This window comes from Pipistrellus kuhlii, unplaced genomic scaffold (assembly GCF_014108245.1).
Source record: "Pipistrellus kuhlii isolate mPipKuh1 unplaced genomic scaffold, mPipKuh1.p scaffold_m20_p_8, whole genome shotgun sequence".
Classification (NCBI taxonomy): domain Eukaryota; kingdom Metazoa; phylum Chordata; class Mammalia; order Chiroptera; family Vespertilionidae; genus Pipistrellus; species Pipistrellus kuhlii.
In genome coordinates this window covers 30194321-30265167 of record NW_023425584.1, presented here as the reverse complement: position 1 = coordinate 30265167, position 70847 = coordinate 30194321, and the positions used below count along the sequence as shown (strand labels likewise).

General features: G+C 48.1%; 2 protein-coding genes and 1 long non-coding RNA gene across 7 annotated transcripts; all 3 read right to left on the bottom strand.

The window, feature by feature from the left end:
- Positions 1–21538: 21538 nt before the first annotated feature.
- Positions 21539–38361, bottom strand: CUNH5orf15 (chromosome unknown C5orf15 homolog). The gene is made up of 3 exons (XM_036423470.2): positions 38178–38361; positions 26584–27113; positions 21539–22988 (listed from the first exon to the last, which is right to left on the bottom strand). Exons 1-3 carry the CDS (start codon positions 38314–38316, stop codon positions 22857–22859), a joined length of 801 nt encoding a protein of 266 aa, XP_036279363.1. The 5' UTR covers positions 38317–38361; the 3' UTR covers positions 21539–22856.
- Positions 38362–42471: 4110 nt separating this feature from the next.
- On the bottom strand, positions 42472–69690 carry VDAC1 (voltage dependent anion channel 1). Of its 5 annotated transcripts, none has more exons than XM_036423469.2 (9): positions 69603–69690; positions 59039–59111; positions 58473–58522; positions 57589–57741; positions 57450–57502; positions 49543–49770; positions 46411–46561; positions 44574–44631; positions 42472–43406 (listed from the first exon to the last, which is right to left on the bottom strand). In XM_036423469.2, exons 2-9 carry the CDS (start codon positions 59103–59105, stop codon positions 43315–43317), a joined length of 852 nt encoding a protein of 283 aa, XP_036279362.1. In that variant the 5' UTR covers positions 59106–59111; positions 69603–69690; the 3' UTR covers positions 42472–43314. The 5 variants fall into 5 exon arrangements, with proteins under 5 accessions (XP_036279362.1, XP_045432283.1, XP_036279361.1 ...); XM_045576327.1 differs by having other exon boundaries at positions 59039–59108; positions 69603–69649; XM_036423468.2 differs by lacking the exon at positions 69603–69690 and adding an exon at positions 65537–65555.
- On the bottom strand, positions 45019–46397 carry LOC118710791. Its single transcript, XR_004985528.2, has 2 exons — positions 45261–46397; positions 45019–45202 (listed from the first exon to the last, which is right to left on the bottom strand). It is a non-coding gene; the product is annotated as an uncharacterized LOC118710791 (long non-coding RNA).
- Positions 69691–70847: the final 1157 nt, after the last annotated feature.

The window sequence follows — 70847 nt, the reverse complement described above, 5'->3', positions numbered from 1 at the left end:
TCAATAAAAATATATCATTTTTAAAAAAGAAAAAAGAAGAAGGGACTGTGCCAGAGCCAACTGAGCACCTTGGAGGGATGGTTCTGGGGAGAGCTGGGAGTGAGGACAGAGGCTCATGAGGAAGGTTGGGCATCGATTGTCCTGCCCACTCAGCCTGTTACCATGTGAAGGGCCCATCACTGCAGCTAATGCTCCGCCTGCAGCTGGGGTGTCTCATGGCCCCATTCCCCACAGCTCCAGGCAGGGCCCCCATCTCCACCACGTCAGATGGTGCCTGCCTCTTCACTGGCTGTATACACCTGAAACTAATATAATACTGTATGTCAACTGCAACTAAGAAATGAAGAATTATTTAAATAAGTAAAGAAAGCCAGCATGGGTGGGACTAAAGACTTCTTCACAAAGGCTCTTGGAACAACATGGAGCCCTTTCCTAGGAAAGCTCTTCACCCGCTGTCCACTTGACCTTGCCGCTGGAGCCTCTGTAGACCCTCAGTGAGCGTGAAAATGGAGGTGTTCGGGGAGGCTGAGAAAGAAACAGAGAGCAGCGGATGCGGCAGAGCCCGTGCTTGGCTGCAGGCTGCAGGGATCTTCATCGCAGTTGGAACAATAATTGCTTTGAAGAATAAGGTGGAAGGGAAAGCAAAGGTGGCTTGCTGTGCTCTAAGTAGAAGCACCCAGAACCGCTCCTCCGGAAGGGGCTTGTACCGCTGGGCCTGTCAAGAGCCAGAGGGCCACTTGCCGCAGCAGGAGGATGCTCCAAAGGGGATTCCCCACTCCTGGCCTGAAATCTGGGCATGGGAGTATCCTGGCAGGCCTGGGCCTGGGCCGGTGAGGGAGGCCAGGGCACTCCAGCATTCCCGCTCATGCGGCCACCGCAGAGGAGTGTGTAGGACTCGAATGAGCACCATAAGCAGCAGCTTCAGAGCCAACCCCTGAGCAAAGCACTTCTCCACTGAATTTCATTCCGTCCTCACTGTGCTGGGAGGTGGACATTACTATCTTTATTTGACACAAGGAAACTAAGGCAGAAGGGAGATTAAATAAATGGCCAAACCTCAGTCCTGTGCCAGCCTGAGACATTCTAGTCCTGAATGAACCTTGGACAAGACCGAAGCGTGGGATTTTCCTAGAACTCTGTGGTGCACAGGTGAGGGCAGCCAGGAGCAAACAGAGGTTGCCCTCAGGTCGAGGGCAGGACACCAAACATTGTAAAACAGATCACGTTTTAAATGCATGAAGGAAGTTTGCTCAAACTCCAGGTGAATGCTTTCCCAAAGTGAAGGACCCTTTAGTTAGGTGACTAATTTGTCCCTGATGTACCTGGCCGCTATAAGTTGGGTTTTCTGAAAATAACCAGAAAAGCACAGGAGTCAAAAGTGTGGACCCCTGGGTTCCAGACTCTGTCTCAGCCCAGACACCCTCCCCAAGCTCCACGCACCCCTGTCCTGCTCTGACCTCCTACCCCACTCGGAATGCAAACTTGGGGTCATTGGGCCTGGGGACTTCTTCCAGGCTTTATTTAGTACAGCCTGGGTGACCTACAGGAAATCTTGGAAATCGGCTAAATCCTGCATGGTTTTGTTTGTGTGCTTGTCTGTTTTGTTTATCTGGGCAATTGATAATAATATAGTGATAATGTCAAAGCTAGCCAACAATTATTGTTTTTGTAGGAGCTGCTAAATTAAGCATTATCTTATACTACAGCCCTGGTGCATGAAATTTGTGCATTGGGGGGAGGTCCCTCAGCCTGGCCTGTGCCCTCTCGCAGTCTGGGAGCCCTCGGGGGATGTCTGACTGCCATGGAGGCGGGAGAGGCGCCTGCCACTGCCACTGCCCTCGCCAGCCATGAGTCAGGCTCAGGGCTTCTACCTGAGCAGCACTCCCCGTATGGCAGCACACTGACCACCAGGGTGAAGCTCCAGTGCGCGCCATAGCAACCACCGGGTCCTTCCACTGGCCAATTTGCATATTACCTTTGTATTACTATATAGGATAATTCTCATATCGTCCTTTTAGATACTGTTACCATCCCATTGTATAAAGGAACTGAGGCTTCTGTAGGCAAGCCACCTATGGTGAGACAGAGTCTGGAACCCAGGGGTCCACACTTTTAACTCCTGTGCTTTTCTGGTTATTTTCAGAAAACCCAACTTATAGCGGCCAGGTACATCAGGGACAAATTAGTCACCTAACTAAAGGGTCCTTTACTTTGGGAAAGCATTCACCTGGAGTTTGAGCAAACTTCCTTCATGCATTTAAAACGTGATCTGTTTTACAATGTTTGGTGTCCTGCCCTCGACCTGAGGGCAACCTCTGTTTGCTCCTGGCTGCCCTCACCTGCCATCCTGCCAGGCTCCCCTGCAGGAGAGAACGTCCTGAGCCTGGGAATTCCATCCCAGGGCAGGCTGGTGCCCAGCCCCGCTCTGCTGACCTTGGGCTTCTTCCCTTAGAGAAGAATCTCACTCTTTTCTTGGTGCGCAGTCCAGCTCAGCGACCGTGAGTGGGCAGCTCAGCTTCTCCTTCTCTGATGGAGGTGACCCCGGCCGCACTGACTCGCCCTTCCCGGGGTTCCCAGGCATATCTAATTAATGGTGCGGAGCACTTAGAGACGCAAGTGCTCCGGGAGCGGGGCCCATAAATTACCGGGGATGGAGCCCTGAGCGTTATGATGTTTCGCTTGTGCTTGTTCTCAGTAACGAATAATTATCTGCTCAGACCCACAGCCAAACTCCATATCCAAACATCTCCCCACACCCCACTGAGCATAGAGGACTCATCGACCATGACCGCTGAGCTTCTCAAACGGTCATGGCTTCAACCAGAGGCAGTGCTGGTCTTTGATTGTATCCTAGTGTGAAGGAACTACTCCACGGGCATGTTTGGGGAAGTCTGGATGTAGACAGGGTATGAGGTGGTGCCAGGGAACTGGACAGCTCTCCTCTACACAGGGATTCAGGGGCCAGGGGTCTTCCTGTCTGTGGCTCCACCATCTCCGATGGCCTGTGGTCATCCTAATGCAACTGAAGAAAAGAGGAAGCTGGGCCTGGAAGCCACACGCATCCCTTCCGTGTACAGTCTATGGTCAAAGACTGGTCACAAAAAGTATCCAGTCACACAGCCCTGCTTAGAGGCATGGGGTGGCGATGCGGGTGGGGGTGTGGCTGGAAAATGTTCCTCAATGGGCTTTTCAACTACCGCGCTTTGCCATGGCCAGGGAATTGTGGGCTTTGGTGAACAGCCGGCCACCCCTGCTACACGTGGCTTAGGCTAGTGACAGAGTCACTATAGTTTAGAGCAGGTAATGAGCCCTGAGCGGGGGGAGGGGGGGGCACGTTGTTAAGGAGAGGGAGTGCAAACAAGTCAAAGGGAGCCCCAGCTCTGAGTCTGGCCCTGGGCTCAGAGGTGCTGCAGGGGACCACAAAGGAGGCAGTGAGGCCCCAGCCTCTAGGAATCCCCAGGCCTGCTGGGAGGCTGATGCAAAAACCAGCAGGCACCAGCCCCAGGCAGAGGATAATGTAATGCTTACTGGCACAGAGATGAGGGTGTGAGTTCTCTGAGGAAAGGAGCTGTGTGTGTGTTAAAGGCTGAATCCTCCATGCTCGGCACAGGGACTGGCACAGCAGCAGACCTCACAAGATCTTCGCCCATGCAGATTAAACTCTCGGGAGGAGGTGCAGGGAGGGGAAGAGGTGGTCCTGGGCTTCTGTGACCTTCCTTTGAAGGCCTCTTGGGGGAGGGGGTTACTTAAATAAAGGCCTGGAGCCAGAACCCAATCCACCAAGCACTGGGCACGGGCTTTCTGTGGCCAGCGGGCAGTGGGGGCGCTTTATGGGACTGGGGAGTGGGGGAGGGGGGAGCTCCCCCTATATGTGTGTCCACTTTGACTGAAGCTGGATTTTATTCCAGCCGCAGCTTTTGCTTGCTCACTAATTCAGTTCTACAGAGGGGCCTCACGAGGCCCGTGTAATTTTCTTCTAAAAACGTGAGGTCTCATTTGTCCTAAGTGACCTGTTTTACATTTAAAACGTGATCTAGGCAGCAGGTGAGGCAGATCTCGTTTGCCTCACCGTGCACCGCACCCTGGGGCCCCATCCTCCCCACCTCCATGGGCCCCGGAGGCTGTGGCCTACGGAGGCTCTCACACACACACACATACACACACACACACACACACACACCGTGTCTCCAGAGAAAACGCAGGGACTTCCCTGGCATGGCCTGGGGACGGGGACGGAGGTGAGCACAGGAATCTGGTTCCTCTGGAGGCCCCGGCCTGTCACCAGCTGTGAGCCCCTGCCCCGCTTCCTCATCCCCCAGAAAGCAAATGTGGGAGCTCAGATGCGTCTGGGGACCGTTGTTGTTTTTTTACTTTAATTACAAAACGCATATTCAAACAGCATCAAACATTAATGAGGCTCGCATGGGGTCGCTTATAAACAAACTTATTTAATTAAAGCGTGGCAGAGCCCTCTCCCCCGCTGCCTGGCTGTGGGCTGTCCCGGGCGTCCCTCCCGCTCCGGGCTGGTGGGTAAGGAGAGCGCCCGCCCTGCCCCTGGCTGTGCCGCTGGGCCCGGGGCTGCCAGCCTCCTCCCCGCCTGGCAGGGGACTTTTTCTTCTGCCCATTAATCCTCACATCGATTTTGCTATAAAGCCACACGGCACTCCCCTCCCAGCCCAGAGGAAGAAACCGTCATTGATTATATCGGAATAAGGTTTGTTGTAAAAAAGCAAAATGCCCAAAACATTGAAATGAAGTAAGCTTTTGGAGGGCCCATCAATCACCGGGGATAATGCGGCCGATGAGCAGGGCTCGGTAAACACGGGGAAATACGGCACAAAAGCAGCCGGCAGAAACCGCAGTCCCCGCCCTGTGCCGCCACCTGAGAAGCACCATCAATACCGGTTATTGCCGCTGGGTAAGCGGAAGAGGGAAGTTGTGTCGGGCTCCTTCAGAAAGTTGCCTCAAAGTCACTTTGCCCACATGGCAGCGTGGCATTTTCCCACGCGGTGAATACATCCTGATTGTGAGCGTGGCCTGTTAGCGTTCACGGTTCACTAATCACAACTTCTCTGTGTGTCACTGCCGGCCAAGTCTTTTCCTAACCGGGATTTATGGCTCTGTGTGGCCGCTGGTGGAGACCGGGAGGGCCACAGCGGTGTCACCTTCTGGGGGCTGGAGGCTTGGGCACAAGGTCACTTCCTCTGACGCTCCTCTACGCTGAAGACTAAGACTGTGCAAGTCCCAGGATTGGGGGGTGGGCGGGGGCCTTCAGCAGACAGCTCTCCTCTGGGGTCCCCCCATGTCCGAGGTCCTGGCCTGGAGGCCCGACCTAGGCACCAGGCCGCGTTCAGCTCTGAGGACCACCTTTTCAAAAGCTCCAAACGGCTCAGGGTCACAGGCCCACCACCCAGAGGGCACTCACAGCCGTCGCCTCCCAGCACAGCGCTGGCCCCAGCGGGGGAGCCCTGACCTGCCTCCCTCGGCCACAGGGCTCCTTCAGGTCCAGATGTTGAGGCAGCTCATGCAGGGGTTAGAACATCCTTCATCTCTGGTCTCCAGGGCAGAGCAGTGACTCTGCGTTGCAATTTTCCTTAAAGAGGCAGGCACAGAGCAAGATCCTGTTCTGGGCCGGAGAGGACAGGACAGAAGTGTAGGGGCTTGAGGCTGGAATACGTGCAACAGTTCACCTACCATCTCCCCTTCCTTCCCCTCCCGGGACCGCCTCCCTCTTCTCCCTGTCACCCTGGGCACAGGCCTTCCCCGACCCCCGGCACCTCCATCCCTCTCGGGCCTCTGAGCCGCCTGGGGCAGGCAGGGTAGGATCTGTGTCAGGAGAGACAAAGGGGCAGAAGTGGGTTGTGGCTGTTTTCCAGTGCTGGTTTTTCTGCCTCTTTTTATAACATCTCAGAACAGCTTGGGACTGGCAGTTCTTGTCCAGCCCATGGGGCACACAGAGCTCTTAATTTTCGTAATTACCCCGCCCTCCCAGACTCAGACAAAGGGAGCCGTTGCCATGTGAAACGGGCTTCTGGATGGAGACCATTTGTGACTTGTATTAATATTTACAACAATAACATTTTTCATGGTTAGGGTGTTGTTGTTTTTGTCACTGCAGGAAATGAAATGCAAATTAACAACTGTGAAGATTATACCATAATGAAATAGGACATAAAAGATGAAGAACTAATGAATTAAGTGGCTTCAAGGCATGGAGGGGAAATGTCCTTCAAACGCAAACATGTAAATAGAGCAAGAGACACATACGATGGGAGGGAGCCCGGCCTCTCAGCCCTCCCTCTGACTCAGTGGCCCTGCGCTGTCCCCCCATTACTTAACAAGAAAGAGGAAAGCACAGGAGTCCTCCTTGGCGTCATTCTCCCCACAGCCCCAAGGTCCATATGGCACAACTCAGAAACATCTGCTTCCCTAGAACCCACCGCCACGTCTTTCCGGAGTTCAGTAGCTACCCTCCCTCCCTCCTCCTCCCCGGAGTCTCGCCTCTATCACGGCTGTTGGGGTTAAAAGTACAGGTACAGCCGGCTGAACCGGTTTGGCTCAGTGGTAGAGCGTCAGTCTGCGGACTGACAGGTCCCAGGTTCGATTCCGGTCAAGGGCATGTACATTGTTTGCAGGCACACCCCCAGTAGGAGGTGTGCAAGGGGCAGCTGGTCGATGTTTCTCTCTCATTGACTTTTCTAGCTCTCTATCTCTCTCCTTTCCTCTCTGTGGAAAATAAATAAAATTAAAAAATATATATAAAAGTACAGGTATGATCCTGTCATCCCCTGTTTAAAAAATAAATAAGTAGGCAGGTGTGGGGTGAGGGGGGGTCGAAGGGAAAAACAAACAAACAAAGGGGACATTTGTAGTACTTTCAACAATCAAGATTAAAAGAGAAAGAAAGAAAAGAAATCACAATAATAAATTATAACATTTTAATTTAACAAACATTGCCGAAACCGGTTTGGCTCAGTGGATAGAGCGTCGGCCTGCAGACTCAAGGGTCTCAAGTTCGATTCCGGTCAAGGGCATGTACCTTGGTTTAGGGCACATCCCCAGTATGAGGTGTGCAAGAGGCAATTGATCGATGATTCTCTCTCATCAATGTTTCTAACACTCTATCCCTCTCTCTTCTATGTAAAAAATCAATAAAATATATTTTAAAATTAATTAATTAATTATTAACAAACATTTAACATAAAAATTCTTTTAAAAATAAAATTTTAAAGTAAATAATGAAGTACCAAATGAACAAAAAACCCTCTCCGGTGTTTCCACATTGTTTTCTGCTCTGTCCCCCTTTGCTCGGCCTCAGATAAAGAACGTGATGTCCCTGTGGAAGGAGGGCTCAGTGCCACATGCAACGGGGGTTCCACTGGGGGAAGGAAGAGCCCCAGATTGGCAGTGGGGCGGGAGGGGGGTTCTACATGTGGGTGGTATCAGAGTAGGGGTGCCTGACTGCTGTAGTCAGAACGCTTTTGGTTGCAAATGACAGAAACCCAGTTCAAACTGACTGAAGCAAAAACGTCAAGGGGTTTCTAAACTAAACGTTGAGGGGTCTCGGGCAGGGTTGGATTCCGGGCAGAAATGAGGTCCCCGGGCTCTGCCTCCCTCTGTGCCTCGGGGTTTTGATTCTGTGCAGGCCGTTCTCTCTGGTGGTAAAGTGGTTTCAGACAGCCCCTGGCTCATCCCGCACCTAAACACCATGAGGAGAGTCTGCTTCTTATTCTGTGTGATGCCAGTGAGAGCCAATTAGACTGACTCGGTTCACGCACCTGAACCAAGCACTGTGGCAGAGGAATTAAAATCACTGCGGCCTCCTCCCTGAAGCTCTGACGTAGCTCCCAGCAAGCACTCCCTCCTGGCCTTCCTCCCGCCTCCCCAGGGGCCTCTGTTTAGAATCTTTGTCAATTCCTCATCTCTCCCGCTGTTTAACGTTGGCTAGTGCAGACACAGCTGTGGGCCTCTCCCCTTTTCCACCAAAAGCCACCCACTGCGGGCTCCCATCTTCAAGGCGGGCCATCCCCAATCTCACCTGGAGGTGCCCACACCAGCCTGGCCTTCCTTAGAACCACCTGACCCCCACCCACTGGCGCAAAGCAAGGAGATTGGAATTTGGAGATGCAAGACCAGGGCTGTGTGACCCGGAGCCGATAAACCCGCGCCTGCTGCAAGCCGCAGCTCCCACTGTCTCGGTCAGCGGGGGCTCCGCAGCAGCATACCACAGACTAGGTGCTCAGCGACAGACCTTTCCCACAGAGGTCTGAGATCTAGGCGCCAGCAGGGCTGGGTTCAGGTGAGAGCTCTCTTCTTGGCTTACAAATGGCCTCCTTCTCACACTGTCCTCACACGGTGGAGAGAGAAAGCTCTGATGTCACTTCCTCTTCTCATAGGGCACTAACCTCATAGGGGCCCCACCCTCATGACTTCGCCTGAACCTAACCACCTGGCAAAGGCCCCACCTCCAAATGCCATCCATCACATTAGGAGCAGGGCTTCAACATATAGGTCTCAGGAAGAAACAGACATTCAGTCCATAACACCCATCCTGAAAGCACCAAGTGGAGGTGAAAGTTCCCTGCCCACGTGGACAGCAAAGAGATTGCTCAGCCAGCCGGTGTGGCTCAGTGATTGAGTGTGACCCTCTGGATCAGGAGGTAATGATTTGGTTCCCAGTCAGGGTATATCCCAGGGCTCAGTCCCCAGCAGGGGTTGTGCCAATCAATGATTCTCTCTTATCATTGATTTTCTCTCTCTCCCCCTCTCCCTTCCTCTTTGAAATCAATTTTAAAAAACAAAAAACTTTTTAAGAGGTTGCTTACTGTTTATTTGCATCAGCTCAGCCTATGCCAGCTCTCACGGAGGCCTGACACCTCTCTGCTTTCCAGCTGCTCGTTTCTAACCCTGTTGGCTTGTTCACAGTCCTCGGGCCTCGGGCCTCCTCACCAGTCCTCCCCAGGCCAGCAGGCTGCCCCACCCTCCTGCCAAGCACACCCCTCGCAGCCCGGGAGGCCTGGACATAAGCTTGGAGACCAAGCGACATTGTTTTCTTTCTGAAGCAGATGCTCCTGGGCCCGGGAGGCTGTCATTCCAGGCCGGATGGCACCCCCCATCTCTCAGAGGCCGGAAAAGTCTCACACAGGAGCCCACGGGAGCCACGTGGGGGGTGTCAGGCGGGAGCGATTGCCCCCCAGTGCCTCCTCACCAGGCAACCTGAGCAGATGAGCCCCCGCACACACGGATTCCACCTTCATACAAACGTCTGTCGTTGTGACAAGCACACGACAGGGAAGCAGAAAGAGGCCATAAGAGCCCAGTCCGTTCTGTGGAAGATGCTCCCTGGCGCTCGGGAGCTTGGGAGGGCCGCACCAGCCACCTGTCAGAAAAGGCGCGGGAAGCAGATGGAGGTCTTCGGAGAAGCATCAGACAAGTTTGAATGGGTCTGCACGGAGCGGGTGCTGACATCGGGCCCCGAGCCGCGGGCCGCCGGGCAGTGCTGTTCAGGAGAAGCGAGTAACTAACCACCCAGACGGCTCCCACAGCGCTGGGAAGGAGGAGCTGCCGCTCCTACAGACACACACACGGAGCCACACACACACACACACACACACACACATACACACGCACACACGGAGCCCCACCCGCATCCCCAGAGGAGCAGCGAGCACGAAGCACAGGGGGGCTGTCGCCCGGTCTGAGGCTGTAGCCATGGGATTCCGCCCTGAGCCCGCCTCCCCTCCGTGTTACCATCTGCAAGGGGAGGACGAGGACTCCGCTTGTAAAGAGGAGACCAAAGCAGGGGCGGGGAGGAAGCGGTCTGCGGCAGGCCGGTCATTGAGCCGGGAATGCAGGGGAGATAGAGGGGAACCCGAGGGCACTCCATGGGCCCCTCAGGGCAGGGCAGCCCGGAGATTCTGCCGGCAATGTGTGACATGGTCCCGTGTCCTCTATGGGAGACACCGGCGTGGAGACTAATCCCGGGGCCGTGAGGGCCTGAAGTTCCTGGAGCACATTTTGGAAAAGGCTGGAGGAGCTGGCCACTTTCTTTCCAATGTCACCATTAATAAGAACTATTATATTTCACACTGATCCAGGCCACCACCAAGCACGGACTCCAGGCAGGACAGCTGCCCGGCCCAACCCCATGTCACTGTGGACATGTGACCTCACCCCATGCCGCCTGTGTTCCCATCAGCCCCACGGTCTGGGAAGGTGCTTGGAAGAAGGCGAAGGTAAACATACCGCAAGCACACAGTATTGATTCCTCTTGGTTTTCAAGGAAAAGAGGGTGTGCCCTCCCTGTCCCCTTCCACGTGGACGTGGGTTCACAGTCAGAGCATGTCTCTGTCCAGTGTCAGATGGTGTGTGTTCGGCGATCCCCGTCACCCTGGGTGGGAACCCTCCCTCACCAAGGGGATGAGTAAGAGGTGACACATACATCCTTAGGCTCTCTCAGCAAGGGAGGCCTGGTGGCCAGGGCGGAGCTGTACCGAGCGAGCGTGCCCACCAGCTCCAGCAATCAGCCATCCCCAGAGGGTCCTGACTGCTCTGCCAGGGGGTAATTAAGCTCCCAGGGGTGCTGTGTTTAAGGTTTTGTCAACATAAAGTGCTGCTTCTGGGGCATGGATCAGAAGCCAAGAGGTGAGGGGGAGTAGGCATGGTGGTAGGTCAGCCACCTCGGGCCAGTTCCAAAACTTTTGAGATCACTTCTCGCTGTAAGGATGAGCTCACCTTTTTAATACTTATGAACTAGGTAGGTATTGAAAAGTCCTATCTAGTTCAATTAAAATCATAACTTTACACAATAATATGAATATACAGAGGTGGACAAAAGTAGGTTAATAAAATTAATAAATGAAACAATCATTTGTAAGTAATAAAGCAAAAATAAAGTGTCTCACCTACTCACAATTGTAAACCTACATTTGCCCAGCCCTGTACTTAACACTACTGAACTATACACTTAAAAATGGTCAAGATTGCCTTAACTGGTTTGGCTCAGTAGATAGAGCGTCAGACTCAAGGGTCCCAGGTTCAATTCTGGGCAAGGGCATGTACCTTGGTTGCAGGCACCCGAGGCCCAGTCAAGTGGACACATAAAGTTAACCAACCCAGCCGAGACCGGTTTGGCTCAGTGGATAGAGCATCGGCCTGCGGACTGAAAGGTCCCGGGTTCGATTCCGGTCAAGGGCATGTACCTGGGTTGTGGGCACATCCCCAGCAGGGGCTGTGCAAGAGGCAGCTGATTGATAATCCTCTCTCGTCGATGTTTCTAACTCTCTATCCCTCTCTCTTCCTCTCTGTAAAAAAAATCAATAAAATATATATTTTTTTAAGTTAACCAACCCGCTGTGAGAGAGCAAATGCTGCAGAAGCGAGTCAGCTGGCCGCGCACCCCTCTGTTTCCGGCCCTCGCTGCTGGCTGACCTCTCTGGCCTCAGTTTCCACATCTCATCAGATGAGAGAAGGCCAGTGACCCCTCTGTCTGCTGTGAAGTGCCCTCCAGATGTGACTGTGATTGTGGTGGTGATTATGATTATTTTAGCTGTTCTTGGTAAATGACGGGAAGGTTGCTGAGGGCCTTGGCTCGGTTCTCAGAGGCAGTGGAGTGGGGGTGGGGGTAGAATCGCTGCCCAATACCTTCCTGGCACATTGATTTCCAGAGGGGAATGATGGGCCCTAGTAGTCATTTCAGGGTGACATGAAAAAGGGGCCCAGGACCTCATCATAAGCATTGGTTCCACAGGAAAGTTGTTTGCAAAACACAACAGACATCCATGCTGATGATCGAAAATCTATTTAGCTTCCTGGGGACCAAGGCCCTTGATTTGGTTCTCCAGGAGCTTAGAAGTTTTCAAATAGATAACGGAATCCCAAAGTCCATTAAGCAAGGTAATTTACAACAGGGGCAACGCAGATTCAGGGAAATACATTAGAGACTTTTTCCCATTTGGCTTGTAGAAAAGACATTACTCTAAGCACACACACACAACGAACGCTGTTCGGTGACAGTGAGGACATCCGTCAGCTCCCCTAATGAGTTTATTCATCCCCCTCACGCGCCGTGCATTAATTCTGTGGGAAAGCTATGCCACCAGATAAGGCCCTCAGAACCCTGACACACACACACCTGGGACTTCATTTCTGACCTATTAAATAGGCATCACTGGACATTGTGACAAGGAGAAGCGGGGAAGGGCAAACTCTTCTTTGTTTTATCCTCCCCCAAGGACACGCCTAGATTTAGAGAGAGGAAGGGAGGGGGGAAAGAGAGAGAGAAACACCAATCAGTTGCCTTCCATACTTGTCCCTACCGGAAAACAAACCCGCCACCCAGGCATGTGCCCTGACAGGGGATCGAACCGGCAACCTTTCAGTGCACAGGATGGCACTCCACCAACTGAGCCCCTCAGGCTGGGAAAAGGCAACCTCTGCTGGAGCTCAGCCTCGGGCTTCAGCTCTCCCTTGCCAAAGGCGGAGTGAAATAAAGAAGCAACTTCACACTTCGTACTGCAGAAGCTTTCTGAGGCCCAGGCACTAGACTGTTCTTTCAGAGTCCCAGCTCAGGGGCTGAGTGGTCTTGCAGAAGGTGCTAGTGAACTATACTAGACACTATGGGCTAGTTGTGAGGCCCTGAGCAGATCCCTACACTTTCTGGCCTCGGTTTCCCCACCTGCTAGATATCTGCCTTGCCATCATCCTGGAATTCCAAGGACTCAATCTATCTGTCAGGTCAAAGTGTGGTAGAACAGCTTGCTCAAGTCTGAAGGACAAAGCCATTCCTTCTTGTTCCTAAGACTGTGCAGGGTGGGCCGTGCTGTAGTTACCTAGCCCTAGGTCTCTCCAATCGGGAGCCCAAGCTGGGCAGCAGATCGGGAATTGTCTCCAGCCCCTCAGCCAGCCTCTCCTGTGCCCCTTCTCCAAGGTTCTGGCTCAGCAACTTCCTCCCTGAAAGACCTTCGATTTAACCTCTCCATGCCTCAAGCTCCCCCTTACATACGGGGGGGCATTATCTATAGTATGTAAAATATATAGGATATATATATATTAATATATTTTATTGATTTTTAACAGAGAGAAAGGGAGAGAGATAGGGAGCTAGAAACATCGATGAGAGAGAAACATCCACCAGCTGCCTCTTGCACAATCCCTACCAGGGATGTGCCCACAACCAGTGTACATGCCCTTAACCGGAATCAAACCTGGATCCTTTCAGTCCGCAGACCGATGCTCTACTGCTGAGCCAAACCAGTTTCGGCATGTTATATATTATATATAGCAGTTACATAATGGGATACTTCTGGAAATTAAATTGGATAATCCACGTAAAGAACCTAGCTAGTGTTTAAGTACTCAAAACTGCCAGTTTGTTTGTTGTTGTTTGTCTTTTAATAACTGCTTTTATTTATTTCTATTGATTTCAGAGAGAGGAAAAGGAGAAGGCGACAGAAATATCAATGATGGGAGAAAATCACTAATCGGCTGCCTCCTGCACACTCCTCACTGGGGATTGAGCCCGCAACCCAGGCATGTGCCCTTGACCAGAATTGAACCCAGGATCCTTCAGTCCGCTGGCCGATGCTCTATCCACTGAGCAAACCAGCTAGGGCTCGTTTGTTTTTTAACCAGAGTACACAAATGGCCCCAACTGACCTACCAAGTCAGGAATCGGGGAATGTGGCCGCCTGGGCTGCAGCTGTGGCACTGAGAGGCAAATTACTCAAACTGGATTTGAGATGAGCGTGCACACACATGCACCGCTTCCTTGAACGTGGGAACTTGGTGCTGTGATGGTGGATTCAGGGTGAGGCCTGGATGGGGCCTTGCCTTGGATGCGCAGACAATGGCTGACCTCTTCCCACTGGCTGCGGGGGGATGGTTAGGAGGGCAGGGAATTAGCAGTCAGCAGCAGGGCAGCAATTTCTTTCCTCTGGGGCCCAGAGGATGGGGGAGGACTTTGGAGAAGCTACAGAGACAGCTCGGAGCTGCTTTGAACATCGGAACCTAAAGCACTTCTGAAGCGGAGAGGCTGGCCGCACCATTGATCTTTAGGTTCCTCAGAACTAGAGCCCCCGACCGGGGCTGTGCTGGGACCCAGCATCTGCGCTCCTCACCGGAGTTCATCAGGGAGTCTCTCAGCCTATCCTTCTAGGGCCAAACACCAAACTCCCTCCTCATGTAAAGCATCAGCCTGAGTCCTGAGCAGGCCCTGTTTGGGAGTCATCTGTGTGTCTCAAAGGAAACCAGATATAAGCTCCTGCTGTGGAATCGGTGTTGTTAACTGCAGCCAAAACCATTTCTGCAAGTCGTGCCTGCCCTTTGCCCTCCCTGCAGTCAGTGGAACCCAGATTGAACATAGAGTGACTTTGAGGTTGGGACTGATGGACCCCAAGTGCCCGAGGCTGTGAGGAGGAGGAGTGATACTTGTGCATCCTTTTGCCCTCACTGTCTGTGGGGGCCTTGAATCCGCTGAAACTCCAAAGCTTCTCATTATCTGAGAACGCGGCTGGAGGAGGTGCCCTTTATGGTGTAGTCACACTACCCCCTGCTGGCCAGAAGGCAGCATGATGGGGAGGCCAGCTGAGGCCAGCATTGGTAGACATTTGCCAAAAGCCTGTGTGGGCAAGGCCCCAGGCATACAGTCCGCGCTCAATACATGTTAGGTTATTGTTTAGGTGGTGTCGGTGTGATCATGTGGTGAGTACCACAGGAGGTCATGTGGGCTGAGAGGAGTCAGGAAAGAAGGGGGTCCGAAAAAGCATAAGGGAGTGATGAGCCAGAGCAGAGCTGGGACATATGGAAGGAGGTAGTGTGACACACCCCACTTCCTGACTCTGTCTGGGGCTCGCTCTCTTCCAGGAAAATCACTTCTCATAGTATGAGCCGTGAGCACAGGGCCTTTCTTCAAGGTCAGCGAGAAAGAAGCCACAGCAGCCTGCCTCCCCCTCCCAAAGAGGCCTGGCCCCAGCCGCCCCAGGACCAGCCACTGCAGGTCCCGTTCTCTCAGCCTGGGCTCACTGACAGACCATCCGCAAACCTGCCCCACCCCACCCCGCCCCGCCCCGCACGCACACACACAGATGCCCAGCTGATCCAGCTTAACTAAGCCACGCTATCAAAACATCAAGTCAGCTCACATGACCTTGCTCTTTTCATTTTCATCAAGAAAAGAAAATGCCAAGATAAGTAATGGTCAGAGTTAATAATGTAACAATGCAATAGGCCTAATAATTAAAAACAAGCTGCAAGGAGGCTACAGAGTGGTTGTAATAATGTCTCAAGAGCCAATTACACAAAAGCTTCCTCTCACGGCGCCAGGAGAACAGAAAGGAAGGAATCAGACTCGGTGGGGCCTAGAGCAGTTCAGCATCACCAAACCCTTCTTCCGAGCCTGGGCTGACGGGGGCTCACATCGCCACACGTTTTCCCTGTTCATCTATCTGGGGGGCTTGGTTTGTTTGCTTTGCTTGATTCAGAAGTAGCTATGGAGTCCTCCTTCTCTCCCTGCCCCTGCTCCTGTTCCTCCGGTACATCCTGGAGAGCCTAACGCTCCATTTCTCAGCCTTGGTCCCATTCCTCCCTGTGAGCCTCGGTGAGACTAACCCACGGCTTACTTGCTTGTACAACAGAGCAGTTCAGAGAAACGTTTCCCCTTTCCTGACCAGCAGTCACACCTGCTCTCTGGAGAGGAGAGGAAGAGTGGGCACTGTAAGCGCCACCTGGGAACATCAACTCTACTTCTGACCACCACTAACAGTGGTGATGAGGCTTCCCTCTGCTTCCGCTGGCTCTGCCTTCTGCCTCAGCAATCCCATTCCAGCCCCAGAACACAGCATCCTACGTGGTCCACATACTTCCACTTAGAGAGCCTCTTCCAGGGTATCTTTTCCAGACCTAACTGTTTTATTTTCTTTCTTTCTTTTTTTTAATATATTTTTATTGATTTCAGAGAGGAAGGGAGAGGGAGAGATAGGAACATAAATGATGAGAATCATTGATCAGCTGCCTCCTGCACCCCCCCCCTCACCCCACTGGAAATCAAGTCCACAATCTAAACAAGTGCCCTTGGCCAGAATCGAACCCAGGACCCTTCAGTCTGCAGGCCGACACTCTATCACTGAGTTAAACTAGCTAGGGCTGTTTTTTTGTGTGTTTTTAATCATAAATAAATTCTGATCATAATATCAGACTTGTCCTTCCTTAAGTAAAAATCTGTTTCCTCAAAACTCCAAGCCGGGCCATGGAGGACGTGGTCATGCGAACACCCCCCAGGCCGGCGACCACGGATAAAGGGAAAAAGTGCTGTGTGGCCTGATGGGCAGGGCAGGGAGGATGGTGCAAATAGGACAAGGAATGTGTTTCACACACACGGCCTGAGGCAGAACCTGACCCCAAACTGGAGGCTTTATCCAGTGTGACAAAGAGGGCCCCGAACTATACCAGCAGGGAACAGCCCTGCCTGCCTTCGCTCATTCTAGGCCCCTAAACTGGGGAGGAGGGGCTCACGAGAACATGACTGAGAAAAGAAGTCAGAGGTGAATCTCTACAACGAACAGAAAGGAAGCCAGACATCCTCTTTGGAAACCTAGGTCTCTGACGCCTTCGGACCATTATTAGGCCCTGCAGAGACCCTTCAACAGAATCAGAGTTTTCAGAGAAAACCCCAGGACTTTATTTGCGGGTTGTGGACTCACTCATGGGAAGAACACACAGCCTGCAATGTTCCCCCAGCCCTCCATCTCCCTGCTGTAGAGTGAGCCCACTGCACCCCAGATAGAAATTCCCCTTTTCTGCCTCCCAGACCGAGGAGCCAGGACAAGGAGAGGTCCAGTCCCGGGACCCCTGGCCTGGAGGCCTCAGACATCCCTCACACATCCGCCTCCTGGAGGAGGAGGAGGAGGAGAAGGAGGAGGAGGAGGAGGAGGAGGAGGAGGAGGAGGAGGAGGAGGAGGAGGAGGAGGAGGAGGAGGAGGAAGGAAACCCGGAGCTCAGCCTCGAGGCCAGCACCCACTCACGGCTCAGCGGTGGAGACACGCCAGGTGTGTGGGCGTGGGGCAGACAGGGCCAGCGGCTTCCCTGGGAACAGTGCCCCGCCTCCAAAAGGAAACCTGTGTCCTTTTCCAGAAAATAAGTACAGCTTGTAGGTTCTTACAGTCTAATAAAAATATGGGGAAATGAGCTCAGCAACATTTTTTCCCTCAGTTTTCTTTGGAACCAAGACCCAACCTTAGGAGCCAACTCAAACACTGTGTCTGTAATGAATCTTCCCCTCAGCCCGCAGCCCCGGAACCCAGCACAGGGCCCCGCTCAGCGCCGGGGATCGTTAAACGTCTGCGGGATGAATGAGCTGCCTGTGGGCTTCTGGAACCCGGACACAGGCCGAGCTTCACGTTCCTTTATGGGCGCAGCCTATCTCAGAGTCACTGCTCTGCTGGGGTGTTTGGCTTGGCCGTGCCTCCTTCCTAATGGGGTGAAAGACAAAGACGGCTCTTGTGTGTCTCCTCTGCTGGAACACGGCTCGCTACGTGGCTTCCTGCCAGCAGCCCAAGGCTGGCAGTCTGGTGGATGCGCTAGTGACCTACAGCAGCACAGAATCCAAAGAAACTTTGAAAGTGTTATGTTCCCATCCACCGCGAACCAGGTAACATGACGACCATTTTAACTTCCTTGATGCAAGAGAGCAAGCTAAGACAAGCAAGTCTGGGTTTTTAATGACAAATCCTCTATTTGTCAGCAACAAAAGGTGAATGACTTCCATGTTCCAAGAGAATCAGTGCTCATGTAGTAAAAGTCCCTTTTTTGGGGGTATACTAAGGACAGTGGAGTGTAGGACATCACATCTCTGCACTTGCAGAGCCTAACAAGTGATTTCTCTCTTGCTCATAGTAACAAAGGCAGGGCTCAGAGAGAGTGGCCGGGTCTGCCTGACATCTGTTCCAACATCTTTGCCAACACATAGTCCACTTCATCAAGATAGAAAGAGGGAACCTTCTGCCTCTAACTATGATGGAGTAGCTGGCACCAGTCTGGCTCTCCCATCATGAACTACTAAAAACTAAAATACACACAAATCTACATATATACACGTATACATATATGTGTACATTTATATGTGACAACTTTCCAGGCAAGGACAGTGGACAGTATAAGACTATGATTCCTGAGAGAAGGGAAATTCATGAGGAAAGCTGCACAATCACTCAACCATCCAGCTTTCTGATTGAGGACAATTTCAGACAATATATAAAGATGTTATTTGTGCCCTAGCTCATTTGGCTCAGAGGAGCCTGCAGACTGAAGGGTCCCAGGTTCGATTCTGGTCAGGGGCACATGCCTGGGTTGCGGGCTCAATCCCCAGTTGGGGGCATACAGAGGGCAGCCAATCAATGGTTCTCTCTCATCATTGATATTTCTCTCTCTCTCCCCCTCTCCCTTCCTCTCTGAAATCAATAAAAATATATATTTAAAGAAAAAAAATGTTATTTTTAGCAACAACAACATAAAGGAGAGGAGAATGGGGTTGTATAAGAGCAGTTTTAAAATAAATTGTTTTTAAGTGTAGGATGTTAAATGTAACCCCCATTGTAATAAAAAAGAAATTATCTATTTGGGGAAGCACAGGACTTGGTTAGAAAGTAAGGAGGAATCTCTGAAAGGTTGGAAACCTCGAAGGGGAGCTGACTGAAGGTGGCCACCCCTGCCTTGACTTTTACAAACAAGTCTGAGCCCCTGGGTGTTTTACTGGAATCTTTATGTTTAGTCTTTAGACATCTGAAAACCCATCAGTTAAAGCATCTTAAGTCAGGGACCATCTATGTTGGACAGTTGGGCACACAAAACAGTAAATGCCCGTCTACCCTAAGCCCTCGTGCTGTGTTGACTGCTGTTGTTTTAAGTCTAAATTACCTTTACCATGAAGAAACAAGCGTGAAATCCAGTTTTGGCTTATAAACATTCATCACACTTACTGTGATTGCTTCGTTCTTTTCCTCTGCCTGACAGTGGGCAACGCGGAGACAGTCTGTGTTGACTTCCTGCCATCCTTAGCTCGCGGCGCAGTCTGAGTGAAAGGAGCCCAGGTGTTTGCTTTTGGTGTAACGCTGTGTAATGGCAGAATGTGAACACCTGAAAGTGGGACTCAGAACCGCGTCCTGCCTCTGTCCTTGCTCCCCCAGGAGCCAGCGCTATTAGCTCAGGCATGCTAAGTAGCCTAAATGTAGCTCTCTTTAGAGTCCTGGGTCCCACTGCTCTAGGAAACAGCCACAGCATGATGGGAAGGACCCTTTGGCCTTGTTTCAGGGAAAGGATGAAAATGGGGAATGGAGAACAGGGTTGGAAGGCTCCATCTGTCACCTAGCAGGCTGTCCATGCCTGAAGGATTCAGGGTAAACCCAACTCTGATAAGCTGCCCCATCAAGGGAGCCCTGGGGGAGCCAAGAAGGCAGTCCCAGGCCTGGGGGCATCCCCTGAACAGCAACCTGGAGCTCTCACTCCTTGGTGAGAATAAGGCTTGAGCTGGCTCTTCCGTGGTCAGAGACATACACAAAGTCCTTTCACAAACAGATCCATTTTCCTGGCAAACCTGTAAGCTATCAATTGCCCTTTTACAAGGTGGAAGGCTGACAGGAACACAAAGCTCAGACCAAGGTTGTCTGGTCTTGACCTCACCCCACACTCCGCCTTCCCCTCCATTTCTCACCCGGTCTGTCTTCCTAGAACAACAGTTAGGTGCACCATGTGTCCCAGCAAAGCCTACAACATTCCACTTAGCTTTCAAGACTCCAGACTCTTATCACTCCCAAGGAGGTCAGGAAATGTATTTGGCCTCTCCCTGGAGGCTGCAAAACAGGGTGGGAGGGACTCTGAGCCTTAGAGGTCAGGCCCAGAGTGAGCATCCAACCCAGACCTGTCTGATTCCAGGGCCCGTCTCAGCTCTAACCCACTGCAAGTCTCTCAGATGGGAGCGCTGTTCAATCCACATGCAAAGGGGTGGCCTGAGAGAGAAGCATGAAGGGCCCCATGAGAGAGGTGTGCAGAAAGTAAAGGATTCCCAGAACATGGCATCTCTGGATTCCCCAGCAGAGCAATGAAGCATGTAGGGGTTGTGGGAGAAAGCAGCAGAGGGTTTCAGAGCTGACGTATTAGGGGGCTATGTACAGAAAGGCTTCCAAAGAGCGAGGCTTTTAAATCTGGAGCGTCATCACAGAGGCCAAAGGCTCTTGGGACTCCTTAGGAGGCAGCTTGGGGTCCATGGGGTAAAAGCTGCTACTTACTGGTCCAAAAATCAGTCTTCCTAGAGTCACTTCAGTAGCCTGCGAGCCGCATTCGGCTCTTTGGCCCCTGAGTGTGGCTCTTCCACAAAATACCACTGCCTGGGCGAGTCTATTTTGAAGAAGTGGTGTTAGAAGAAGTTTAAGTTCTAAAATTTTGGCTCTCAAAAGAAATTTCAATCGTTGTACTGTTGATATTTGGCTCTGTTGACTAATGAGTTTGCCGACCACTGCCCTAGACAGTATGTCACTAATGCACAGAGCTACTGTCAAAGTAAGTAAAAACAGGTGAACACAATCCAGCTACAGCTGACCTCAAACCGCAGGACAGCCTCCTTTCCTGTTCCCTTGGAAGACACCTTTACCCTCGAACCTCTCCTGGGAAGAATGAGACTGCTCACTACAGAACCAGAGGGAGGTAAACTTGCACCTCCAGGCCAGACAGGGCAAAGGCAGTCAGCCAGAGACGCCAGAGAGGACGCTGGAGCACTTTGGCAGCTGTGAGAGCAGTAGTCTTCTCCACTCCCTCTGCCTCACAGGCAGCAGCTGCTCTGATGGGAACCTGGATTTGGGGGAAGGGTGAGATCTCACAATGTGGGCTTTAGGTTCACGTGGGAATGCGGTCATTCGGATAAAGGTAACTCACCACATCCTGCATGCAGTTCTAGGTCCCAGACCTTGGTAGAATTAGACTACATATTTACAGGCCAACAGCTCAGGTGCCTCTGCAAGACTCTGGGAGCATTTTTAATACGTGCATTTTCTAAAAATCAGAGGCTACTTGATTTTAGCATGGGACTTGAGTAGCAAAGACTGTGCCATCAGGAAGAACCCCACAACCCTAGATCCACTAAGGAGGGATGATCCTCAGGATAGGGGTGCCTTCAACAGGGAAACAACAGGGAGGCCAGCATGCCAGAAAGCACACGTTGATTTAGCTGCTTTACTTTCCTTTACAATCCTACTTCAGTACTTTGTGGCAAACTGGACCTAACGTAGGATTTAGAAGTTAAGTGGAATTCGTAGAGGCAGAGTTCTGTTAAATGGAGCAATGGTCGATCCCCAGTGGGGTACATGCAGGACACAGCCAATCAAGGATTCTCTCTCATCATTGATGTTTCCATCTCTCTCTTCCTCTCCCTTCCTCTCTGAAATCAATAAAAATGTATTTTTTTTAGCTTCCCCCCAGATACAGCATTAACTCTCTGTGACCAATCAAATGAAGGACCCATGCCATCATTAAAATGAAACACACTTATAAAATCTTGGGTTGATATCTTTGCCATTTATTTTTTAAAATCTTATTCAAAATATTAAATAATACAATTTCAGATATGAAAAAAATTACTGCAATAAAACAGTCCAGGTGTATTTCCATTGTGCTTCCCTTCCTGATTAGGACCATAAATTGTCCACCAAGAGGAATGATGGACTACCCTTCTCCTCACAATTCTACACACAGCACAGGCCCACTCGCTTACCTGGGCTTTGTGAGTGGGCGTTTGACGTACATTAGGGGTTACATATTCTAAAAAGTTGGTATTGACACTTGTAAGTCAACCATGGTTCAAATCACATATTTACACATTGATCAATTCTTTATAATAAGCTAAAATAAAATACAGTATTAGTTTCCACTTGCAGATAAAAAAAATATAGTGGGAGGAAACATCAGTGTACACATATATTCTTTATGTATACAACTTCATTCAGGCTTAATTTGAAAGGCCTAGATATATTACTTAAGCAATAATGGCCCCCAAAATTTATTCAAACTTACTATAATAAACAATATGAAAAAATCTGATTAATTTTAAACTCTGCCCCCTGCTTGAAAGCTTGGAGGAACCCGTGCTATAATCAATTGCTAACTAAAAGCAATTGTACATGTATTTCTTATTTTACCACAATTTCTACCTCTAAATTTAATTCAGTAATTCTAACCAAAAAGTATTATCTCTGTAACATGTTACCTATGTTCACTGCAAACTGCAGCATCTCTATAGCCAGAATTTCTAGAAACATTTATTAATTGAGCTAAAATTGTGGTCAGATTAAGTAATATTATTATCTTAAATTATGTTTAAATTATCCAAAAATACCCAAAGCAATTTTCCTGGAAAGAAAAATGTTACCTATATGCAAACCTATGTATGTATTATTACATACATCCTTGTAGGTTACAGTTTGGGAGCACAAAGAAATGTGCCTTTAAAAAAGTATTTGGATTGCAGGAAGAGAATCTGAATCAACAGTACCAGATATGTTAGAATTTAGTTACAAGTTTTGGATCTTTTTTAAAAGTAGCATCACTAATACTTCCAGAAGTACAATAAAGAAATCTAAAACAATAAAAGGCAATGCTTAGCTCCACATTTTAGACACCTGAATTCACCTCTGAAAGTGTAGGTAAAAAAAAATTATATACTCCTTGTTTGTGACATTTAATTTCCAAAGCACCAAGGCAAAATAGAGATCCACCTCTCATTTAATATCAATTGCCTATGGCAAAAATCTTCACGCTATCATATAAAAAGTCAAGCAAATAATATTACATAATAAGCAAACGCAAATCACACTGCTTTAAAAAATATAATCATTGGTAATCTTCAGAGAAGGCATTGCCTCATTAACATTCTGGTCTAGACGATGATATTCCACTGTTTTGGAACAAAGACCATCACGCCATTTCCTGCTTTGAACCAGAAGGAAAATCTGGAATAAGACAAAATAAATTAGACATACAAAAGAAAAAATAGAGATGCTAAAAGTTTTTATAACAAGTGAAATACCTCTTTCCTAGGTTCCCAAATACGAAAAGTAAAATATCAACAACAGTAAAAAGGCTATTTTGTTTTCCATCTTGTAAACAAGGCCAGACAGTGCTTCTCAGATTTTATTGTACATAGAGTGCTTGTTAGAGACAGATTCCTGGGCTCTCTCTTCAGAAATGAATTAGCGGTGGAACCCAGGAACCTACCTCTTTAACAAGTCCCTTAGGTGTTTATAATAAAGATGATCCAACATTAAACACCGGGATAGAATATCTCTGGCATTCAAATTTTTGTCCACCTAGAAGCACTTACAGACCGCTAGTGACAGACCAATAAACCACAAATAACCAAAAGGATTTTAGAATCACTGATTCTCAAATATGGAAGGCTTTTTGACATTATCTGGTCCAGTTTTGTCATTTCTCATGTAAAAAAAATCAAGGTCCTAAAGGGAAAGGTGGCCTGCCAGAAATCACATAGCAAGTTACAATAAAGTCAAAATCTGAGACTTCCTGACAAGTATTAAAAAGGGCGTTGTTTGTTGGATCTCCCTTTAATAAAATATTTGAAAAGCTTAACTATTCAGCTCTGGGACTAAGCTATGTATCCTCAAACTAAATAATCTATCCAGTCCTCTTTTTTTTCTTTTTTTTAAGCTTCATACAAAGATATGTTTATTGATTTTTAGAGAGAAGGAGGAAGAGGGAGAGAGGAACACTGAAATAAAGAGAAACATCGATTAGTTGCCTCCTGTACGCACTTGTCCTTGCCCCAACTGGGATCAAATCCGCATCCTAGGTATGTGCCCTGACCAGAAACTGAACCTGCCACCTTTTGGTGTACAGGATGACACAAGGGCCAACCAGTCCTCTTTATGCCCCCTTTGCCTCATGGGATCTGACAAACCAATTCCAGTGCAGAAATGTTCATCACATTATTTCTGAACCAAAAATTGGAAGTCATCTAAATATTCAACTAGAAAACAGCTAAATAAAATATGTAGCTTTTAAATCATGTTTTTAAAGAATATTAATGATAATGAAAATGCTCGTGATTTGTTAAGTAGAAAGCACAATACAAAACTCTATATGAGATCAAATTCATTTAAAAATTATAATATACAAAAAAATAAAGTTAAAAGTATAATATACACATATATGTCTGAAATATATATAATTTGCAGATCAGAAATATACCAAGCCACAGAGGCATAGGCTACCAAGGAGACATCACCCTGCTTGGCCCAGAGGATGGCTGGTTAGGTAAGATTCCTCAGGGAAAGAACAACCTAAGACAGGCACAGTCGCAGAGGGGCCAGCAGAAGAGAACTTGGGGGTCAACAGAGGTGGGACACAGACCCTTACCGTCCCCACAACTTGACAGAGACTTGAACCTTCACCCCTTCTGAGGGAGGTCTCCTGTCCCCATGGCTGATTCGCTTCCTATGCACAGCTCAAATCAGGACCCAGAAAACTGACAGAGACTTGGCTGACAGCAGCTGCCCTCTCACTGCAACAAGACTTGTTTGAGAGGTATTATACCCATGGTGTGGGGAAGTGGTTTTTGATATCCAAATCCAATGCTCAGGTCCTACTCAAGAAGGCAAAAAATCCTTTCCACTAATACACACAAGGTAAAATAAGATTATTGTTGATAGAGTGTCGAGTTTGACAGTTGAATAGAAGTCAATTTCTCAGAGGTAATTAAATTGGTTAATTGAAATAAGCAAATATTCTAGAAAAATTGATTGTATACTATACAAAAAGCCATTCCTAAAGTGTTAACAAAAATTCTTATTGGCAGTTCATCTCATGGTAAAATTGCATAACATGTAATGAACCTAAAGCAGTCATATTTGAGAGCAAATAATGAAATTTTTTTCATTTCTAAAATTTCATTATAAAATTTCCAAAGCCTCCTAATATTTAAATTAAAAAGGGGGTGATAGTAGAAAAATATCACTTAAGGAAAAATATCCTGTGAATAAATTATATCTAGAAAATTTGTACTTCAGAAAATTAACTTTCATTTGAAATGCTAACAGCAAGATAACCATGAAAAACATACATGGTTTCAAAACAAGCCAGAGGAAAATCATTTGGGGGAAAAAAGAAAAAAAAAGAAAAGGGATCCCAAGTCAAATTTATAGAAAATATTCCTTTATTAACTTTTGGTCGAGAATATGTTTTTATATTTTCAGAAAACTCCGAGACCATGTGGATTCCTGCAAGAGAGGAATTGACAGGAGTGCCCCAGCCATGAAAACAGAAGAGAAACAGTCCAGAGATGGAAGATGCTGACAACGCCTTGCCATACTAGCAGACAGCAGCTGTGCGTTGCTGAAGATGCCCAGGACCAAACCAGAGACGGTTGGACCTGCATCACCACCATATGTCCACCAATCAGATCTGAAATACATGGCTGACATGTACACATAAGGAACTGTTTGACATTGAAATTGGGACTCAAAAAGAACTGTTAACCCAGAAAGGAACTCACTCCAGACTGATTCATTTGCCTCTCAGCATAACCATTATGGCTTGTCTCAGTTTCAGTTCTTATAAGGGAATTCCTTGTATCACATGATCTAATGCATCTAGGGGAAATAATGAACATCAATTGATGAACAGAAACAGATCTGGAGACAGAGAAGCAGCGATCAGACTGTCAAACCTCAGAGGGAAGGTAGTGGAAGGTGGGGGCAAAGGGGAGAGATCAACCAAAGGACTTGTGTGCATGCATATAAGCCTAACTAGTGGTCATGGACAACAGGAGTGGGCATACGTGGGGAGGGGTTTGGGATGGGAATGGGGGGATGAGGACAATTATGTGATATCATAATCAATAAAGAAATTTAAAAAAAAGAAATATACCAAAATGGTAATAATGATCAGCTTTGAGTGCTAGCCTAAATTTTCATTTCTATATTTTTCTGTATTTTCTGAATTCCCTAAAGTTTTACAACCAGAGGAAAATATTACTAAGTTCAATGCTTAATTAATTAAAAGTACTAAATTAACAATCTTTCTCCACAAGTATTCCCATTGAAAAAGCAATGCTCAATTAAGATATAAAACCTTTTTACTTTTTTTATTAATCACAGGGTTTTGGCCCTGGCAAGGTAACTCAATTGGCAGAGCAATGTCCTGATATGTCAAGGCTGTTATTTCAATCTCTGGTCAGGGCACATTCAAGAAGCAACCAATAAATATACATCAATAAGTGAAAACAACAAATCAATGTTTCTTTCTCTCTTTCTCTTCCTCTCTCTCTCTCTCTCTCTCTCTCTCTCTCTCTCTCTCTCTCTCTCTCTCCACCCCATAACCTCCTCTCAAAGCGATTTTTTAAAAATTAAATAAAACATTCACTATAGTTGTTAAAATACACCATAGATTTATAAACTGATTAGGCATGTCTATCTTTTACCATTTTAAACTTGACTTACAGAAAAAAGTCCTGAATCACCAAAAGCATTAGAAAGAAGTATAATTCAGATATCAAAGGACAACTAGAGGAGCTAAAAAAACCAAACTTACCTTCCTTTTGTTGTGATATGTAATATAAACAACAGCAATGCAAAAAGCAAAAATAATAAGATGAAAAAAGAAATGGCTATCTTCCTCTTCTGTATTTGAGGATGGGCTCTTAAAAGATCTCACTGACTGTTCAATTTCCATGTAGCCCCTTTTTTCTTCCAACGCCTCGCTGGACTCGTCATCCCTGGGGTTGGTGGTCCAGTCATAGTCTGGTTCTCCGTAATCTCCATTGTCCAGAGTATCTTTGGCGGTGGGCGGAGAACTGTTCAGTGTGAGAAGATCCTCCTCTTCTATACTGGGATCTTCATTGTTATCAGCTTCCTCTTGGGACAGAGGAGCAGTAGGTGAGGGATGAGGGGGGACAGATGCCCTTCCACTCTTCTCTGTACTAGCTGTGGGAGGGAGAGTGGTGCTGATTTGGGAAACAGGAGGTTTGGTTTGTCCTTCAGGTATTAAAACAGCACTCACATTTGCAGCAGAAACATCTTTCAGGAGTACAGTCTCGTTCCGTGAATCAGTCGGTGGTAGAGCTAAAGTAAGTGAATAAAGAACATTAAATGAAAACTCTAACTTTATATACATTAAGCTAGAAGCATATTAACCTAAATTTTTCACTAAGCATTTCTCTTTGTTAAATTCCTATTATCTTGCTCTTAAGAATTAATTAATACCTAAATCTCAATAGGCAGCAGTTTTCTTCTTAGACCAATTATTCATCAGATAACAGCTGCCTTACCAGACGCTAACAACTTAAGCAACAAAGAAGACCTCGCCTGCCAATAATATTGTAGAAGAAAAAAAGGAAGAAGAAAGAGGAATTTGACTTTAGGTCACAGGCGAAGTCCACACACAGCTCTCACCATTTCCTCTGTTTTCACTTCACAAAAGGGTTGGACTTCAGTATCTTTGCCCAGCCAGACTCCACCCCATGCCCAGAACAGAAAAAAACAGAAGTTGATCCTTGCTCAAGTAGGTCACAAACTACATACAAAATTTGAACTTAAGTACTTTCTTTTTTTTAATATGTTTTTATTGATTTTATAGAGCGAGGAGAGGGGGAGAAAGAAACTTTTATGTAAAATAGAAACACACGGTGACTGACCAAACCTGCAACCTGTGCGTGTGAAGTGCCCAGGAATCTACCAGCAATCTCTCAGTGTACAGGGCGTCGCTCGATCAACTAACCACACTGGCCACGGCTGAACCTAAGTACTTTCCATGCAGTACAACAAATTCAAGAGAAACTAATGTAGACAGCATTTCTAAGTACTACTAGAACTGACAGATACCCACCTCCCAAATTAAAAAAAAAAAGGAATTGTTAGGAAGAAGGGAAAACACCTAAAGGAAAAGAATTGGAAACTGGAGCTTAAAAACAAAGTGTGAGTTAGGCTGTTTTAAATATTAAAGAAGGAAATCTGGATACAGGAATGACACCAAATACACACAAGCTCTTAACTCAGCGTGATTTACTAAAGTAAAAGTTAAATTGTTTACATCAGTAAGTCTACATACCAAAAGTTCAGAGTCATACCTTCTGAAATTTAGCAATTTCTAACTTACAATCTAATGTAGTATCTGTTGAACAACTTAAAGAATATCGATTATACTTTTTTTTAATATTTTAAAATGTGAGATTTAAAAATACATAATATTTTTAAGTCTATCACAGTAAAGAAAAATATTTTACAAGGCTAAGATTAAACCAAATCATTGTTGGGCTTTGAAAAGCAGGTGTGCCTGAACACAAATGAACAACCTCCCAGCCAACTCTTCGTCTCTATGAACACACTCAGGCTTGTTACCACAGTTGACATACATTTTGTATAGAAAAAAAGGGACTGAATAGACTCTCAGAAAAAATAATTTAGTAAATTAGTAAAAAAAAAAAAAAAAAATAGTAAAACTCTCCTATAGCAGTTGCAGTTGCAACAGTTGGTTCATTGAATTTTTCACTAGAAAAAATAAACAGGGACCATAAAAGTGTAATAGATATTCTTGAAGTTGTTCAACAGATACTACATTAGACTGTAAATTAGAGTTATTCAGAAAACTATTAATAAAAATTTCTTAAAAGAATTTTGACATTTATCACCTCAACTTGGTTGATTCAGGAATTTACAAATTGCTATTTCTGATATATTTAATTTTCCTGACAGTGTGGGAAAACATGTTTTAAAAGAAATTTGTCATGCTGGAAGCCAACAAACTAAACTTGACTTTTAAAATTTTCATTTTTCTATGCTTGACTTTTGCAAGTCATGTATATTTAAAGGGACACAGCTGACAGGGGTGGGAATTATTATAATTTGTCCCCATCTCCCAGGCCCTCCATGTCCACAAACCCTCCACCGTGCACTCTAGAATCCAGTCACTCACCAGCAAGTCCTTTCTATCATCTTTCATGATTAACTGAAACCTGAATCTCCCATGCTTTCCCTGCAGCCTTTTTATTTAATAGTTCTTTTTCTCCCACATTCTTGTACTGGAGAAGGGGTGGAGCCCCTTCCAGACCATTCTCCCATTTCCTTCCCTAAATGCCCCCAGCCTTGATTTTCCTTGTCATCAGCTATCACCTACTAACCTTTGTCCACGAACTCCCCATTAGGATCCCTAATTCTCAATGATGTTAGCTTCTAGCTCGAGTTCACCCCACCCAAATACTCCTGTCTTGATTTCAAAAACCTTGACCCTCCTCTCTTCTGATGAGGCATCCCTTAGCTTCTCATTCCCATGGTCATTATCTTTCATCACAACTCTTCCAGAATCTCAACTTCATGCATCCCAACCACTGACATGACCTCCTAGCCTTTGAATCCATTCCCTGATATTCTGATCCCATCAGGACCATAATTCTCTGAACCTACCACCTTTACTCCCTCGCCTAATACACTCTCATCCCTTTTCACCCAGATTCAGTTCTATGGTCAGACATCATTCCTCTCACGCATACCTCTAATTTCCTCCCCGCCTGCTCACTTTGTCCCACTTACACGGTGAGGCTATATCCCAAGTTAAGCCAAACTCTCTGACTAGTCCCCATATGCACCAAGCAGCTGAGCATGACTGAAAATAAGTGTACAACCATGCCATTGTTTTTATGTCATTTTAAATGTAATGCCAAAAATTTAGGTGTATATGTAATGCTGTTGGCAATTACACCATATTTTCCTAGTGGTCCATCCACTCCGGCTCCCTTAGGAGACCATTCACATTTTCCTGTCCTCAAACTTCCAATACCTTCTCTGTTGTGCTCACTTTCAACTGATGCTATCACTTCCTAACTTCTCTAAGAAAAATGAAGGATTAGGAGAGAACTTCCACAAACTACCAGAACTCTAGAGTCATAAATCCAATGGCCCACTTGAAATCTCCTCTTAGATGTCTGACCTTCAAAGTAATCTTCCAAATGAATTATGATTTTGGCCTCCAGGAAGATGGAGTATGCATACTTTTCCCTGTTCCTCTAAGCACAACTAAAATCCTACATAATATATATAACATAACACAAGAAGACTCTGAAAGAGACCTTAGGACCTGAGAAATGACCCAGTGGTGACTTCCCTGATTTTTATCTCAGGTTTTGCAAACTTAGAAATTAAGAAGGAAGCAACCTAAAAACACCAAGGGGTACAGACAGAAAGGGCTCCACAAAAAGCCTGCTCTCTCCAGCTAAATCAGGAGAGGCAGCCTAGCAAGAAAGAAAGCCTTTAGACAATGGCTGCTCTACTCCAGGCAAATACCACTCACCCACACCAGCAAAGGCAGTGTGGGGAGCCTACATTTCCCCTATCCCCGGCCTGTAACAAGGTGTCCCTGCCCCTCAAATGGGATGGTGTCAGAGGAGGCCCAAGAAGAGTCAAGCAGTAACTAGGCCACCCCCACCATTGTCAGTGGAGACATGAGGGGAACCAGAACTCCCACCCTTGCCCAGAAGTAACAAATGGAGATTCCTATCTCGATCTAGTATATGGCAGTGCAAAGTCATAAAAAGCCAAGTAAAAGAGCCTAGCCCTTTTGGCTCAGTGGATAGAGCATCAACCTGAGGATGGAAGGGTGCCATGTTCGATTCTGGTCAAGGCCACGTACCTCAGTTGCAGGCTTCTCCCCAACCTGAGCCCTGGTTAGAGCTCATGCAGGAGGCAACCAATCAATGTGCTTCTCTCACATCAATAATTATCTGTCTTTCCCTCTCTCTTCCACTCTAAAAATCAATGGAAAAATATCCTTGGATGAGGATTTTTTTTAAAAACCAAGTAATAGAGAAAGTTAAAGTAAAACTAGAGTCTTAAAAACACAAACTATTAATACCACAGTTCACCCAATGTAAAATACATTATTTGAAGAGCTCTATAACTATAACTATTAAAATTAAATTCTTGATTTTAAAACACCCCAAAAATAAAACTCTTGGCCCAGATGGCTCACTAGTAAATCCTACCAAATGTTTAAAGAATTAACACTAGCCCTCACTGGTTTGTCTCAGTGGATAAGAGTGTCAGCCTGCAGACTAAAGGATCCCAGGTTTGATTCGTCAAGGGCACATATGCCTGGGTTGTGGGTTTGATTCCAGTGGGGGGTGTGCAGGAGGCAGCCAATCAATGATTCTCTCTCATCACTGATATATATATATATATATATATATATATATATATATATATATATATATATATCTCCCCCACCCCTTTTCTCTGAAATCAATAAAAAATATATTTTTTTTAAAAAAAGAACACCAGTTCTATACAATCTTTTTCATAGAATAGAAAAGGAGGGAATATTTCTCAGTGTATTTTATGAAACTAATATTATCATCCAGATATCAAAACCAAAGATACTACAGAAAGAGAAAACTAAATACTGGTACTTTCATGAATATGGATGTAAAAATCCTTAACAAAATATTAGCAAATAGCCTGGGCCTGTGTGGCCCAGTGGCTGAGCGTTGACCTATGAACCAGAAGGTCATGGTTCCATTCTTGGTCAGGGCACATGCTCAAGTTGCTCCGGTTGCAGGGTTAATCCCAGTAGGAGACGTACAGGAGGCAGCTGATCAATGATTCTCATCATTGATTTTTTTATCTCTCTCTCTCTCTCTCCCTTTCTCTCTGAAATAAATGAAAATATATTTTTTAAAATAACAAAATATTAGCAAATAGAAAACAGCAATATATGCCCTGACCAATGTGGCTCAGTTGGTTGAGCATTATCCCATACATCAAAAAGTCAGAGCAGTTCAATTCCCACTCAGGGCACATGTCCAGGTTATAGGTTCAATACCCAGTCAGGGAGGAAAGGGAGGCAACTGATCGATGTTTGCCTCTCACATCAATATTTCTTTCTCTCTCTCTCCTGTTCCTCTTCCTCCCTCCCTCTCTTTCTCTCTTCTTCCCTCTTCTCCCCGCCCCCTGCCCCAGCTGTCTTTCTCTCTCCCTAGCTCGCTCTCTCTTCTTCTCTAAAATCAATAAAAACATTAAAACTATGAGCCCTTTAAAAAAAAGACACAAGACAATACCAAATGCTGGCAAGGATGCAACTCACATATTGCTAGTGGTAATATAAAATAGGACAGCTATGCCAGAAATCAGTTTGGCAATTTAAATGTGCAACTATCATATAACCCAACAATTGCACTCCTGGGCATTTATCCCAGAGAAATCAAAACCTATGTTCACACAAAAATCTGAATGTTTATAACAGCTTTATTCATAATAGCCAAAAACTGAAAACAACACAGATGTCCCTCAACAGATGAATGGTTAAACAAAGTGTAGTACACATCCATACATAGAATATTATTCAGCAATAAAAAGGAACAAACTATCAACATGTGAAACAACTTGGATGACTCTCCAAAGAATTACACTAGGTGAAAAAGCCAATCCCCCCAAAAATTATATACCATTTGATTCCATTTATATCCTTGTCAAAATGACAAAATAATAAAACTAAAAAACAAATTGCCAGGATTTCAGGGGGGAGTGTGGATAGAAAGGAAGTGGGGGGACTATAGAGGACAACACAAGAGGTCCTGATGGTGATGGAAATACTCTATCTTGACTGTATCAATGTCAGTATGCTGATTGTGATATTATACTACAGTTTTGCAAGATATTACCGATGGGGAAAACTGGGTAAATGGTTACATAGGAACTCTGCATTACTTCTTGCAACTGCAAGTGAATCTACAATTATTTCAAAATTAAAAGTTTAATTTAAAAATGCATTTTTACTTCCCACTCCAAAAAGAAAAAACAGAAACTTGTTATAACTACAGTTTCTCTCTTGCTTAATGGCAACTCCATTTTTATAGTTACTCAAACCAAAAACCTTGTAATCGTCATTTTCTTTCTTTTTTTAAAATATATTTTATTGATGTTTTACAAAGAGGAAGGGAGAGGGACAGAGAGTTAAAAACATCGATGAGAGAGAAAAATTGATCAGCTGCCTCCTGCACAACCCCTTCTGGGGATGTGCCCGCAACCAAGGTACATGCCCTTGACCGGAATCGAACCTATGATCCTCCAGTCCGCAGGCCAACGCTCTATCCACTGAGCCAAACCGGTTTCGGAATAATCATCATTTTCTTAATACCTACATCCAATCTGTTACTCTACCTTCGAAATATATGCAGAATTTGAAGACTTTTCACCCCTCCACTGCTACTGCCTAGTCCAAACCACCATCATCTCATCTGGATTACTGAAGCGGCCTTCTAAATGATCTGCCTGCTTCTACCCGAACCCCTACTGTCCACTCTCCACAACAGCCAGAATCATCGTGTACAAACTTAACTAGGATGGTGTTACTCCTCTGCTTAAAGCCTTCTGGGAGCTCTTCTAACACAGCATATAGTCAATAATCCTATAAAATAAAAGCCTAATGCTAAGTGTCCGGTCGTCCATTCAACCAATCAAAGTGTAATATGCTAATGATATGCTAAGGCCGCTCAATAGCTCACTATGACGTGCACTGACCACCAGGGGGCAGACACTCTGACCAGTAGGTTAGCTTGCTGCTAGGGTCAGGCCAATCAGGACTGAGCAAGATGGACCAGACATTCCCTGGAGTCCTCCTGCTGTTCCTCCCTGGCTGGCCAACCTCCCATGTCCCGCCCCGGTCCTGATCATGCACTGGTGGGGTCCCTCAAGCTGGCCTGCAACCTCTCATAATCCAGGACCCCTCAGGGGATGTCGGAGAGCCAGTTTTGACCCAGCCAAGGGACTCCACTGGTGCAGGAATTCATGCACCAACCCTCTGGTAGTGTAATAACTATGTATGGTGCCAGTCAGGTGCTGGAAATATCAGGGGCATCACTCTGTAAAGTATATGATTGTCTAACCACTATATTGTACACCTGTAACTAATACAAAATAATACTGATTGTAAACTGTGTTTGGAAAAAAATTTTAAACCCTCCATTTCTCTAAAAAATAAAATTCTAAGTCTTTATAATAGGCCACAAGATCCTACATGACATGGTTCCATTATTTCAATCTCATTATCTACCAGAGGCCCAGTGCATGAAATTCATGCACTTGGGGGGAGGGGGTGTCCCTCAGCCCAACCTGCACCTCTGCAATCTGGGAACTCTTGGGGGATGTCTGACTGCCTGCTTAATGTTGTGACTCCAATACCTAGCACCAAGTAGGAGGAAAATTAAACAGGCAGTTGGACATCCCTTTCACAATCCAGGACTGCTGGCTCCCAACTGCTTGCCTGCCTGCCTGATTGCCCCTAACTGCTCCCCTGCCAGCCCAATCGTCCCCAACTGCCCTCCCCTGACAGCCCAGTCACCCCCAAATGCCCTCTCCTGCATATTCCCTCTTTATTAGTTAGGGTTTTTTCTTTAACATAATGGACAGCCCAAACTGGTCTGGCTCAGTAAATAGAGCATCGGCCTGCAGACTCAAGGGTCCCAAGTTGGTTGGAGGCACATACTCAGTGGGGAATGTGCAGGAGGAAACTGTTCGATGTTTCTCTTTCATAGATGTTTCTAGCTCTCTATCCTTTTCCCTTCCTCTCTGTAAAAAATCAATAAAATATATTTTTTATATATTTTTTATTAAGTTATTATTTTTGTAAAATATATATATTTTTTAAAAAGAAACATTTAAGATTCCTCCATATCTGCCTGGCTAGTGTGACTCAGTGGCTGAGACCTCAGGCTGCCGCTGAGAGGGGATCGCTCTGTGGGGGTATGGCACCTCCAAGGCTAAGACCCGAGACTGTAGGTTTGTGTGTGTGGAATCACTCCATGGGGAGTGAATTTGTTTTTTTTTATAAAGTGTCAGGAGGACCTCTGCAAAGCATTCCGCCAGACAGACACTGGCCTGAGTCTGCAGCGAAGATGGCAGACTCCAGCCAGAGCCTGGCCAGAGCCTGCAGCAAAGACGAAGAAGGCAGACTCGGCCGGAGCGAAGGCCTGAGTCCCTGGTGCCGGAGGAAAACTGGTGCTGGAAGCCAAGGGAAGGAAGGCCTATTGCACAAATCTCTTCGTGCAACTGGACTCTAGTGAATGTATAAGTGGAACAATAAATATTCTCTCTCTCTCTCTCTCTCTCTCTCTCTCTCTCTCTCTCTCTCTCTATCTCTCAAAATAAAGAAGGCTACCACTAAAAATAACAATTTTTAAAAACAGAAAAATAAACTATATCAACATTTTTCAGACAAGAATGCAGAGGACCTTGAGAATTCATTCACACACTTTATCTTAAAATTTTAAATACATTACATGTTAAAATTAGGTGATCATTTGGGGACAAATGTAAAAAGCAGACACTTTTGAAATTGCATGGCAAGACTTGGGTATAAAGTGATCATCCATCCATTGATCCAAAGCAATGCTTATATTAATATTTTAGACCTTATCAAAATGAAAAATATAAACTTTAAAAAAATCTTACCAATTGCCAAGAATATATCCAAGCATTGAAATTTTAAGAAACCTAATATGGAAAAAGTTTAAATAAATCTGATGTGGTAACTTTCTAATTTCCTATGCTTACTTGAAGTTTGGAACTCAATACATTCTATCTAGACTTTAATTTTGTTATTACAAGAATAATACTTTGAAATCACTCTACCATTAGCCATGTTTATAAAAACACTAATATTTTAGCTAAAACTTTATAAATGCTATAGTATACTGCAGTCGAGCTGCTTCCCTATTAAAAGCATATATGTTAGTTTCATTTCTTTTCAGTAGGGGATAATCTGAATTTAAAGTGTGGATATATGTATGGAGAGAGAGAATAAGAATTTGAGAGAGAGAGAGAGAGAGAGAGAGAGAGAGAGAGAGAGAGAGAGAGAGAGAGAATGAATGAGAGAGAATTTTAAAAAAATAAAAATAAATCCCTGAGATGTCCCAATATAGTTGGAGCAATAGTGTTGGGGTTCTAATAAATAAAAACCTACACAAAGGACACCTTACTTCTTGACACACCCCCTCACAAGATTTCCAACTATCTTTTAGGCCACAATGTTCCCCAAACTTTTGACATATGTGTACCCCTTCTATAATTTTCATAACGCTGAGTACCCCTCGTACTCATGAGAACGTATAATTAGGCGCAGCTAAGCACAGTGCAGTGCATATCCCCACCAAACTCTCCCGTACCCCTGGGGGTACACGTACACTTTGGGAAACCCTGTCTTAGGGGGGGAAGCTGTTTCTGAAACTAGTTACTAGCGATATATCTTAAGCATTCCAGCAAGAAATGTAAATGTTTAGGTGTCAGTTTTTTCTTAGATAACTAAAAGATCAAAACAATCATGGTACTTAAGTGATTTCAGAGCACAACTATCTGCATCTGCCAGGGAAATCCTCATTATATTTTACTAATGATGAAAGGGCCTTGGGAAAATGGACCACCGTCCTTCCCTAAAGACTTACAATCACTTCTGGGGTTTAGGGGTGTCCAGCTGCCCTGGAACACTACCCATTTCACAGTGTTTTTCACCTGAAAACTCAAAAAGATTTAGGGAGAAAAGCAGGATTGTTTCTTGGCCTGAAAGAAAAAGGGAACTACTACAAAAAATACTGCTTAATCATTATAAGTTCTTATAAGTGGATTTGTTCCCCCCTCAGGCCTCAGGCCCTGGTTTACAGATTTCCTCATTTCTCAATGAATCCTTCAGTAGCTTGATTCATGATGTAACAATTCTAAGAAAATCAATACTTAATCATGCAGCATTCTTTACAACAGTCAAAATATGGAAACGATGGAAGTACCCATCAATGGATGAAAGAATAAGGATACTAAGCATATAAACATGGAATGTTACTCAGCCATAAAAAAAAATTTTTTTTAAATGGAATCTTGCCATTTGGGATAGCATGTATGGACCTGGAGGGCACTACACAGAGAAAGACAAATAACATATGATTTCACTTACATGTGGAATATTAAAACACAAAACAAATCAAAACAAGACAAAGGCAAAAGGCCAAACTCTTAGATACAAAGAGCACATTGAGGGTTCGTGGAGGGGGAGTGCAAAGGATTGGTAAAGGGAGTCAAAAGGTACAAATTTCCAGTTACAAAGCAAGTCACCGGGATGTGAGGTACAGCATGGTGACTATGGCTAATAATACCGTACTGAAAGTTGTTAAGAGTACATTTTAAAAGTTCTCATTACAAGATTAAAAAAAAATTATGTATGAGAACAAATGGTAACTAGACTTCTTGTGGTGTGCAGTTTGCAGTGTACACAAATGTCGAATCACTATGTTGTACGCCTGGAACTCATATAATGTTATATGACAATTTTGTCTCAAATAAAAATAGTTTTTAAAAAATTAAATGAAGTACTTAAATCCTCGGGATCCATTAAAATAAAGCAGGATTGTCCTGCTACCCCAGGACACAGGGAAGGGGCCATGTGTACAAAGACTCTCCCTTGTCGGAGACTCCTCTTCCCAAGCCCCTGGATGCTGGTTCTTTACCAAACACAGAACCAGACCTCACCGGGACCGGCCCCCGAAGACGGCTCTTTCCCCTTCACTTCTGCCCTCAGAACTACTCCATCAGCTCGGTCCGGCCACGGATCCTGCCCACCCCGGTCCTGCTAGACCCCGGGGTCCCCCCACCACCACCACCACCACCTCCACCACCACCCCCACCACCCCCACCACCCCCACCCCCACCACCACCACCACCACCACCCCCACCACCCCCACCCCCCCCCACCACCACCCCCACCACCCCCACCACCCCCACCCCCCCCACCACCACCACCACCACCCCCACCACCACCACCACCCCGGGCCACGGCCTCAGCACCTGTCCCCTCCGCCCCCTCTCCTGTCCCCTCCTCTGAGACACTCCGTTCCCGCCGGAACCCCAGCCCGGCAGCCTCCGACCGCACCGCCACCGCCGCTCCCCACCCCTCGCACCCCGCCCCCTGCGCCCCGGTCAGCGCCTCTCCGGCCTCGCGGAGACCCCTCCGGACAGCCCCTCTCCTCGGCCCAGCGGAGCCCCCGGCCCATCCGGATCGCGGCTTCTCGGAGGCGCCCTTCCCCGGGCTCCGCCGGGCTCCCTCCCGGCCCGCGCCCCCCGGGTCCCCGCAGCCGCCCCGCCGCCGCGCCCCTTTACCGCTCGTCACTGCGGCGCACGCCAGCAGCAGCGTCAGGACCAGCGGCCGCTCCACACCCGCGGGGCCCGGGGCGCCGGGTCTGGGCGGCAGCTTCGCAGGCACAGCCCCACTCATCCTCCTCAGGGCGGCAGCGGCCATAACGGACTCTGCCCGGAACCTGCGCCGTAGCTAGGCTCTGCGTCGTGACGTCGGACCCTGCGTAAGGCGTCAGGGCCCGGAGTCCCTACGTCCCAGCGTGATGACGTTGCCGCCTGGCGCGGGCTCTAGAAAGGGAAGTAAGGAGGAAGGATGGTGGGAGCTGGGGCAAAGGGGAGCCTCTCCCCTCCCCTCAACTGGGCTGCGGATTGAGGAGGGGATATGTAAGGTGTGAAGAGGGTCTGGGGCGAGCCTCTCCCTGCCTCCCACATGGTGGGATACCGCACAGCTAATTAGTGGGGGGGGGGGGGTTGTTTTTGTTTTGTTTTTTTTGTTTTGTTTTTTATTAAATTATTATCTGTGCACATATTTTAACATTGCCCCCCCTCCCATACATACTGGTTTTGTTTTTAAATATTTTTTACAGAGAGGAAGGGAGAGGGATAGAGAGAGAAACATTAATCAGCTGCCTCCTGCACACTCCCCACTGGGGATGTGCCCGCAACCAAGGTGCATGCCCTTGTCCGGAATCGAACCTGGGACCCTTGAGTCTGCAGGCCGATGCTCTATGTACTGAGCCAAACCGGTTTCAGCTTAATTAGTGTTTTAAAACGCCTGTGAATGGAGGAGCCAACTGTGTCATTGATCCCTAAAGGAAGGTAACTGCCTATTCCCTCCCAAAGGCGAAGGAAATAAATGTTAACGGTGGCAATGGCTGGGTGGAATTATAGGTAAATGCTTTTATTTTTCATCTTTACCTATAGTCATCTACCACTTCCACAAACATTTAGACCTCTCCATATTTCAGTATACAATACAATAGTAGAACAGAACCCTACTATTGTGTTTATTTTCTTGTGAGGGAGGGAGTCTATAGTGTAAAATATACACTGTATACAATGGAAAAGGTATTATGCAAGAAAAGTGGGCTAAGGAAGTGGGCTAAGAAGTAGAGGTGTGAAGAGCTTCCATGTTTCCTGCAATAAACTTCTATTACTTTTTAAATTTTGAAACTTAAAAATTCCCAGCCTATGAAAACGCAAACTTAGAAGCATCCACCGAGTTCCCTGAAGGCCTTGGCACAATGGTTTGATCTGTATGTTCTGTGAATGTTTCCTTAATAAACATCTATAGGCTTCAGATAATAAAAGTTCCATTGGAACCATTTGCAGGAAAGTCAGCATGTCAGGAAGTAAGATATTTATTGTACCCGCTTCCCCACTCTGGTCTCCGAGATTGCCTCAGAAGATTGCTGCCAACCCCCACCACACCCCACCCCCACCCCATCACAGCTGAGCTGCCTCTGAAGAGAAGGGCCTGTGTTCTCCCGAATCTGGTTTCCCTTAACATTTATCTGGCCCTGGTGACAGCACTGAGGCACACCAACTACGCGGTTAAGAAAACTGAGAAGTCATTCATCTGTTCATTTCCCTAAGCCCACCACAAGCCTACACAGACTGAATGGAGCCCTCATACCAAAGCTCCCAGGGTAGCCAGGGCACAAGTCTTCCCAAGGTCCCCCGGAGCTCCCCTCTGAATACAGAAACCACCCCTGAGTTTCACGAATAAGCTTCCTGCTAGTTTCTGCTTGTTGGGAGATTGACTTAACAGGCCTTTTTCTGTAATAAATACTACACTTCAATCCTCCCCTTTGTATTTGTCCCAATTGTTTCAATTCTCTTCCTGGTGAGCTATCATGAACTCCAAGCATTTTACACAATCTTCTGTGATGCTGCATACAACAGGCATATACTTAATTAAAAATGGGGAGGAAAATATTCCCTCATAATCCGAGGGCCCTTTGTACATTTCAAAATACCAGTAATGTGCCTGGCATCTGACTGATTGTACCCATTACCCATTCTATGCCAAAATCCCTAGACCAGCAAACTCATTAGTCAACAGAGCCAAATATCAACAGTACAACAATTGAAATTTCTTTTGAGAGCCAATTTTTTTAAACATACTTCTTCTAACGCCACTTCTTTAAAATTGACTTGCCCAGGCCGTGGTATTTTGTGGAAGAGCCACACCCAAGGGGCCAAAGAGCCGCATGTGGCTCTCTAGCCGCAGTTTGCCGACCATAGATCTAGATGAATCCAACAAAGTTCACTTTGAAAAGGCTGCACATAATCATAAACCTGATGAAGACAGCATGGCAAATACTGAGGCCAGGTTTAGGGTGATCAGTTACACAAAATGTTGGAAATAAACCTAATACTTTGGAATTGTCACTTCCATAAAAAGGAATTTTGCCTAAAAAATATTAAGTGGGGGGAAAATGTTCATGTTTGTTGATAGTGGGTAATGTATATGTAGTTACTACTCTACTTTGTGTTTTTTAAGTTTTCGCCATTATTTTTAAAATTATAAACTTATGGCAGAATTCTAAAACAGCCCCAATGACCCATGCCTTTTTATGATTTCCTGCCCTGGAGTGTGGGAGAAATCAGTGAATATATCACTTCTGTGATTAGGCACAACTGACTGAACTTGAGAGCTTATCTTCAGTGGGCCTGGCCTGATTAGGTGAGCCCTTGGAAGGGGTGGAGCAGTTATAAAGGATGTACAGTGGTGCCTCACACAACGAACTTAATTCGTTCCAGGAGCAAGTTTGTTATGCGAAAAGTTCGTTATGTGAAACGTGTTTTCCCATAACAATACATGTTAAAAAAAATAATTCGTTCTGTAGCATAAAATATGCTAAGATGACATAAAAAAAGATAATTTTTTGTTATTATTTTTATTTAGATACATCATGATATAAAAAAAATATTGAGTTTAACTTAAAAGGACGACTGCCGTGATACGTGCGTGATTTAATTCGTAATGAAGAACGATTGCCGTGATACGTGCTTAAGTTAAGCGCAGTGACTAACGACTGCCTGCAGTGCCTGCGCGGAAGGATGCAATACATCGGCAGCGATCGTGGAAGCTCGGGCAAAGCGGTCGTGGAAGCTCGGGCGACTTCGTTGTGTGAAACGAAGTTCGTTGTATGAATCATGAAATGAAGTTCGTTGTGTGCAGCGTTCGCTGTGCGAGGCGTTCTTTATGCGAGGCACCACTGTAATATACAACATGGTGGCTACTATTTGAAAGTCGCTGCCAGAATAGATCTCAAAAGTTCTTATCAGAAGAAAAAGTTGCAACTATGGCCCTAGCTGGTTTTGCTCAGTGGATAGAGCATTGGCCTGCAGACTGAAGGGTCCCAGGTTGGATTTTGGTCAAGGGTATGCACCTTGGTTGCAGGCACATCCCCAGTGAGGGGTGGGCAGGAGGCAGCTGATGGACGTTTCTAACTCTCTATCCCTCTCCCTTCCTCTTTGTAAAAAGTCAATTGATGTTAACTACACTTATTGTGGAAATAATTTTGCAGATATTGAGTCATTATGTTGTACACCTGAAACTGTAATGTCCGTTTTATCTCAATAAAAATAAAAAGTAATTTTAAAGCGAGGGTGGGGCTATTCCCTGGAGATTTAGTGTGAGAGGGATTTGGCAGTGAATGCTTCTGTCCCAGCTTTGAAGATGAAGGGGACCACATGGCAAGGCATGCAGGTGGCCTCCATTAGCTGAGAGTGGCCCGTCGCTGATGGCCAGCAAAGAAATAGAGACAACCATCCTACAACCAAAAGGAACTGAATTCTGCCATGAGAGCCTGGAAGAGGACCCCAAGCTCCAGCTGAGAACACAGGCTGGCTGACACCCTCACTTCAGAATCGTGAGAACATTCACGGAGACCCCAGCCACCGCATCCTTGGATTTCTGAACTATAGACATGAAATAAATAAATGTTGGCTTAGCCACCAAATTGGTGATTTGTTATGCAGCAACAGAAAACTAAAAATATCACACACACACAGAACAGTGGCCAAAGAACAAGACCAAATGCCCTGTTTATTTACACTCTTTTTTTTTTTAATATATTTTATTGAATTTTTACAGAGAGGAAAGGAGAGAGCTAGAGAGCTAGAAACGTCATGAGAGAGAAACATTGATCAGCTGCCTCTTGCACACCCCCTACCGCACAAGGTACATGCCCTTAACCGGAATCGAACCCGGGACCTTTCAGTCCACTGACCGACGCTCTACCACTGAGCCAAACCGGTTTCGGCATATTTACACTCTTTTATTAATAAAAACAACAGGAGGAGGACAAGGTTTCAATATTTTATTCAAGTTTTATTTTAAGTGATGTTAATTACAGCATTTGAAAGGGATGATCTAATTCCACACAATGGAAGACTCTAAAATGTACCCATTTAAACTGCTAAAAAATAAACCAAGTGTCGAGAACACACAACAGAAGTCTAATTTAGGTTCCGAGTGTTGTCACCATGTGATTACAGTCACAGACTCTTCCCAGCTTGCAGCTGGAGCTCTTGGAAGCTATTTCATACTCTGGTGCAAGGGCGAAAAACCACAGCATGAGAGGGAATTAAGTCCTGAATTTATTGGCTTCATCACATCCACCTTCTCCACCCCAAAATGGCAAAAAAGAAACTACCACACCCTGCAGACTACGTTTGGTGCAAAAGAGGTGATGGACCGGGGTGGAAACAGGTCTAAAAGAGTCCCATCAGATGAGTTTGTACACGCCATCAGAGAGTGGGCCTCTCTCAGTTAGCGTAGGAAATCAAGATTCAATTCTCAGGAAGTCATAATTTCATACATTGAAGCAATACAAATTTACAAAGTGCTTACAAATCATCATCAGCTTCCGCTTGTGGCCATTTCTTGATGAAAAAGAAACCTGACACCTCTGGCGGGAATGCCAAGTTCCCCCAAGTCTACAGCTGTGAGGACCTGTTCTGGGAACGGGCTTCTTCTGTACCTCTGAAAGGGCAACACCTTAAAGCTGAATCATCTTTAACCTGGAGCTCTAACATGATATTTAGCAATACTTGCATCCCAGACATACAACATTAAAAGGTACACTAAATTCTGAAGGTAGCTATGCTGCAAAATAGTTTAAAATTAAAACGATTGTACAGTGTTCGTTTATGCTTGAAATTCCAGTCCTAGACCAAGCTTGTGGCCACCAGCGTTGACATTCTTGCCATCCAGCAGAGCTGACAGCGTCAGTTTGATACCTGCAGGGGGAAATCCGGGAGATGAAAGGGGGAGGGATGAAGAAAAGAAGACAGAAGAAAAGTTAACACGCGGAGGAATGTTGGAGGGCCCTGGCAAAACCATACCAAACCCAAAATCTGTCCCAGCTACGTGAGCAGGGGCAACACCACACAGCCCATCCATCGTTGTGACTCAGTGCCAGCTGCCTGATGAACAGGCGGCCTGGAACGAGCTTTTTCAACCATCAATATTATTCCACGGCCTGCCTAATCCACTCTAGGGGCTCCACTTCCCTTTTTTCCTTTCATCGTCTCCACTACCACTCACCTCTCCACCACTGGCACCATGAGGTAAGCTTTAGCAATGGCCCCTTGAAATGAAACCCTGATCATGAGCCAGACACCTTGGTCTTACACTCGTGTACACACACACACACACACACACACACACACACACAAAATACCGATATTTTCCCTTGAACAGCTTGATTCTGACATCATGTTATCTTAGATTCCCAGGGTTCAAAGGCCAAACCTATCCAAAATAACCCCAAGGAGGGATTAGCTCCAGAGGCTGGCCGAGCCAACTGTGCCGAGGAAACCTGCAAACCAGTTTTACCGTGGGGATGACCTATGGGCTAGTTTTAAGAACCTGCTGGAAATCAGTATCAAGCATTACGTACACTGAAAGAAAAAGGATGGCCGAAACCGGTTTGGCTCAATGGATAGAGTGTCGGCTTGGGGACTGAAAGGTCCTGAGTTCGATTCCGGTGAAGGGCATGTACCTTGGTTGCGGGCACATCCCCAGTAGGGGGTGTGCAAGAGGCAGCTGATCCATACTCTCTCTCATCGATGTTTCTAACTCTCTATCTCTCTCCCTTCCTCTCTGTACAAAATCAATAAAATATATTAAAAAAAAAAAAAAAGAAAAAAGAAAAGAAAAAGGATGGAAGAAAACAACCAAAACCGTAGCATGCTAGCTTTGCTCTTGTCTCCTGACTACTTCTATTCGCCAAATGTTTTATAAGGACTGCACACCTTTATAAACAGTTCATTATTAAGCTTTATGGACACTCATTTGCAACGTACTATGCAGGCACTTTATAAGCAATAGCATACAGAAGCAAACAAGAACCACAATATTTTTTTTAAGACAAAGAACTGATTTCACATATAACCAACACATACCTGGCTTTAGTGTCTGGGTATATCCCAACCCGATCAGGCTGGAGTTGTTCACTTTAGCCTAGGGAAGGAAAACAGAAGGCACAGGAAGAGCTTTTTAATCAAACAACTCTGAACTTCAGAATCACACTCTCTTTTCTCATGACGACTTTGTTCGTGGGCTTCCTCAAATTCACTATGAAACGTATCAAATTTAGGGAGACTGGTCTCAGAAGGGAAACTCAGAGTCAATAGGATTTTCAATTAAAGGATGCTATTATTTATGTTTAATTCCTGAAGATATGAATGCCCAATTTCACTTATACAAACAGGTGTGTAGTCAAGTTATAACAGGTGAGGATATTTTCATCTTTGGGCCCTGAGATAAAGGCTCTCTTAAGGGGACACTTCTTCAAGATTTATTTGTTGGAATGAGGAAAAACAGCAAATGTGAGATGGGTTTTTTGAGGGGTTTTTTCTTGTTTGGTTGGGGTTTTTTTTATTGTTTTTTAGGAAGAAAACACCATTAGAATTTTCTCAAAAAAAGATTTTTTTTTCTTCATGAAAAAGAGAAGCAAAAATCTACTGACAATGAAGAAAGTTCAGCACAGACAAGCTGGAGTTTGAAATGGATACTGGAGTAAAAGAATGACCTAGCCCAGTGGTCTCGGTTTGCCACTCTGTTGACTAATGAGTCTGCTGACCACTGACCTAGCCAATCACTTCAATGTCAGCAATGAGTGAATGTTCACTAATAATTAAGTTCAGTAAAGCAGTTGAGCCCGCATTCCTCTGCCTGAGTTGTAGGGAAGTCCGGGCCTCTCCCTGACCCCTTTCTCTAAAATAAGAGGGGTCAGGAGCAGAGCAAGCTCCCGCCATGAGAACACCGAGTCCTGGTAAAAGCTGGTGCATGTTTTCCTGTTCGAATGCTATTTTCAGACCTGACATCTCCCGTCAGAAAGAGCAGGGCAGGGACAGGAAGGCCTCCTGGCAGGCAGTGCCCCATCTAGCTGTTCCTTTTTGTTTGTATCATCCAAACGCCTCCTCCCTTTGTTTTTATCTTTTTTCCTTCTTCTTCCAACACAAAAGGAGCCAAATTCAGTCCCTGAGACGTGAAACCGGCTGTATGTAATTTACACAAACCAGCCCAGAAACCTCCCTGCACCATCCTGAAGCCCCTCCACAGTGCCCTGTGACAACACAGGCTGAGCTCGACAGGATTTAACGTGACGGCTCTGCAGCAACCAAGAGCCCGTGAACAATGCTACAGGCTCTGCGAGGTAAGATGCCAGCTGCCCAGCACCAGGGCCTGTCTTCACGATGTGCAGTACGGGAGCTGGGCAAGGGAAGGACAGAGGGGGAGGGGAATGAGCTCTCCAAGCCTCCGTGTCCCTGGGAGCCCCTTTCTAGCCTGCAGCAGGGAACCGGAACTGGTTAGCCAGCCAGCCCGGATCAAGCCCAGGCCCCCGAGCTTACCCAACGTCTGCTCTTGGGCAAGTTACTCAACTTCTCACTTGATCTTAGCCAAAAGTCCCAGAAACCCTTACTTACTCAACTTCTCTAAGCTCCCCAGTTCGTCATTTGCGATACCAGGGATGGCATGATGTTTTTTGTTTTTTTTTTAAAAAGCACCTACTTCAAGTGGGTTGTGTGAGAATTAAATACAGTAATCCACATATAAGGGGCTCCACACAGCGCCTGGCACCACAGTAAGTACTATGACGGTTAGCAGTTTCCTTATTTCGAACTCTTTTCACCGTGAGAAGATCTCCAGCCAGTGCGTGGAACGCCCACAGTCGTGAGTGATTCCAGCCTCAGGCCAGGTGAGGCCTAGGGGATGCGTGGATCCCCGGGTACCCACCGAGAAGCAGGCTTCGGGGTCGATCTGGTACTTGGCTGCTATTCCAAAGCGAGTGTTACTGTTTCCTGCTGTCCAGGCGAGGTTCACGGCCGTCTCCAACTTCTTGTTCACCTTCTGGTAAATGGAGCCGCCAAACTCCGTCCCGTCGTTTCTGCAAACAAGCGCAGCACAGATGCCAAGACGCCCGGGAAGGCGGGCTGGAGCGGGGCAGCGCCGCCCCCATCAAAGTGAGGGCAGGGAGGCTGTGAGAGGACCCACCTCCTCACAAAACAAGTACCAATTACAGGAAGCCTGACAGGAATGAACAGACACCCGAGGCGGGAGGTTCGGAGCAAGGGATGACTATTTCAACCCTCACTGGGAACACCCCATGGCAGCTCAGTCAAGCACCACTGAACTTGAAGTTTGCTTCTAACACACCCTTTAAAAACAGATGCAGCAACTAGGGCATTGGGATTCGGGGTTCTGAGTGATTTCTGCTGCTAATATTATTACTTTTTTAAAGGCTTCTATCATAAAAATGGTAGGCAAAGCGAGGAGCAAATGAGACGAGAACTCAGCCAGAAGTGGCAGGCAAGGCTGGGCCAGTGTTCCCCAGTAGACAAGTTACATAGCTTTTTGCACCACCGCCGCTCGGGGACACAGCCAGCACCGATCCAGCCCCCTGGACGAGAAGCGACTGCAGGAGCTCAACCTCCGGTTCAGACTGGCCCGCCTGTGCGTGCTGCTGGGCCACGCAGCAACACCCACCGTCCTGGTGGGACTGGGAAAAGAGCTACTTGCTCCTGGCAGAATGTCTCTGGTCTTTCAAGGCGGATTGAAGCCCCGCTGGCTAGACACCTTCTTCTCTTCCAAACGCTGCAGACTGACTCCAGCCTCTGGCAATAGACCCTTCCCCTCCCTGACACTTTCAACATAAATAAACACTGTCAAAGTTCTGCCTCATCGTTTTGGGTGTTTCCAGTGGAAATGACATTGGAAACTGTTGAGGCAGAGCCCGTGTGCTTAAGAATCCAGAGCTTAGAACTCACTAACCCAAGAATACACTGTTACTCTTCCACTGCAAACTCTGCTTTTCACCAATACTCTCTCCCTAAAGTAGGTGCTCACTAAATACATTCTAAATCCTTACGTTTTTCCCTTGAAATGCAGCCAGACATTGTTCTTCCAGAAACAACAGGAGCCACCTGACTTGAAATGCCAACTTCTTCAGGAAGTTCGAGCATTAAAATAATTAAGGTTATTTAAATTTACATAACCTTCTTACAATAGAAGTATTTTAAAAAGTAATAATACAGCAGAAACCGGTTTGGCTCAGTGGTAGAGCGTCGGTCTGCGGACTGAAAGGTCCCAGGTTCGATTCCGGTCAGGGACATGTACGTTGGTTGCGGGCACATCCCCGGTGGGGGGTGTGCAGGAGGCAGCTGGTCGATGTTTCTCTCTCTCATCAATGTTTCTAACTCTCTATCTCTCTCCCTTCCTCTCTGTAAAAAATCAATAAAATATATTTAAAATAATAATAATAAATAAAATTAACAAAAAACATATTAAAAAAAAAAAAAAAGTAATAATACAGCCGAAACCGGTTTGGCTCAGTGGATAGAGCATCGGCCTGTGGACTGGAGGGTCCCAGATTCGATCCGGTCAAGGGCATGTACCTTGGTTTCGGGCATATCCCCAGTATGGGGTGTGCAGGAAGCAGCTGATCGATGATTCTCTCTCATCGATGTTTCTAGCTCTCTGTCCCTCTCTCTTCCTCTCTGTAAAAAAATCAATAAGATATATTTAAAAACAAAAAAAATCAACAACAAAAAAAGCATGTATTTAAAAAAAAAAAAAAAGTAATAATACAAAACAGCGGCTTTTCGAAAGTAACAGATTTGAGTGGCTTTGGTATAACTCAAAAGGGGATATTTTCTTGGTCTTAAATGTTTTCCAAAAAAAAAAAGTCATGTTTTTCTTAAAAGTCGTGAAGTTCAGGTACACAGGGAAAACAGCAAACAATCATTGTCCTTCCCTAACTGGTGCCAACTCCCCATTCCAAACCAAGGGGGCACTTTCCATTTCCGTCAAAACGGTAAATTAAAAAACACTTCTATGTGTGTGGCACTTTCCTGTGACGTTTTGTATGTTACCTTTTTTAATTTACATAACCTTTTTGCCCCTTCGTTGGTGTACATTTCTGAGTTTTATCACAGACTCTGACCAGTGACCACCGTCACAATCAGGGTAAAAAACAGTGCCATCCCCCAGACTCCCTCAGGCTACCTTCGTGGTCACCACCTTCCCAGCCTCCGAGCCACCTGACTGAACAGCGCTATAGTTTTCTGTGACTTTTTTAGTTTTAAGAGACTTAAAATTTATGAATAATATTCATTTATTATATTACTTAATTGTAGAAATTCCCTAAAAAAAAAAAGTGTGTTAATTCACAAAGACACCGATACCATTTACTTGTCTCTAAGTTCCAGAAGTCTCTTCTTCAGTGACCTCTAGTGGAGAGAAAGAAATTTAGGAAAGTTGCACCCGACTTGTGCCACAGGTTAGCTCCTCAGATCCCACTGGGATTCCATGGATGAAATATCTGTTCCCCTTAACCTAAATCAGCACTGCAACGCTCACGTTTGATGGCAAGGGGCGCTCTCTAACCCAACTCATAACTTCCTCTTCCCTTCGCTATACTGTCCAGAAGTTAGTAAACTTTCCAATGCTCCACCACTCGGTACTTCACTGAGAAAACCGTCCCCTCGTTTGTCTCCCATCCTGATCCTCACAGGCAGCATATGGAGAAAGAGAGAGCAGCAACCAGCCCCCCCATTTTGTTAACTAAAACCGAAGGGCCCTCCAATTCCCGTAAAGCTGCAGGAAGGGGCACTCCTCTGACATCACACTCTGGATCCGTCCTTGTGTGTACCAGCCACCAGTGACCGCGTTTACAGTTCGCTGAACATAAAGACCCTAAGTCAGGTCAGGAAACGGGTCGGTGGGAAACAGAAAATGGTAGCAGTCCATTCGGCTCATCTGATCATAACCAACTCACTTTATGGTGATAAAACACTGAGCTTAGGAGTAATCATGAAGAACACTCCCCCTGCTGCACACACTCACATGCCCACACTCACACACACTTACACGTTAGTGTGAAGCTGGAATTCATCGGTCTTGTAGCCGACGGCAAAGTTGCTCTGGGTCACGCGGGACTTGGCTGTCTCGAAATTCATCTGGTAGCCAGCCAGCCAGCCCTCGTAGCCCAGCACCAGGGCGCCCCGGATCGAGGGCCCTGCGATGTCAAAGTCCACGTCGCAGCCCAGGTTGATGTGCTCCCGCTTGTACCCTGACTTGATTTTAGCGTTTTTTTTCCTGCAGGAAAAAAGATGGTCTTAAAATCAGGAGCTAACTCGCCTTGTGACAACCATACCAAAAAATGAAAAATTTAAATAAATAAAAAATCCCAGTTAAATGGGAGCGGGAAGGGGGCTGCACAGAAACGGTCCCAAATCTCCCTTGAGCATAAGCAGCTGCTGTACCACAACAGGCAGAACACAACCTGTCCTCCCCCAAACCCGATCTGCAGAAATGCCGAAGTAATGAAGTGAGCACACAGCCTGGAAACAGCACAGGTCGCTTTCTTTTACTTCCTCTCCCTGTGTCTCCCGGAAAGGCCTACACAGGCACTTATTGGGTGAATCGCCATCATGTAATTATGAAACAGGTGCATCTGCTATTTTCCAAGACCGGTGAAGAAAGCACTCTCTAAACAGCAGCTCTTGTTCATTGTTGTTAATCCTCACCCGAGGTTATGTCTCCACTGATGGTTAGAGAGCGTGGAAGAGAAAGGCAAAGACAGAAAGAAACATCGATGTGAGAGAAGCACATCTATTGGTTGCCTCTTGCACGAGCCCAGACCAGAGCCCAGGGCTGCAACCGAGGTACATGCCCTGGACCAGAATCGAACTCCAGACCCTTCAATCCGCAGGCCGATGCTCTATCCACTGAGCCAAACCAGCTAGGGCTAAACAGCAGCTCTTAAGGAGATGGTCTGGTCATCTTCTGACTTGGTGGCTCACTTAAGTAAAAAAGAAACAAATACTAGATCAGGGGTCTTCAAACTACGGCCCGCGGGCCACATGCGGCCCACAGAGGAGTCTGATCCGGCCCGCCAGGTTTTTTGGGCAGTGAGCGCAGCCGAGGTGTTACAGTAGGAATTAGTAGTTCATATAGTCCGGCCCTCCAGCTCTCTGAGGGACCGTGATCTGGCCCCCACTTTAAAAAGTTTGAGGACGCCTGTAACTAGATCTTGTCTAAGTAAGTACAACAGCTTTTAATTAGTATTCATGAGGCTGCAATGAGAACTCGGCCCAGACACAGCACCGAGGGCCCTGCAGTCACAAGGCCAGGAGACCCCAGGTCTAGTCTGCTGACCCCAGGCTTGTGGAGGACCAGGTCGGGGCCTCCCCACCTATGATTCAAGACCCCACACTCCTCAGGACGGGGAGGTGAGTGTGTCACCTGCAAATATATTGTCACCATCCTTTTACCAAAAGTCAACACTGGAGACAAGATCACCTCTATCAAACGATATTTATACTCTTTACACCTGATTGTTTCTGCCATTGAGCTCAAAATGGACCTCTCTCACGGACAGCAAGCTGCATTCTCGGCAGAGATCAGGGAAGAAAGCAGATCTGTCAGAGGCCCAAGGACTTCACAGTCCTGTCCACCCCAGAGTCATTTGCACTGAGGCTGAAGCCTCCCCAGCACCTGGCCTATGGGTCCTAAGTATCATCCCTAAAAGGAACCAGTGCTCCTCAGAGAAACAGTCGAATATAGGTCGCAGGAAATGAGAAGGTGAGCTTGAGGCATCTATCAAAGCCTCAAGGATATTGAGGCTGGGGCAAAAGGACTTGACAGTGAACATGAAGAGACTCCCAAGGGCTAAACATGGGGCAATGGGAGCATCGTAAAAAGTGATATTGATAGCCCTGGCCAGTGTCGTTACGTGGTTAAAGATCTGGCCCGTGCACAAAAGGACCAGACCTTCGATTTCCAGCCAAGGGCATACCGGGGTTGTAGATTCTTGATCCCCGGCTCCAGCAACCAATTGATGTGTCTCTCTCACATCTCTCTCTCTTTCTCCCCCTTCCCTTCCTCCCTTCCACTCTTAAAAAAAAAAAAAAAAAAAAAAAAAAAAGTAATTTCAGCAATAAACTGAAGTATATCAAATATGTTTAAATCTATGAATTCATGACAACAAATCACACACATTAGTCAGCCTTAGAGGCTAGCGAACCAATGTGTCATTTTGAAAAGATTAAATAAAAAAGGAATTAAACATTTATTATGCCTTTCACACAGTAACTATATCTCAAGGTAACTAAATAGTTGTTGAGAAGTTTCTCTTCATTAAAATACTCCAGCTAACAAATGAAGAAGGAATTATCACCAATGTGCAACCCTTAAGGAGTGGGCTGGCGAAAAGTGAAATTCGTAATGCCACTGATGGTTGCGATGAATGGCACTAGCATGGGAGGAGATAACCAGGCCTTCTTTGCACATCCCAATGGACTCGTTGAGTCCCGTGTATATTAGTACCACCCCCACGGAGTATAAACATGACAAAGTCTAGACTTACAGGAAATATGGGGAACAAGGGAACAAAGATGGAAACAACAAAATTTATATGTAATTCTATAGGACAAATAATCTAGTTTCAACAAGGGGGAAAACCAGAGAGGAGAGGAGAATCCAAAATTAGGAGCCATATAAAACAATTTTTACAGTGTTGCATGCACAATTTTTGATTCTATGAAAATTGAGATTTGCCCACATTAAGGAATTGTGGGATTTTGTTTTTAAAATGTGATGCCATTATAGTTATGCTTTTGTAAAAAGGAATCTGATCTAAAAATACATCTATAATAATAAAAGCATAATATGCTAATTAGACCAGACTAATTAATAATAAAAATAAAAGCATAATATGGCTAATGTCCTTCCAGACAACCTTCTGCATGAAGCTGGGGCTGTGAGGGAAGCCTGGGTCTCGGGTGCCAGAGGGAAAAGAAGGCCTACTCTTGAACAAATTTCGTACATCAGGACTCTCGTATTAAAATATTTACAAATGAAATTGTGTGATATATTATTTGCTTCAAAATAATCTGCAGGTGGGAGGGATTAATTATGGATACATAAAGAAAACATGGGCTGATAATTCTTAAAACTGTATGACAGGAATACGATAAGGGTTTAATATGTTTTTCTGCATTCTTTTGTGTTTGAATTTTTTCATAATTAAAAAAAAAAATGTGAAGGTTAAATTTCCCAAATCTTCAATGATACCAGAATTCCAGAGGTCACAGATGAAAATAAGCCAACACCCTGCCCAAGGGACACGGAAACCCGCCACTTCCACTCAAGCTGCTTCTGGACATTCTCACAAGCTTGGAAGGAAAGGCATCACTGCCCAACCAATTCTCTCTCAATAAGAAAAACTCAAGCCGAAGCCGGTTTGGCTCAGTGGTAGAGCGTCGGTCTGCAGCCTGAAAGGTCCCAAGATAGATTCCGGTCAGGGGCATGTATGTTGGTTGCAGGCACATCCCCAGTAGGGGGTGTGCAAGAGGCAGCTGGTTGATGTTTCTCTCTCATCGACGTTTCTAGCTCTCTCTCTCTCCCCTTCCTCTCTGTAAAAAATCAATAAAATACTTTTTTTTTTTTTAAAGAAAAAAGAAAAAGAAAAACTCAAACCTATTTTGGTCTGTCTTCTCTTTGGGGGAAGCAACCTGGATTGGGGCCAAGCATCTAACTGGCACCAGGCTGGGTAGGATGACATTTAGATAGAGAGGGAGACCAAGAAATGTAAAAAGTGGGCATCTTGTAACAAGAGGCGAAAAGCTGCTGCTGAACACAAAGTGTGAGGCCTGGGGCAGGGCCTCTGACCACTGGTGTGCTCCAGCTGTCCTGACCGTGTACACAGCACCTCCAGTGCCTCCCTGGGTCCTGGCCAAGGACACAAGGTCCCCAGAGAATGGGCAGTGCTGGGGCAGTGACTCAGGTTTCTCCCAGGAGCCTGATCCAATGGAGCATTCCACTGCTCGCTGTTTAAACAGCGGTGCTAATCTGACAGGCACCTGAGAGGGGCCTGACTCTGATTTGTGGCTAACAAGCTGACTTTACCTGTGTTAGGTACTCGGTGTGGGTGCTGATCCCTAAGTGAAGTCTGTGGCCTCATCCAGCTGTGGTCTCTACTCAGCTCCTCATAGAAGCCAGGATGCTTTCCCAGACTATAACCCTCTGGCACTTTGGGAAAGCCAGCTTTCATTTCCAATCTCCATCAAGTCATCAAAACTTTCCTCAAATACCCAGTAGAATGTGTACACCTTGCGCCCACAACCTTGGTTTCAGAACACCCTTTTTCAGTTAAAGAAACCAAGGGTTTTTGGAGAAATGGTTGATAGCTTGACTAGGGAAGAACAAGAAGCAGCAGAGTCTGGAGTATCTTCTGAAGAAGTACTCAAAAAAAAAAAAAAAAAAAGATAGAGGCTTGTCCAAAATACATAGGATTTCAACTTGAAGGTGCTACCAATGGCCATATCTGGGGGCAATCTACACTAATAAAAGAGAAAGATGCAAATTGACCATACCTTCGCAATGCCCACCAGCCAATCAGGAGTGTGCGTATGCAAATTAACCCAACAAAGATGGCGGGTTAATTTGCATACACAGGCACTGAGCAGCCTGGGGCAGGGTGGGACATTTGTGTTGTTGCCATGGTGACAACACAGGCATTTTGCACCGTCCCAGCCCGTTCAGGGCTTCTGGGCAGCATGGGAAGGTGGGGCCAAAGCGGAAAAGCGGTGCCAGCAGCCAGGGAAAGGAAGGCCCATTCCTGCACAAATCTGACATACATATGCCTCCTGATACCACACAACACAGCAGCTCTTCCATGGCTGTCAAAACTGCATAGCCTGGCCAAAACCGGTTTGGCTCAATGGATAGAGCGTCAGCTTGGGGACTGAAGGGTCCCGGGTTCGATTCCGGTCAAGGGCATGTACCTTGGTTGCGGGCATATCCCCAGTAGGGGGTGTGCAAGAGGCAACTGATCAATGACTCTCTCTCATCGATGTTTCTAGCTCTCTCTCTCTCTCCCTTCCTCTCTGTACAAAATCAATAAAATATATTAAAAACAAAACAAAAACAAAAAAAAACACTGCATAGCCTGAGGTTAACTACGAGGAAACATCAGGCAAATCTAAGTTGAAGAATTCTACAAAAGAACTGGCCCGTCCTCTTTAAAAGTGTCAAGGTCACAAAAGACAGAAGAGACAAGGGAGACTGGACAACTAGATGCAACGCAGTTCCCTGCACTGGATCTCGGACCTCAGATAAGACACCAGGTGGTTAGCAGCATCACTTCCTGGTTCAGATCATTCTAGTGAGGTAAGAGGCTAACATTAGGAGAAGAGTAGAAGAATATACATTTTTGTATATGTTAACTACAAAATATTTTGAAATACAAAGTTAAATAAAAACCTTCCTCTTGCCAAAACCGGTTTGGCTCAGCGGTAGAGCGTCGGTCTACAGCCTGAAAGGTCCCAGGTTCGATTCCAGTCAAGGGCATGTACATTAGTTGCGGGCACATCCCCGGTAGGGGGTGGCAAGAGGCAGCTGGTCGATGTTTCTCTCTCATCGACGTTTCTAGCTCTCTCTCTCTCTCCCTTCCTCTCTGTAAGAAAAATAAATAAATAAATAAAAAACCTTCCCTCTTACGTGTATTACTGCAGGACCCAGAAACTTCTCTGCAAAACTCCCAAAGGTAGTGGGAAATCCCTTATAACTCCATCCAAAGTGTGCCACTTAGGGCAGGGGGCAAAGTCCTAGGCAGCAAAGTCAAGCCTGTGGGCAGGTCTGGCAGCCCCTTATCCTATCAGAGGCTTCCTCTGGGTTCTTTCTCCCATCACGGCTGGGTACGGAGACAGGAAGTGGACCGGCAGGAAGCCAATATGCCTGCAGGAGTCACTCCAGCAAAGATAAGAACAAGAGTCAACTCAGCTTCTAGCCAATGGCCTTCAGATCATCCATAACCAACTTATAAAAAGACTATGACCTCTCATCCACCCAGCCCCTGCAGGTGTAGTCATCCTGCGCCCCGTACAGTGTCTAAACTCAGCAGGTTCTCCCTCTAATCAACACCTGTCAAGGGTTTGTGGGTAGTAAAGGGTAAAGGGGGCCAAATAGATAGTGACAGAAAGTGACTGACGTGGGGTGTGGGCACACAATGCAATCTATAGGTCATGTATCATAGAAATGTACACTTGAAACCTAAATAACCTTACTAACCAATGTCACCCCAATAAATTTAATTTAAAAAAATAAATAAATACACATGTCAGAGGGAAAGGAAGAGAAGAAGAAAGGGGAAAATGAGATGGAATGGCAAGCCCTGGGTAATGCAGCTCAATGGGTTGGGCATCATCCCATGCACTGAAAGGCTGCTAGTTCAGTTCCTGGTCAGGCACATGCCCAGGTTGCAAGCTTGACCCCCAGGAGGGGGCATGGAGGAGACGGCCAATTGATGTCTTGCTCTCACATGGATGTTTCTCTCCTTCCCTCTCCCTTCCTCTCTCTCTAAAAATAATTTTTTTAAGTAAAGAAATTATAAATTAAAATTTTTTAAAAAGATGGGATGGGCCGAAACCGGTTTGGCTCAGTGGTAGAGCGTCGGTCTGCGGACTGAAAGGTCCCGGGTTCGATTCCAGTCAAGGGCATGTACCTTGGTTGTGGGCACATCCCCAGTAGGGGGTGTGCAAGAGGCAGCTGGTCGATGTTTCCCTCTCATCGGCGTTTCTAGCTCTCTATCTCTCTCCCTTCCTCTCTGTAAGATATCAATAGAATATATTAAAAAAAAAAAAAAAAGATGGAATGGCAAAAAAGGAAATCAATAATGCCACTGAATTGTACACGTAAAGATGGTTCAGATGGTAAATTTTGTAGGCATATTTTACCACAATTTTTTAAAATATGAAATTCAGTACATGCCCTATCAGCCTTCAAAATCCCCTTCCCCAGGCTTGGGCAGAAAAACAAGAGTGTGTTCTAGAAGAGAGCGATCCCAGCCGTATGAAAGGTGCCCAGAGAGGAGGCCGGCCAACACACCAGCTTGCCTCCCGATGTGCCCAGTAACCAACAAGCCAAATCTGTCTGTGGCTGGAGAGCCTGAGGCAGAAAGTGCAGCCTCAGGAGCCACCGTGCAGTTAAGCCCACACACTGTGTGTCCCTGGGAGGCTGGGAGAGGGCCCAGGCCCGAAAAATGGGGCTGAGCCAAAACTGGTTCGGCTCAGTGGACAAAGCATCGGCCTGCGGACTGAAGGGTCCAGGTTTAACTCCGGTCAAGGGCATGTACCTCAGTTGTGGGCACATCCCCACTGGGGGGTGTGCAGGGGGCAGCTGATCAGTGTTTCTCTCTCATCGATGTTTCTGGTGCTCTATCTCTCTCCCTTCCTCTCTGTAAAAAAAAAAAATCAATTATATATATATATATATATATATTTTTTTTTTTTTTTAATTTTTTTTTTAATGAGGCTAGCCCTAACAGGTTTGGCTCAGTGGACAGAGCGTCAGCCTGCGGACTGAAGGGTCCCAGGTTCGATTCCGGTCAAGAGCATATACCTTGGTTACAAGCACATCCCCAGTAGGGGTATGCAGGAGGCAGCTGATCAATGTCTCATTGATGTTTCTAACTCTTTATCCCTCTCCCTTCCTCTCTGTAAAAGAAATAAATAAAATATATTTTTAAAAATAAAATAAATAAATAATAAAAAATAAATAAAAAATGGGGCTGGCACCAGAGACCAGTTAGTCCTGCTTCCAGACGCCTCGGCCACGTGCACTGCCATCACCAGCAGCCTCCCTCGCATGGACCGGAGTGTAACTGGACCAGAAACCCTGCAGCCTCGCGGCCGAGGCCAGAACGATGGCAGCGCAGACTCTCCCTGTACAGCACAGCCAACTGTCCTTGCAGAGAGACCAGGTGAGATTCTTACCCAGTGTTGGGGGAGAAGGATGAATCAAAGGTCAGCTTCAGTCCACGTGCGAGCTGGACGGGAAAGAAATTTGCCAGGAGGTTTAGTCACGAGGCAGGCCAGCGGGCGCCAGTTAACAAAACATCTTTCCACAGGTTACCTGGTCCTCCACGGTGATCTCCGTGCCCAGTGTGTTGTCCGTGTTCCATTTCTCCGTGAAGGTCAGGCCGTACTCCGTCCACCTGTACTTGGTTTCCAGGCTGCCGTTCACTTTGGTGGTCTCGGTGTTGGCTGAACCCGAGCTTGTAAATTCCTTTAAAGGAGAGAGAGTCACAGCCTGCATATCAGTACTTCACTTTACATCATTCCAACCCCAAACAGACTGTACTCCCTTCATGCAGGAGGGGACACCCTGAATGTGTGGGGCAAAAGCTAATTCCGTAATTCATTTGGATACATAAAGAACAGAAGGAGCTAACGGAATAACCAATGGGCGATTCTTTATCAGTCCTTCCTCCCCAGTAACTCTTGGTCTGTACAGCAAGCATGTCAAACTCAAAGGCTAATATGGGCCACATAAATTCGACATGGGGCCTTCTTCAGGCTGCGAGTTTGACACGCTTGCTGGCACTGCTCCTTCCATCCTGCCTGCAGCCTAGTAAAGAGAGAAAGGACTGAGCTAATGCTGACAGTGCAGTAATTCAACCCCAAAACTTCCTTCCAAAAACTACCACAAGCACAATCTAAAACAGGCTACTAAGATTTTTTTTTTTTTAAATAATTGTGTGGCATTAAACACAGATCAGTTTTGAAATAAAACTGACACCTGCCCCACATACCTGGGAGGGTTAACAGCTGCCGAACTAAGGACCTAGTAGTACGGTTCCCCGGGGCCACCCGTTCCACAGAGGACGCAATGAGTGTGACAACTACAAACTGCCACCCACGAAAAAGCCCCTTCGCTGGACTCTGCGCCCAGAACACCGCAGTTGCTTATTGATCCTCAATAACATACCCATGCTCCGTGAGGGTCAGACAACTTACCAGTCCGCTCTCAGATTTTGTTTTCAACTCAAGTTTTATTAAGCCAAATCCTAAAGAGAAAAGATGGTGGCTGTTAATAGGTTAGCTAAGCAACCAAGAGCAGCACCTCTGCCTCCCGATGCTATTTCAAAATGGCCTGAGTGCCGAGGGTGCCCGTCTGCACGGCCGCCTGCCTGGGTGCAGAGCTCAGCCGCCACGGCACAGCGGCAGCCAGGCGGGCACACACCGGGCCCCCACCTGCGCTGCCAGCGGAGCCTGAGAAGACGGTGCATGGCAGCGTGGGCACATGCCCAGGGCTGGGCTAAATTTGGAACTCGCTCTCCGCTGCGCCAGCATCCACAGCGGCTGCACACCTGGGAGAGAGAGCAAGCATGTCCGCCCCCCGTCTGCAGCAACTCGTGGGCCTGCCCCTACTGAGTGCCCGACCAACACTGCTTCCCTAGCTGATCTTTTTCCCTGGGTGTGAAAGTCCTGCGAGCTGACTGACCCAGGTCTCTCTAGGACAGCAAAATCCCAAACACGCCAATCCATCTGTGAGCCGCGAGGCCGCCCCACGCCATACTCACCATAGCCCTTGGTGAAGACGTCCCTGGCGGACTTGCCAAGATCAATATACGTGGGAGGCACAGCCATCTTCTGCTGCAATGAAAGAACCACCAGAACAAAGACATTGGTCATTACGGAAATCGGCTTTCCATTGATAAGATTATCAGATATAATGAACAACCAATAAAAAGCACCAGCACTGCCGAAACCGGGTTTGGCTCAGTGGATAGAGCATCGGCCTGCGGACTGAAGGGTCCCGGGTTCGATTCCGGTCAAGGGCATGTACCTTGGTTGCGGGCACATCCCCAGTAGGGGATGTGCAAGAGGCAGCTGACCGATGATTCTCTCTCATTGATGTTCCTAACTCTCTATCCCTCTCTCTTCCTCTCTGTAAAAAAAAAATCAATAAAATATATTAAAAATAAAAAAGCACCAGCACTGAACTCCAGGTACTTGCTCTCTCAGGTGTGGACAGAAGCCAGTGCTGTCTCATGCTCCTTTCTGTGGCCAGAGTATGAGACACCCAGTAAGCATCTGTTGACAGCAGACAGCCTGACATTAGACCCCTTCTCCTCCTCAGCAGCCCAGCCGAGCATAGGCCCGGCGTATAAGAGGAGTCAGTAAATATTTGCTGAATGAATGAATTGCCGAAGACACGTTGCCATGAGCCAGCTACTTTATTGAACTGCAGAACTCCTGCCAATAAAAGGTATCGTCTTACAAAACTTCAACTGCCAGGGCATTCAATTCCCAGAATAGAAATCAGAGCTTTTCATGGCAAACTATTTTCTATATGGGTCTTGATTTCATTAATTCAACAAATCTTTTTTTTTAAAATATATTTTCACTGATTTCAGAGAGAAGGGGAGAGGGAGACAGAGATAGAAACATCAATGGTGAGAGAGAATCATTGATCAGCTGCCTCCTGCATGCTCCCCACTGGGGATTCAAGCCCATAATCCGGGCCGGAATCGAACCTGGGTCCCCTCAGTCCACAAGCCAACGCTCTATCCACTGAGCCAAACCGGCGAGGGCTCAACAAATATTTATAGTGTATCTAATATGTGCCAGATGGACCCAACTTTTCACAACACGTTTGCCTTTTAGGGGAACCACTTTTAGAGTATCATACTCCTCACAGGGAATAGGTAAACCTTAGGCAACTCTTCACATCTCCCCCAAAAACTTTCATTCAGACATTTACTGAGCACCAATGGAACTTTACTTTTTAAAACCAACTATCAAAGTACTCGTTGGGATTGTTGCTTATCACTAAATCAGTCAACAAGCACTTATTTATTAAGCACCATGGTATTCCAGGAAGGTAAGCAATTCAAACAGTCCTTGCCTCCAAGACCACACCACATCCCTAAAAGGGTCTGTTCGGACACATTGTGTACACAGAATTAAAAGCTCAGAGCCAGACGGCATCATCTTCTGCATCTCCTCCCTCCCCAAAGTCTTTAGCCAGAAATTCAATTAGCCAGAGGACGGTTCCATTAATTTGTAAAATCCGGCATATCTAAATGGCCAACGGCGGCATACGCCCCATCTGAACGCACATCTGCTCACACAAATGAACACCGACACGGCATGTTCCCAGTAAGGGGAGCCCACTGAAAGGTGGCCCGAGGGACCCCAGGGGACCAAGATCGCAATCGAAGTCCCACTCCTGACCAAAGCCACTTCGCACACATCGAGGGCTCAACGAGCACTTTGCAAAAGAATGTAAAATACTTTGTAATGTAAAATGGTGGCCCACACCCTGACTGGTCTGGCTCAGTGGATAGAGCGTCAGCCTGCGGACTGAAGGGTCCTGGGTTCGATTCCAGTCAAGGGCATGCACCTTGGTTGAGGGCACATCCCCAGCCGGGGGTGTGCAGGAGGCAGCTGATCAATGTTTGTCTCTCATCAATGTTTCTAATTCTCTATCCCTCTCCCTTCCTCTCTGTAAAAAAAAAAATCAATAAAATATGTATTTTTAAAAATTGTGGTCCATGAATCAAGTGATGAAGGCTTAGATCTGGATGTGTTGAGTTAGTATAGGGCTGAGGTGTTGATCTGTGAGTGCCTTGGGTGGGGCCTGGATGAGGCTGGTTGACCTATTTGGAAATGTCTTTTGTGTGAAATGTATCATTGGGCATGTGGTGGTATTATTGATATGAGAAAATGCTAAGTAACTGATTTACTATCTGAAAAGGGATTTACTATCGGGGAAAGGGAGGGAGGAAGAGACTGAACATAAACTGCACCTATGGATGAGGACAATGGGGGATGGGGAGGGGGCGGAGGGTGGGATGGGAACCTGGTGGAGGGGGGAAGAAATGAGGAACCTTTGTAACAATTTGAACAATAAAGATTGATTTAAAAATAAATAAATAAATTAAATTAAATTAAAAAAAAAATTGTGGTCCAGGTCCTATATTACTCTTCAGAGGTTCTGCTAATTCTGTCAGAACCCAGTCTCCCGTCAGAGCGGGGAGCAGCCCAGTGGGCTGTTTACACTATCCCAGTTTGTTGCTGTTATTTCTTACACATGATCAGCCCGGAACCATGGGCAGCTCAGTCCACATTAGGGTCAGGGCACAAAAAAACGGGAGAAGAGCCATTCTAGGCTGTCCCCACAGGCTCTTTCAAGTCTGGAGACTCCCCTTCCACCCAAACAAACCCCATAGGCACGCCCACACCAGGGACAGACCAGGAAACACTCCCCAGATCCTCCAAAATACCCCAGCCTACGGCATACACCCCTGCATGGCACCCTTCCAGGAGCAATGAGACAACCCTGGACCCATCTCAGCAGGCTCCCCGGGCATTCTCCACACTCCAGCACTACCAGTATCAATGGACTGAGGTGCCTGGACCCCCGACTTAGCCCCGGGATGAGGGGGAGAGCAGTCCAGCGGCATTAACTCTGGGTCAGCTAAGACCTCCCTGTCCCCTCAGGGCCAGGACCTTCCCAAGCATCACCCCGGCTCCAGGACCAGCCTCACCAGATACAGCGTCTCTCACATCTGGACAGGCCCATCCCCCACGGAAAAGGCAAACACTCACCATTTAATGTTCCCCAAATGCCCTCTCATCCCTAATCCCCAGACCCGAACAGGAAGAGCCACCTGTCAAAAACCACTCCCGCACCGTAGGCATCACCCTAAGGACAGGGCCAGGAAGGGGATAACCCTCCAAGGACAAGTTAGCGGAGGGAGCTCCAATGAGGCCAGGCCCTCCTGGCTCCAGCTCAGAACCACACTCACCCTGGACCAGAGGGCACCCCCACCCAGGGGGCAGGAGATGGCTTCCCCCCACGAAGGCCCCCAGCTGCCTGAGTTGCAGCTTCCCCTTCTTTCTGTGCAGTCTTCCTTCACCCTGTCTCCTGCTGCTTTTATCTGAGGGAAGGCCCAAAGCCACTCTGCCTTTTTACAGAACTGCAAATGGCCAGAAAATGCCATTTAACACAGTTCTGGGCACCCACTTCGGGAACAATTTTATTGTAGAAATAATGATTCTGTTCATGCTTTCCAGGCTGGCACTGGGGGAGAGGACCCAGCATTCTGCTTTCTCATTTAATTCCCTGCCTACATGAACTGGGAGGCTGAACTCCGGCTCCGGGCGCTCCCTCCACCCCGACCAGCTCACCATCTGTCCCTACAGCATCCCCCGCGTGTTTCCAGAAGCCCGGCCTCCAGGGGCTGAGCCTGAAGCAGAGCACTCAGCATGGGCAAAGCAGGCGGCCTGGACAGGCAGAAGGCAGGAGGCTCCGGGGGAAGGCAGGACCCCAGGTCTGTCCCAGCGGGATGGCCTCAAGGCACAGCCCAAGGAGCAGTTCCCCAGGAGAGGTGGGAAGTGAGGGATGGGCAGGGCCAGCTGGGCAGACCTGGCTGCAGTCGCTGATGACTTTGAGAAGGACCAATAAATCATACCGGGAGACAGGAGTCCCTGGTTCCCCTCCACTGCCTGCCAGCCTACCTACCCGACCATCCCCTGGCTGACCTTGAACCATTATGCAAGCTCCACTCCAGCTCAGGAATGAAAATCCAGCCCATACTAGAAGCTCAGAGGGGCAAGATAGTGTATCACCCAGCATGGTCTGCATAACCGTTACATAACCCTGTCTTGGGGGGCATCTCCTCCCTGACTTGGCAGCTGCATGGCAGCGACAGCTGCTCTGCTCCCAGCCCCTCCAGTGCCCCTACAAATGCACACCTACCCCCAAATCGCACCCTTGAACTCAAACCATCCCAGGGCCTGTCGTGCAAAAATTTATCCAAAACATGGAAAAAGCTATGTGTACAAAGATGCCAAGGCCTGGCACATATAGGTATTCAATATAAAACATCTGTTTAATGAATAAATGTGCAATGAACTTCCAAGTGTTTTTATAGTAGGAAATAAAAAACCAGAAACTAAATATCTGACAATAGGGGCTAGGTAGGTGACCATGTAACCAGGAAGCAGGAGCTCCCACAGCAGCAGCACCAGGGATAAGGGGTAGGGAGACCCTCAGTGAGCATCCCTACCCCAACCTGGGCCTGAGGAGAGCTGCACTCAGGCTGAGACCAAGAGCCTTCAGAAGTGAGCGCCACCACTCTGGCCTCAGAACTAAGCATGGACTGCATTCTAAGGGCCTTGGGGAGCCACTTCAGATGAATGACACACCTGTGTCCGAGAAGCTCACTCAACCAACAGGTTAGCAAAAATGTCAGAACCATATCGACTACTGGTGTGGAAAATGGTCACTCCCATTCACCCCAAATGGGAGTACTAGGCACAGTACAGCCCTCCTGGAGCCAATGGCTGGCAGTGTCACTTAAAGGAGGCATGCATTAACCCAAGGGGCAATCCCACCACTAGGGGCTCACCCACCATAGTCCCCAGAACAAGCAAACACAAGGATGCTCACTGCAGAAGCAACCTGAATGTCCATCAATCAGCAAATGAACGAATAATAAGAAAGGTACTTGCAAACTAAGGAGCTCCATGTGGTAAGCAAAAAGAATGAGGTGAATGTATGCATGGTGGCATGGAAAGCTATCCATGATAAATTAAATGAGCAAAGCAGGTCACAGAAAACCTGTAGTTCCAGGGAATTAGAGGAAAGCCCTTTTACACACACATCTGTACACGCTCACACATCTGGGAGTGAACAGAACAGCCTGGGGAAGGATCGAGCCAACCTGCAAATGGGGCTGCCTCAGGCCTGCTTCTGGGAAGGAAAGGGGGTTTAAGGAAGGAGTGGAGTTAAAGTAAAATGTTCATTTGTTGTTCTACAATAGTTAAGCTGTTTCCATAGATTGATTTTTTTTTTTTTCAAATGAAGGACAGAACGTTTAAAATTTCAACCAATGCGTCTGCAATTGAGCCATGCTGCCCTTGCAATGCCGCAAGCCGCATTCATTCTAAAAGGCTGTGCAGCAGGAGTGCCAGGAGGAAAAGCCACTACCAGAGTCAAACCACATGAGACGCAGCGTTAACCAGCAGGGCCCACAGGGGACACATTCTACTCCCAGGTGACCCTGCGCTGGGCCATCCTGCCCAGAGGCGGCAGGCAGAGCTCCCTGACTTTAGGGAGCCTGCGGACTGCCTGCCTGAGCACTCGTCCAAAGCCTCCCCCTCAGCCTTCCGCTGCCTACCAGGCAGCACAGCCACAGGTGCCCCTGAGAAAAGTGGGCCCCAACCGAAGTATGGTGCCCTCAGGTAGCAAAGCCTGCGTGCCCTCGAAGAGCCAACAACCACTGCATGGCTGACCCAGGGCGCAGGTGGCCAAGGCCCCAAAGCTCAGCTGGGAACAGCTGGGAGGAAGGTATAGGGTTGAAAGACCCTGTCTTCAAGAGCGAGGGTATCCCTTGCACCAGGAGCCAGCCTGCCACGCAGTCCCCAGCCCATCGGGGTGCCCGGGTAGCAGGGCACAGTGACAGCTGGAAGGGCTAGGAGCCTGCAGAGATTCTAGGCCGCGTTGGCCTTCCCTAGCTGTGTCACTTGGGACAAGCCACTTGTAACTCCTATTCCCAGGATCTCCTGTTGCTCATCTATGAAATGGAGCAAACAAGAGTACCTTCAGGCCGGAGTTGCTGCAAGCAAAGAGCACACAGAGCACTCGTTAAATGGTAGTGGAAACCGCAACCCATTATTCTGGTCGTTGTTTGCCCATCCAGAGCCACTCCTCCTCCATCCTGCTCTGAGCCCCAAGACCTGGTCACTGCAGACTGTCATCCATGGGCTGTGGTTGGGTTTGGCCAGCAGGAGGCATCAGCAGAAGGTGGGGTTGAGGCTGGGGCACTCATCCCCAGGCCCGGACCTCGGGCGGGGGGGCAGTGACTACTTCCCAGTACCCAAGCCCACGGTTCCTGCAGGGGCCCCTCCCGGTTCCCAAGGACCCCTGGGGCCACAACCCTGGTCTTCTACCCACACCTTTGGAAGTGACCCCTTCATTATGCTTTGTATCACCCTGAGTGAGTGTGTATCCGATTCCTGCGAGGCCCATGCCCTACAAGGCAATCATCCCCATCCTCATCCCAAACCTAGGTCTCCCCTGGGGAGGGAGAACTGTAGGCATGCCTTTGGTGCTGCCATTTCTATAACACGATTATTCCAGGTGGTTTGTCCCGGCAGAACCTCGAAAGCCTAGAGGAGGAACATCAGGCCAACCAGGGATTAGTGCAAAAGTAGAAAAGCAACTTGCCAAGCCGGAGGCTAGCCCAGCCCTGACAGCCCGTCTGTGGGGCCCACACCAGGGGGAGCCTCCTGACATCCTCTACCCCATACTTTCTCACCAGGAAGAGGCAGGCTGGAGCCGCCTGGGCTGGGACTCCGGGATGCTGGCAAAGCCATGTCCCAGACTCTGGTAGCAGGTCTGTTTTCAGTGCAGCTGTCTTCCCCTCCCCCTTCCACATCAGGCGCGAGCGGGGGCAGCAAAGCTGTTGCTTCTATTTTAAAACCTGCTGGGAGCTGGGCCACCACCAGCCCAGCCTTCCACCATCCTCAGGAGGATGTCGCTGACGTGGGGGCAGCCTGCCCACCCACCCACCCATCAAGAAGGCCTGGGTGGGAAGACAGCATGCCAAGGTCTGGGCCCCAGGCACACCCAAGGGCTTCCGCCTGATCTCGAGTTCCCTGGAGCCTCACACCTGGCTTAAAACAGACAGTGACTGCAGGTGGACTTGGGAATCCAGCAGCCCTGAGTTCCAGTCCTACACTACCACTCATCTAGACAGGCGACCACCGGCAAGTCACAACCTCCCTGCCCCTCCCTGCTGGCTGGACGGAGGGGACCGCAGGAGGCCTTAGACCTGCACCTCAATGTTCCTTCAGCTCTACGAGGGGGAAAGAGCATCCCTGTGAGGACTAAGTTAGATGGAAATAAAGCACTTGGTATAGTGGGTGGTGCCTGACAGGTAAGCAACAAGCACAGTAGGTTATTACTTTCCTTTTCTGCATTATTTTTATCTTTAGGGCGCTGTGCAGGATGCCGAAAGGTCACCCTGAGCCACGGGGTCCAGAATCCTGCGCAGCCATAAAGAGGCATTGTTCAGCTCAACAGTCCAGCCAGGTCCTGGGAGGCCTCCCACCGCATCCCAGGAAGACACCCGGTGCCACTGACCTTGTGACAGAGGGGCAACTGCACTGACCGCTGTCCGCCGACAGCCAGCCTGCACCCTGCGCACTCCGGTCTGCGTAAAACAAGAACTTCCCCTCTGAACTGCAAACTCCACTTTTCCAAAGGCGCTCACAGTGATTAGGTCCTCGCCACGGCCCCTGGAAGGGCGAGCCAGACAGGCCTGACCCCAGCCCCACGCCTGCTGAGCAGTGTGACCTTGGGCGGTTACCTCGGAGCTCAGGCCTCCTGACCTGACATGAAAACTATACTCTCCCCCCTCCCGCCCCCTCCCGCCCCCTTCCTCCCCGCTCCCCGGCGTGGATTCAGTGTCACACCCCATAAGTTAAGGCCCCAGGGCTCTGCTTAGCAGGCCCTCAATGAGCAATGACAGATGATGAATCACACGTTCACAGTGGAGACTGAGGAACAGGAACAGAGACCAGACCTGTGCTAGACCCTCTGGCTCCTGTCAGAGCTGTGCTGTGAGCTCGGTCTGCTCTGCAGAACTCTCCAGCACAGCTCTGGTCCGAGGGCCCACACGCCCATTCCCCCTCCCCCGGAGCGCCGGCAGGAAAGGGAGCACCGTGCTCAGGCCCACCTTTCTTCAGGGGGAGCCTGAGGCACAGACCCTCTGGGCACGGAGGGGCCGTCTCCAGGCGTGACTGGCTCTCAGCCACACACTGGCCTCTGTTACTACCACCAAAGATGTCACATCATGAGAAATGCCATCAAGGGCAAAGTGGACTTCCAGTGCCTCGGAGCTTTTTACCGGTAAAGGTGGGGGTGAATGTGGCCCATTGCTACCAGCGTGGAGGTCACTGTCCACATCTGCCTGGAGCTCAGCGGGACCACAGGCCCACCAGCCACTCCTCACCATGCGGCCCTCCTGGCCCCTGTGTGTGTGCCTGTGGGACGGCAGGAATAAAACGGCATGCCATGATCACTGAGCACCGGCCGAGGCCAGCAGAGGGAAAAGGCACCAGGGCCAGGCTTTGGGAGAATTCCCGTTCACCATGGTACCCTCCCCTGCAAGCCCGGAAACACCAGTCCGACAAGTTTCCCACAGGACCCGGGGAGTCACAGAATGAAGGTAACATGTTTAAACAGTTACTTCAAATAAGAAACAGTTTTGCCTCTCACTGGCTGGGGCTGTACAAACTGTTGCCGCTCTTTACATGCTGTATGTGTGGCTCTCTGCTGGGCAAGGCTTTTCAGTTTCTGGAAGTGAGTGAGATGCAAGTGTCCCTCAAAAAGGATATGCAGGATCAAGGGCCTGTGGTCTGGGCCTGCAGCCACTGCACACATCCACTCAATAATGCCACAAATACTTGGTGAACTACTAGAAGCCGCAGGCTGGAGCAGCAAAAACTATCCGTCAGTGAGGGTGAGTTGACTCTTAAATAAAAAGCAAGTGTATGTACCTCACAGACCCTTCTCAAGTGCCCATCGTGCGCCAGGTGGCACCAACCCAGGCACCGAAAACAAAGCTGCCCAGGGCTTAACCCTGGAACTCAGTCCAGAACTGGGATGGACAGAAGGCAGGCAGGCCCTGGGCAAAGGAGCCCACCTCCCAATCCTCTCTGGAGAGAACGGTCAAGGGGATGGGGCCTGGGATGGCACAGGCCCAGGCTAAGCCCAGGTCTGCACCCTCATCAACTTCCTGCTCCAGCCTGACCCCGCCCGTCTTAAAGGATTTTTCATGAATATCCTGAAGATTACTCAATATCTGGCACACAAAAGCTTAATAATAGGTTTAGAATAACAGGGGTTATGTGTGTTTAATGTTGTGGCTTTGTTTTTTTTAGAGAGAGAGAGAGAGAGAGCGAAACATCAATCGGTTGCCTCTGGCATGAACTCCCACCTGGACTGAACCTGTAACCTGGGTATGTATGTGCCCTGACCAGGAATCCAACCACCACCGCACCGACCTTCGAGTGTACGGGGCGATGCTCAACCAACCAAGCGAGCCACACCGGCCAGGGCCACAGAGACTACTGAACCCTTCCCAGAACACCACGAGGAGCAAACCGGCCTAGGGGAAGGGTCAGGTCCTCCTAAAGAAAAGCCTCAAGGGTAAGGGTCACGGCTTCTGGCGAGGCCCTCTCCCTGCCAGGCACGGTTCTGAAGGCTTCCTGTTCATCAGTTCATTTTATTCTTCCTCAAAACCCAACGAAGGAGCGGTGTCATCGCTCCCATTCTACGTCGGGGAAAACCGACGTGTGGCACCCTCCCAGCTGTGTGACCTTGGACAAGTCACAGAGGCTTCGGGCCTCAAATCCAAAGGGCCCTGAGCCGGTTTCCTGAGGGCGCCGCCACGCCTGGTTAATGAATGAGCGACCGGAACAGAAATCCTGCCGTGCACACAGAGGCCACATGGCTGCGGGGGCCTCCCCTGCCCAGGCCTCACCTCCGGCCACGGCCCGGCCGGGCCCCTGCGGCCTAAGTCGACTCTCGCTCCAGTTCCGCCCGATGGCGCTGGCACACGCGGACGGTGCAGGGCGCCAGCGCCTCCGGGCGGGGGCGGACCGGGGTGAGGGGCCGGGGGAGCGGGCCACGGGGGTCACAGGAGCTCACACACACACACACACACCCGTGTCCGTGGGCCCGGCCCGCGAGCGCGGGTGGCGGGTGGGCGGTGCCCGCCTCTCTCTGGCCGGATCCAGGGCCAGAGGGCGCCGCCGGGGAAGGTCACCTAGACCTGCAGCGGCCGGGCCTCCGCGCGACCGCCCGGCCCTCCACCGGCGCGTCCCCGCGGGCCCGGCCCGGCCGCAGGCGCCTCCGGATGCCCGGCCCCCGCTCCCCGCTCCCCGGCCCGGCCCGCTCGCCACCCGCCCCGCGGCCTGCTCTGCCCGCCGCTGCCCCGCAGGCCCGAGCGGCCGCCCGGCTCCCCCTCGCCCGCGCCCGGACTTCCCCCCGCCTCCCCCGGCTCCCCGGGGCCCGGGGCGCGGCCAGGGGCAGGCAGGGCCCGGGCCCCTCTCCGCGGCGCCTACCTCGGGCAGGGGCGGCGGGCTCCGCGGCGGGCACGGCGGGGGCTGCGGCGCGAGGAACCCGGCGAGCGGCGGGGCCGAGGGCGGGGCGGCGCGGACGGCGGTGACGCGGACCCGCCCCGGCCCGGCAGGTCCCGCCCAGCGCGCTCCGCCCCGGGGCCCGCCCAGGGGCACCGCCCGGGCTGCGTGCGGGGTCCGGGTTCCGCTCCGGGCCGCGCGGCGCGTGCCGGCTGGCAGGGAGGCCTGCGTGCGCCCGGGCACGGGCTGGCGGGGCTGATGTGCCCACGGCGAGTGCGTGCGCCAGGAGGGGCGCGCGGGCCGCCGGCGCCGGGCAGTGTCTGCGGGGATCCCGCGGGACCGGAGCCTCGAGGCGGGGCTGGTCCGGAGTGACAGGGAGCCCGGATGCCCGGCGCTAAAGCGGACGGCGGGGTCCTGGTCCTCTCGCCCCGCGCCCCACCATCCAGCCCCTCCCTCTCCCCTGGGAGCTGATGTGGCGGCGACCCTGGGCCGCGGAGGCCGAGGCTGGGTGGAGGAGGTGACCCCATCCCCCCTGCCAAGCCCGCGCGGGGCATTAAGTCGGGCCCCGGACCCGGCTCCCAGAGCCCGGGGCAGCCGGCGGCGCGGATACAGAGTAGCGGCCAGACTGTGGCTCCTGCGCGCTGGACACTGTGTCCTCACGCCGCGCGCCACAAAACGCCCAGAAAACCCTGTGCACCGAGTTTGCACTCCAGGTTAGCAGTTTTGCCCGGTATCGAAGCTGCTAGCCGCTATTTCTGGAGCAGTTGAGAAGTGAAAAAATTGCATTCTGCAAGAGGGTCTAATGGGGGTCTCACGGCGCGCCGAGGTGCGCTGGTTCCGGCAAGCGGTGGGTTGGGGGTAGGGATTGGAGGGGAGCCGGACTCTGACTGCCCGCGGAGCTGGATAACACAGTCTGGAGTCTATCATATTATCTCACTCATATGTGGAATCTAATGAACAACATAAATTGTGAACAAAAATAGATCCAGAGACGTAGAAGCATGGAAGAGACTGTCAAACCTCAGAGGGAAGGGGGGAGGGAAGGGAATAAAAGATCAATCAATGAACTTGTATGCAAACCCATGGACACTGTGGTGAAGGCCTGGGGTGAGGGGCGGGCTGGGACAGGTCTGTGGGGGAGAAGGGGGACATACGTAATACTTTCAACAATAAAGATTTTCAAAAACAAAATTTCAAAAACGCTAGGCCTAGGCTGGTGGTCTCCGTCAC

Excerpts from the sequence above, each read along its gene's own strand:
- CUNH5orf15 (XM_036423470.2), bottom strand. The coding sequence starts at position 38,316 with ATGGCCGCTGCCGCCCTGAGGAGGATGAGTGGGGCTGTGCCTGCGAAG. Across the intron at positions 27,114-38,177 it reads GTGCGCCGCAGTGACGAGCG|CTCTACCACCGACTGATTCA; the intron begins GTAAAGGGGCGC and ends CACTTACTTTAG. Across the intron at positions 22,989-26,583 it reads CATATCACAACAAAAGGAAG|ATTTTCCTTCTGGTTCAAAG; the intron begins GTAAGTTTGGTT and ends GTCTTATTCCAG.
- VDAC1 (XM_045576326.1), bottom strand. Across the intron at positions 49,771-57,449 it reads TCCTTCTCCCCCAACACTGG|GAAAAAAAACGCTAAAATCA; the intron begins GTAAGAATCTCA and ends TTTTTCCTGCAG. Across the intron at positions 43,407-44,573 it reads TACCCAGACACTAAAGCCAG|GTATCAAACTGACGCTGTCA; the intron begins GTATGTGTTGGT and ends TTCCCCCTGCAG.